The 72,089-nt window shown below is 43.5% G+C and overlaps 1 protein-coding gene and 1 pseudogene across 2 annotated transcripts; one reads left to right on the top strand and one right to left on the bottom strand.

The window, feature by feature from the left end:
• The first annotated feature begins 31,606 nt into the window (after positions 1–31,606).
• LOC308648943 (partitioning defective 6 homolog gamma-like) lies at positions 31,607–33,244 on the top strand (annotated as a pseudogene). The gene has a single exon. The product of its transcript is annotated as a partitioning defective 6 homolog gamma-like (transcript).
• Positions 33,245–37,204: 3,960 nt separating this feature from the next.
• Positions 37,205–41,842, bottom strand: LOC308649363 (MHC class I polypeptide-related sequence B-like; the record flags this gene model as incomplete). Its single annotated transcript, XM_081294958.1, has 6 exons — positions 37,205–37,329; positions 38,432–38,566; positions 38,680–38,955; positions 39,357–39,668; positions 39,891–40,191; positions 41,813–41,842. The coding sequence occupies 6 exons, from the start codon at positions 41,840–41,842 to the stop codon at positions 37,205–37,207; spliced, it is 1,179 nt and encodes a 392-aa protein (XP_081151084.1).
• Positions 41,843–72,089: the final 30,247 nt, after the last annotated feature.

The raw sequence follows: 72,089 nt of genomic DNA, 5'->3' as shown, positions 1-72,089 counted from the left end.
AGAGCCTACCATCCTATGTCTTCATCAGAATGGATGGAGATAGCAAGCAGCGGAGTGCATGGCCCATAGACAAAATTTCATTGATTTCCTATATTTCAGCAATCACGTAGAGGAAACAGTGAAATTTATAAACTGGAATAAGAAAAATTTTAAAGCATTAATATTTAAAAGAGATCCCAAATTTCAAGTACTTTCATGTAAGTCTTAAAGTACAACCATACTTTCAGAAAATCTTGCAATGTTTTGAAAGAAATAAAAGGAAATATGGAAATATAAATAAATGCAGAGATATTCTTTGTTCAGGTTTCGATATAATTAAGATGAAATTATCTCAAACCTGATCTGAAGATTCAGTGCATTCCAGAAATTCCCAACAAGCTGTTTTTAAACCTAGACTAGACAGCATTGACTGCAAAAGGACACACTTCAAGAAGCCACACATCTGGATGCCAGAACCTATCAAAATACTCCCTAGACTTGCATTTAAAATGTGAAACTGTAAAATGCTAGAAGATGTGCATGACCACGTTTCATGATGAGGTTTTAAATACAGCCCCACCAAAAAAAATCCATGAAAGCTGGGGATGTGGTTCAGTAGTTAGGCACCCCTGGGTTCAATCCCTGCTACCAAACAAACAATAACAACAACAAATCCATAAAAGAAAAAACCTGATAATGTAGACTGTATTAAATTACTCTGTAAAAAAATCATATTAAGGAAATGAAAAGACAAGCCAAAGACTGGGGAAACTTTGGAAAGTATATGTCTAAAACAAACTTGTGTACAAAATATAGTAAGACTCAACAATAAGACAACATAATGGGTAAAGATCTGAAAAGACAACTGACAAGAAAGATATGAGATGGCAAAGAAGCAAAGAAATGATTCTTAGCATCACCTGTCATGAGGAAAGCACAAACTAAGACCCCAAGGTGCACTGCACACCTACTAAGCTGCAAAGGTTTTTACTAAGTATACTATCAACCATGAGGATGAGCAGCCACAGGTGCTCTTGTGCATTGCTGGTAGAGCACACAACAGCTCACCACTATCAAAAAAACTGGCTGTTTTCCCTAAAGTTAGACATGGTGTCACCACATGATCCTAAAAATATAGACAACTGACTCAAAAATGTATATCTAGGTCACAGCATGCAATTACATACAGTAGTTCTATTCACATTGTCCCAATACCTTAAGCAATCGAGATGCACTTCAATGGGTAAACAAAAAGCATAACTGCTATTAATCCATGCCATGCAAGGCCTGGTGTCTCTGAGCTCCCCCAGGACTCTAGTCTGGACTCTGGACTGTCCTTACCTTTGCACACCTCACAGAGAGAAAAGTGAATTCTGAGTAGAAACACCTGTATATGCAGCTGATAAACTCAGGCTCAGTATGCAGTTGCTGCCTATGGAAAGAGATTAAAAAGTTCTGGATGTGGATGGAAACTCAAAAAAATGCAAGCACAACAACCCAGGCCTGCATCTTTGTCCATAGGAGCTTCCTGGGGAACAACAGACAAAAATGGAGGCAACTCCAGGATCCCCACAGAACCACATCTAGGGGAGAACCTGGAGGTGACTGCCATTAGGGCCCCTGTGAGCCACCTCTGATTAGCTTAGAGGACATTATGCTACAGCTTCATACCCCCATCCCAACTTTTAATTTCATCTCTTTCCACAGGTTGCAAATGCATCCTGAGCTTGGATTCTGTTGATTGATTAGCTTGTTTAGTGTTGCAGAGAGAGCTGTGCCACTACCTAGTCCTGAGGCACCACCTCTGAAATTCACTGTTCTAGTTATTCAACATACATTTGCATATTTTAGCTAAAATAGAGCACATCATCTCATGTTTTGATCGAAAAGGATGGTGCTATGGTTTGAATATTTTCCACCCATATTTTATGTCCCCAAAGCCCTGGAGCCCAGAAAGTCCAGGACTGAACAAACCACCCCTCACATTCTCTTTCAGCTCCCCTCTTGCCATCCACACTTTGGAACAGACAAAATATCTCTTTTAATCTCAGCAGGAAGAGTCCATCAGGAATGTACAGAAGATAATACTCCACTTGGTCATGGTGTCTCACCTGTGCCCACTGGGCCCAGCTGGCCCTTCAAGGGAGTGAGCACAGAACAAGCTGGGAGCCACACCCATAAGAGTGGTGCAAGTCAAAGTCAGATGGGTGGAAGGGAAGGGGGCTGACTGTCAGTATACTGAGAGTAGACACCTTTTCCCATAGGGGCTGAGCACAGGGACTAAGGAGAGACCTCCTGCCTCCATCCACATGACCTCTGGACACTGCACAGATACCCCTTTCCCAGGAGGTCCTTTCCTACCTAGTCAAGGGTCAGCTGCAGGCACTTTAGTCATGATGAAGTCAGATGATGAAGTTCCAGGGTTCTGGAAATTTCAGGACTGAGCCCACTGCCTGTCCAGCATAGGAAGCAAAAGGACCTGTAGGTCATCACTCGGTCCCTGTCTCTAATTGACCAGCTCCTCACAGGCTTCACCCTACTAAAACTCTAGACCCTCCCATCTTCAGGAAAGGCCACAGGCTGAGGCTGGGATGAGCCCAGGGTTCTGAATGTTTCCTGAGAGGGCTGAGAGCTGCCACACCCTATAGCAGCCTAAAACACAGTAGTCACTCCCTCTGCCCTGACTCTGGGAGAGACTTCCTGGTGGGGTCACAGGAGCCCAGTGCAGCTGTGGAAAGCAGGCAGATAGCTTTCCCCCAACTCCACACACCCTGCTGAGCTCAGGGAACCTGGGAGGCCAGGACTAGAGCCCTCCTCTTCCTCCAGGCTTGAGGATTACCTGGGGCATGCCAGGACATAGGTGAGAAGTGTGATGGCCTCCCAGAGGCTGGACTCTGAGGCTCCTTGTAGGGTGTTGACACAGTCCTGGGTCAGCTATGGTCTGGCTCTGGTCTCAAAAAACAGGTTCAGCACTCACTCCAGGACAAGTAGCGATCCTGTCTCCAAATAGTCACATTCTGAGCTACTGAGTTAGGACTTCAACATTTGCACTGTGAGCCTGGAGGTGGCCCATCACACAGATTGGGCTCATTCCTCTCCAAACACTGGGCCACTGTGAGAAGTTACATGATCCAAGCCATGTGAAAACTGCTTAATCTATATCAACATTTTAATCAATACCAATCCAATAAGGCAAATTTAATCTATACCAAACCAGTAAGGCCACTTTAATCAATACAAATCTGGTAAGGCAACTTTAATCTATAATTGAATCTATAATCCTGTGAGGACTTTTTAATCAACATTAGTCCTGTGAGCATAATTCCATTGACACAAGTACTTTCATCAAGACAAAGTAGGGAGTACATTTCCCCTGTACATGGTTGAACTGTTCTGCTCTAACTTCTCAGGATAATACCAACATATGTGCAATTACTATGTGACAATTAGGAATAAAATTACTTTTATAAGTTAAACAAACAAACAAAAACCCTCACTCAGGATGTTAAGAAAAAGACAAACTTTGGATGGGGTAGTGGCTCAGTGGTAGAGTGCTTGCCTAGCATGCATGAGGCACTGGGTTCGATCATCAACATCACATTAAAAAAAAAGCTAAATAAACATAATAAATGTATTGTGTCCATCTGCAACTAAAGATCTGGGGAGGAAAAACAGACATAAAGGGAAACAATCCTCCCCAAGATAGGAAAGAGAATCTCAGATAGCAGCAGTGGACTTGACTGCTGCCACCCTCTGAAAACTGAGTCAGAGTCACCTGCCTTCTACACTGTCAGCAGCTACACAGATGGTCCCTAAGCAAAGGAGACAGGCTAGCTCATAGCTGGCAAGGTTGCTGTGCTTAGCCAGGCCTGCCTATGAAACCTCCTCTCCAAGCATGTTTTTTTTTTCCTGGTCAAAAGGGCAGGCTGGGTGGGACTCCTTTCACAGGGAGTACTCGGGGACCCCATATTCTTATGCAATGGTTGTGCTTTGCAAAGAGTGGGTCTCACTGATTTGCTGTAGTCCACAATGTGGAATAATTCTCCTCCTCCTCTTCCTCCCCTCCTCCTATTTCACTCCTCCTTTTTTTATCTTGTTTCACTTTTTCTTCCTTCTCCTCCTCCTTCTCTTCCTTTCCTCTATCCTATGCCTTTTTACCTTTTCTTTCCTCCTCTTCCTTGTCTTCTTCCCCTGCCTCCTCCTTTCCGTCCACCTCATTCATTTTTGTGAAATAAGAGGAAGAATCCATTGTGCTTTATTTCTATGACTGTGGACACCAGACATTACCCTGGGATTGCTTCTGCCAATTCACCTCTTTTTTGACCTCTGGTTGCTTCCCTCAGGAGCTGTGCCAGGCACACTAATGAAACTGACATTGAGAAGAGCATTTGCTGTCAGTGCTCAGTGCTGCAGGATAATCAGAGGAATGACATTCTTCCTGGGGGCAAGGCCTTCCAGCAGCTTCCACAGGTCTTACTCCCAAGCTCTGAGGCTGGTGGGTGTACCGATGCCCATACTTTCAGGAAACCAAGGTGCCCATCACTGCTCGAGAGGCCACTGGCCTCACACCACTTACCGGCAATGTCCTTAGCATAGAAGGGCCTATTGTTAGTGGTTGAGGATCTGACATGTCCTTGAGACCACAGATCCTGGGCACCCAGCACACCATTCCCCTGCATCTATTCTACCTCCACCTCAGACAGACTGGTCTTGTTTCCACAGAGCAGCCTCTACAGTGAGGATGGCTTTGGGTTGGCAACACACAGCACAATATACTGTCCTGTCCTCCTGTCTTCCATGTTTCTCTCAGCTCCTAAGTAATCTGTCTCCATTCCACATCCCTGCCCCATGTGGGCCTGGGTGGCCCTCAGGGACTTCTCTTAGGAAAGCAGGCATCCATGATGTCCAAATCTCTTCAACTCCCCAGAGTCCTATGAAATAGCCATCAGCCACATGTAATTATTTGCATTCTAAATAATTAAAACCAAAAGTCTATTTCTAAGTCTCCTCAGTCATAATTCACAAGCACAAAGGCCACATGGAACAGACACTATCCAGGAAAAGGAAACCAAAGCATGCTGGGCTAACTCTGCCCAAGTGACCCTGAAAGGACAAACTCTCTAAAAATTGTCATTTCCTCGGACAAAATATTTTTTTGAGAGAGAGAGAGAGAGAGAGAGAGAGAATTTCAACATTTATTTTTCAGTTTTTGGCAGACACATCTTTGTTTGTATGTGGTGCTAAGGATCGAACCCGGGCCACATGCATGCCAAGTGAGTGCACTACCACTTGAGCCACATCCCCAGCCCTCCTCTGACAAAACATTTGACCCTTACCCCGAGATAAGTTTTGTGGCTCTCCATCACTGCCACTCAGCTCCTGAGGGTGCACAGATTTTGCACATTCATAAATAAGTGGTTGACAAAACAAAATATCACAGTGACTCAGCTCACATCATGGTGATCAGAAAGCAAAGAGACAGACTCCACTTTCCAGATATAAATATAAACACTAAATCCATGCCCTAATTACCACCTCCTCTAGACATACCCTACCAGTTCAGTTATCACTCAGTTAACCACTAGCAGAGGATAAAATCATTAAGACTCTTACCGCTCAATCACTTCTGAACCTTCTTGCATTGTTCCACCTGTGAGCTGGGGGACACCTCACATCCAAACCATAACAAAAGATGAATGACAAGCACCTGGAGATGAGGTGATAAATTATTCTTGGGAATTAAACTATTTCACTTATACGTGATACTTGAGGCAGCAAACCTCCAAGGAATTTACCTAAATAAAAGAATCCCATGAATACAAATGACCATAGAGTCAACCTGAGTTGAGTCAGGCACTACAGAGAAGTTTAATCTCATTTAATCTTCATATCAACCTCAAGGTGAAGGGAGTATCAATAAACTCATTTTCCACATGGGAGAAGAGGGCCAAGAGGAAATTATGAAAACGTGATCCCACAGAGGTCACCATTAGCAAAGCACATACTAAGACTAATAAAGAGAGTCATTTTGACATCTTCTGTCTCCCTTCTTCATTTAGGAAAAGCAAATCTGGAGGTAGCAGATGAGGGCCTCTGAGGCATGGGATAGTTGCTCTCTGCTCTGAATGATGGGACAATTGTCAGGCTCAGCATAACCTGAACAAGATATCCATCACATCCCATCTCACTTTCTTTTATAAACCCATGAACCAAAAAGCATCTGCAGTCTGTGTGGAGGAGACAGAATCAACCAGGAGACTACTGCCAAAGTTCAGATGAGAGATGGCAGAGGTGGTGCTTATTTGAAGAGTTTTGTTATGAGGAGAGATGAGATGTGATTCTGTGGGTTTGGACTTCAAGGACTGCTGGCTTATGTTGGACTCAAGAATAAAGTTTGAAACTTGCTAGATTTGGATGCCTATTTGAAAGCCAGAGAAGTACTGAGTAAGAAGGTGGGTATGGAACACTGAGGTAGAGGTGAGATATTCCAATGTAAACTTGAGAAGGATTAGCACATCTCTGGTATTTAAAGGCCCACAGTGGAAGAGATAATTTGGAAAGAGTGTTGATTTTAAAAAGCGTATAGAAGAAAAAATAGGAAAGTATTGAGGAGAAGCTAATTGAAGAACAAAATTGTTTTTACAAGAGTGAATGAATTATAGGAGGGTACTGTATTGCTCAGTGCAGGTAGTAGAATTGCCCAAAGATTTTGATGGTCATTCATATGATTTGCAATGACCTTCGGCAAATTATGTTAATTGGCAGAAATAATCAGGATTGTTTTTCAGCTTTTCTAATGCTTTTCTTGACTTTCAAATATTTTGACTTGGCCATAGTAGCTTTTCCTTTTTCGAATTTATGGCCCCATTTAATTGTCAGAACATTTTCTAAATCTCAAAATATGCTAACCATTGGAGGGTGTTAACATTGAACAATGAGGAAATAAAGGTAGGATTATATATCCTTCCTCTCATAAATCTTGTTCTATAGTGAGACAATTGTATCTCTAGACTATTTATGTAGTATATAACCTGAGTTAAAATAAAAGTTGGCTAAGAATATACTAGGGTTACAACAATTAAATTCAGTTTCCTAATATGTCCCACTGCAACTCTATTTTTATTGTACATATTAATTTTTTCCTGCCTCATTTGAGAAATGGGCTTGGACTGCTCGTGTTTCTTTTGAGACCATTTTCTTTGACATTACCTGGTCCTTAGACTGATTTCTTCCCACAAAAAATCATATATTGAAGCCCTAATCCCCAAATTAACTTTATTTGATGATAAATTCTATAAGGAAGTAATTAAGGTTAAATGAGGTTATATAAATGGGGGCTTCGATATGGTAGGATTGATGTCCTCATTAAGAGATACCATCAAGCCCTCCCTGTAGTTGTTGAAGAGAGCCTTTCCAAAAACCCAAAAGAAAATTGATCTTGGACTTTTCAGACTTTAGAACTATGAAGAAATAAAGTTTCTATTCCTTGAGCCACCTAGTCTATGATATTTTATATTATGGTAACTGAAAAAGGCTAAAATACCTGGGAATAAGATGAAGTAGTTCCGGTCTCACCTGCAACTCACTCCAACATGTGTTAGGTATTTTAGCTTGAGTCTTACTTTGTAAATGTGGTAATGCAATCATTCAAATATATATTAGCTTATATTTGTTGTGCATGTGTTATGTGACAGACACATTTCTAGATATTAGAAATACAGAGGTGAAATAAAATCCACATGCAGCCTATATTGCAGTGCACATAGAAAACAAATAAGGAAATGCAAACAATAATTTCATTAAGGTCACATGTAGAGGTACCTACAGAAATAAAATTTCAACACTCGATTTTGATTTTGTTCTTTTAATTGCTCCCAATAATTCTTCCATGCCTGAGGAACATTTTCCACAAATCGTTGCTCAAATGCTCAGATGTTACCTCCAATAAACATAATGGCCAAAGTCTCCATCCCTAGCATCATACTTCCTCAAATTTTTTTCACTTGCCTATGTTATCAGTCAAGATGCAAAGATATTATATAGATATAGATATATAGATATATATAGTGTGTGTGTGTGTGTATATGTAGTGTTTTTAGAAATTTCGTTCAGAAAATAAAAGCATGTATTTTTGTCTCCCTTAAGTTGGCATGCTTCCCTATTTTATATAATTATAGACATATATTTAGTGAGCTCTTTGGTAGTCAGAAAGCAAAACAGACGGAAGTTTTAGAATCACTTCTGGAAAATCCACTCAACCCATGGAGGGTTCATGTTGTCATTATTTTTATTTGGAATTCATTTTGCTGATTGTGCTTTAACTCCTCTCATTCAGGTTATACATTTACATGTGATAAGTAGAGCTTCATTTAGAATCTTGGAACCAGTAGTGTCACCCCTTCCTGAAACAATAGTATTTAAAAAAATGCTTTTTCAAAATAAAGGAACATAATAGCCATCGTGTATATACAGTTGACCTGTTTACATATGAAATTTTCACATTGTCTATTGATGTTGTACATAAGGTAGAAAAGAAACAAGCAACACCATTGTGCTCAAGCTAATGGATGAAGACAGCATCTCTCATGCTTGCAGACAGACAAAGGACAGGAAAATGTTAAGTGCTTCCAAGCAAAGAGATGGAGATGATCTCCCAGGATAATCAACTAGGCGTCCTAAATTTGCGGAAGAAAAGGCGACTAATTATCACATGTCTCACAGGAATAGTTCTCTCAAACAAGCCATATTGTGTAGATATGTAGGTACTAGGAAGCAGGGGAGGGGAAGAAACTATAGGAGAGATTGAAAATCTTGCAATAAGAGAAGGGATATGCTTTCCTGTTCAGAACTCTGCTTCAGAGCTGAAGTGAAGACATCCATGCCCAAGCTCCACAGAATCCAGCAAAACATCACAGCAATTGTAAGGCTTCCAAAACTTCAGCAAGCCATTGCAATCTTGAGTTTATTAAAATTTACTCAGGGTGGATATAGTGCCCTGGCAATCCCTAAGAGGGTTCTGGTGTGATCACATGATTGTCTTCGTTCTATGTTGAGTGACTGAGTTAACCCCAGGCAGGCCTGCCTAGTTAGGTTGAACAGCTTCTTTCCTTGAAAGGGACCCTGGAAGAAGAATGAGCCCTCTATCTCCTGGAATTGGCCATTTCCCTTTTTATAGCCTTCTCATTTACTGTTCCCAGATATCTCTGCTCCCAACTAGAACAGATATCCAATGAGTGAAGAGCAGTCCAAAAGAGTCCACCAGTTAATAACAGCATTTAGACAAGGAGGATAATATGTATCCCCTTGAATTAAAGATAAAGATGGGAAGAAAACCAGGTTGGTGATTGGCAGATAATAGCTGCATGACAAATGGCTATGGATTACTAATCCAATAACCTCTTTCTTTTGCAAACCAAATGTGCTTGCAGCTTGAAAACTGATTTCTGCACTCAAGCATCCATCTGAACTGGAACCAAGAAGGTTCAAGAATGGTGACAGTTGAGTAAAGGACATACCCCCCCACTTCACATCCATTTCTTCTTTGGGCTTATAATTAACTCTTGGTTCATATACTTCACTACACACATGGACATGGGCCCAAGAGTATCCAATCTCCAAAACTAAAGCACCCCATAATATAAAAAATATTTATCACATCCAATTTTTATGGAGAAAAATCCAGATTTTATTCTTTTAGTCATTGAAGGGAGGAGTAATTCTTTAACTCTTGAAACTTCTATATAATTCTCCCAGGATTTGGGGATATAGCTGTGCCAGTTACTTGCAGAAGATGTCCATATTTCACAAAAGATGCCTTAAGGGGAATAGAGATTAGCCTAAATATTAAGAGCCTTTTTGTGGTTTTAGGCGTGACATTTTGTACTTTGCTTTTTCATCCAGTCTAGGTATCGTAACCCATTATGAACATTGGGGAGAATGACCAATATAATTAAATTTGTGAAAGAGTTTCCACTATAAGCTTTGATTTGAGGACACTTGAGAATTTTTAAATGATTCCCATTTGGTTAAAATTTTTCATTTTCAATTTTTGCCCAAAGGTAATTTCTTTGTTTTTGTTTGCTTTGGAAAAAAACTGATGCAATTTAACTGTTTGAGGGTTTGAATATATTTATTTATGATTAATTTTGATGAATACTTTTATAAAGTATATTCTAAATGATGTAAATTTCCTGAATTTAAAATTACAAACTTGGAAAGTGAAATGATCATTAGAAAATTTTAAACTATAGTAAATAATTGTAATGAACATTTGACTTAAGAAGAATTATACACACACACATAATTTTATATTAAATATAAAGAATTTATGTCAAATGAATTTCAGCTCACATTCTGTCTTGTACATACAAAATCTGACAAAATCTGAAGAATGTACCCTCCTGAATTTAATTAAAATTCCATAAGAGAAAATTCAACCTTATTCTGTCAATTTCCCTATCTCATTATATTAGAGTAAGGAAAAAATCTGTTCCTCTTAAATATTAGTTTTTGATTTTTATTTAAAAAACAAGAACAAAAACCTGTTCTCCCTGCATGCTTCCACCAATGTAAATTTCAGTATTGGAGATATAAGGGTTTTTTTTGTTTGTTTGTTTTGTTTTTTAATGAATCTAAAGATGTCAGTTCCTATATACAAAGATCCTGTATTTTGTCATCCCTATCTTACAATAAGGAAAAGCAGATTACAACTAACAAATAAACTCCAATAATTTTTCTTATACACATCAGAAAAACAAATTTCCAGTGCAAACTGCCTCCCCCAAATCTGAAAAAGCCGGGGATTCAGAGAGTCCCAACAGAGACTTTGTTGCCCAAGATCTGAAGCCATAAACTGGTGTAAAGATTTCAGTAGCAACTTTGAGAAACTGCTGGAGGCTTAGTGTGAATTATCAGGAGATAAGCTTAAGATTAACTCCTGGGAGCTGCAGCGGGAAGATTTGGGGTTGTACCTCTATGTTTTCTATGAGGTTCTCATGGTAAATATCCAAGAAGATCCCTTCATGGCTCTGACAGGAAAATATTTTGAAAAATCCTTGTGAAATTACCCTAGAGTGTTCTCTGCAACAGTCTACTCTTCAGGGACTGGAAGGGCAGGGGGATGGTTAGAACAGAACAGAAAAGAAAATGGAAAAACTGTCCTTGCCACAAAATCTCAGGTAGAAGAGGAGCACACTCTCCATTCAGCCCCTTTGGCATTCCTATTTCACTTTAGAGAAGAAAAAATAGTGTGAAGGTCAGATTTCATGGATATGGACACACTCATGACTGGCACTTAGTTTTTAGATTAAGGATTCATTATCATCACAGCAACAGAGCTCTAGTATAGTGGGCTACAACTTAAGTGATTGAAAGATCCAGACTCCCTGAACAAGAATATTCAAAAGAGGTCAAAATCAAGACAGGATACAAAGGTAAGAACCAAGGAGTAACTTAAACTCCTTGCATGTACAGCGAACAAACCTTCAAGAAATTCCAAGCCTGAGACAAGACTAGCAACAATTTTCACACTATCTTAAATCTATTAATAAGTGTTCATCATTCAATGAAAAAATGTATAATAAAGATTAAGACAAGAAATAAATAACAGTGTGAAGAGAAGAAGCAAGTAGCAGAACCAGATTCAGATATATCAAAGGCTCTAGTATAAAAGGCAGAGAACAGAAATGCAAAAACAGAGCATGGAGATGTGAACTCAGAAATTGTCATGGTTTGGATGTGAGGTGTCCTGGAAAAGCTCATGTGTGAGACAATGCAAGAAGGAAATGATTGGGATGTGAGAGCCTTAACCCAATCCATGGATTAATTCCATTGATGGGATTAACTGGGTGGTAACTGAAGGCAGGTAGGGAATGGATGGAGGAGGTAGGTCCCTGGGGACATGTCTGTGGGATATTATTTTGTATCTGGCTACCCACATTCCTCTCTGCTTTCATCATGTGAGCTACTTCACTCTGCCACACTCTTCTGCTATGATGTCCTGCCTCACCTCAAGACCTGAGGAATGGAGCAAGCTGTCCCTGGACTGAGTGCTCTGAGACAGTGAGCCCCCAAATCCACTAATTGTTCTTGTAAGATCTTTTGGTCATAGCTGCAAAACTGCTGACTAAATCAGATCTCAAAAACTCTCCCTCTCTCTTTCTTATATATAAGCAGAGATGAACTCCAGCAGCCAGATACAATATCAAAAACTTTTCACCTACATATATCCACCTCAAACTACAGAAAACAAAAGACAGAGGAAATCTTGAAAGAAGTCTAATGGAAAAAATACTGCACCTATGGAGAACAAAGTTAAGAATTATAGGGACTGGAGTATAGTTAAGAATTATAGCTCACTGGGGTATAGAATACGTGCCTAGCATATCTGAGGCCCTGGGTTTTACCCTCAGCATAACAAAAAAAAAAAAAAAAAACAGATGAATTATTTCAACTTATTTCTTCTTTCCTCTAAAATTATATGCAAGCAAATGAAGAGTACATTGAAACATCTAAAGTGTTGCAAGAAAGAAATCCAAATTAGAATTTCATATCTACAGTTAAACAAAACCTTCCCACTGTGTACAGTGACTTTCTTCAAAATATTAAGTAATGGATTAGGATTTAAAAAACAATACTGTTACATCAAAGAAGCTATATGTACCACTCATATGATGTATGAAAAATGACACTTTACATCTGAGATTTTCCTGGTAAACACCCACAAACCTGACTTAATCATGGGAATATAGTGAGAAAATACCAGTTAATTGGCATTTTGAAATAATATTTGTATTATGAACTCTTAATACATAAAAATGTATAGATCTGTACTGTTCAATATAGTTACTTCTGGCCACATATGATAATTGAATGCTTGAAGTGTGACTAGTATGAGTTAAGATGGACTATACATGCAAAATAAACCACAGGTACCAAAGAATTAATATAAAAGAAGGGATACAATTAGTCATTAAACACCGATTATGTACTGAAATATTAGTTTTTATATTTGAGTCAAATTACATTATTAAAATTAAATTTGTTGATTTTTATTATTTACTTTAAAATGTTTAATCAGCACATAAATCTATATATATTCAGGTATGCAAAACGATTGTATGTATGTATACACACATATGTGCACATATCATGTATGTATCATGTATTGATCACCATGGTCAAATTCATTAATATAGCCATTACCACTCATAGTTACTATGATTTCCAGCATTTTATATGTAGTAATTGGAACATTTCAAATTACATATTGTCCATGTTCCATCATGGACCATATCTATTTGATAGCTTTATACCTAACTTATAAATCTTAATTTTCTTTACCATGTTCATCGGATCTTTATAGAAATCTCATAAAACAATCAGTATAAATGTAAAAAATATCAATACCTTAAGAATACCATATTCAAACTGTGGATAACCAAATATAAAGAAAAATAAATTGAAAGAAGTTCTATTAAAAAAAAACCTTAGCTCTTTAGGAGCAAGCATGAAATTTATCAGACATTGCTAAGAAACCTTACAAATAAAAAAACGCAGCAACATATTTAAAGCATTGAAATATAAAAACCACCCACTTAAAATTCTGTATTCAGTAAAATTATCCTTCAAATGTGAAGCAGAGATCGAGACTTTCTCAACAAAAATTGAGGTACTCTTTGACAGTATACCTTGCCCTGCAAGAAGTATTAAAAGGAATGCCTCAGAGGAAAAGAAAATATCACAGCTCAGAAAACAGATCTACATATAGACATGATGAGTTCTAGACAAAGAATTAAGTGAAAGAAAAATGCAAAAACAAATTTTTTCTTATTTTTAATTAGTCTGACTCCATTGTGCTAATACTAATTAGCTGTATTTAATTCACATATATACAATTATACATTTTGCTCTCCAGCTCATATGAAACACCAGCCAAATCAAACCACATTCTGGACCATAAAATACACCTTAACAAACATACAAGTAGAAATTACAATGCGTAATTTCAGATCACAATGAATAAACTACAAACTGACAATAGGAAGATAGTGAAAAGCCCTGAATACTGGAAGGGTTAAAAAAAAAAAAAGACTTCTAAAGTGATATGAGACAAATAAGAAATCTCAAGAGAAATTCAAAAGCATTTCAAAATAATCAAAAATCAAATTACAAGTTATAAAAATTTGTGAGGAACATTAAAAACAGCAGGAAATTGGTAATGTTGAATGCATATATTAAAGAAGAGAGATCTGAAATCAATAACCTAAGCTTCTCACTTAGGAAACCAGAAAAAGGAAAGCAGACTAAATCTTAAATAAAAGGAAAAAAAGAAATAATTAAAATTAGAGCAGAACTCAATGAAATTGAGAACAGGATACCAAAAGAGAAAATTAATGAAAAAAAAAAAGATGGTCTTTTGAAAAGATAAAATTGGTAAGAATCTAATCAAGGTAGCTAAAAGGGGGGGAGAGAGGGTGGGAGAGGAATCATAAATTACTAATAATATATTAAAAATAAATATATTAAAAATAACATATTAATATATTATAATAATATATTAAAATAAATAAATAAAATAAAGGTATTTTGTGCAGAGCTGCACACCCCAGCAACTCACCCTCAACGTCTTTTTCTTTCAAAGGTCTTCTCCCACAAACACGAAGAATGGAATCCTCAGGCCAGATGAAGCAAGTATTTGTTGAAGATCAGTGTAGAAGACTCGCAGTTCAACACACTGCATGTTCTCGGCCGCCGGCTTCTCCTCCCGGCGCCGGCTTCTCCTCCTCTGCGGCGGCCGCCGGCGCCGGCTTCTCCTCCTCTGCGGCGGCCGCCGGCGCCGGCTTCTCCACCTCTGCGGCGGCCGCCGGCGCCGGCTTCTCCACCTCTGCGGCGGCCGCCGGCGCCGGCTTCTCCTCCTCTGCGGCGGCCGCCGGCGCCGGCTTCTCCTCCTCTGCGGCGGCCGCCGGCGCCGGCTTCTCCTCCTCTGCGGCGGCCGCCGGCGCCGGCTTCTCCTCCTCTGCGGCGGCCGCCGGCGCCGGCTTCTCCAGGCGCCGGCTTCTCCACCTCTGCGGCGGCCGCCGGCGCCGGCTTCTCCTCCTCTGCGGCGGCCGCCGGCTTCTCCACCTCTGCGGCCGCCCTCTTCTTCTGCCGTCTTCAGTTATCTTCTGCGAAATGTGTCTGGCAAGAGGTCTTATATAGCCCTTGGGTTACTGTGATTGGCTCAAAGTTATGCTAATTAGGGTTTGAAAAATGTACCAATGCTATTGGTCCAGACTTTGGCCAATCAGGTTTGGAAATGATCTAATGCTATTGGTCAATTCTATATTCCCACCATTCATTCATGTCTGCCCGACTTCCATTTTCTCAATGGAGGTTGAGTAGCGGAAGTTGAGGTTGTGGACCCAGCTGCAGTGATGCATGGCATGGGCTTCTGCAGCAGGCCTCCCTGCTGTGCCAAGGCCTGGCTGCTGCAGATGACAGGTCTGACAGGCCAGGGAGCCTTGACTCTCTAGGCATAGGCTCCAGGCAGCAGCAGGGCCACTGGAACTCTGACCCACCCGGGCCAACACCCCACCTGTCTTGCTTCTTGGCAGGGATTAGTAGACAGGCTGTGTGACTTTGTAGCCAGGGCCATCAGTGCTTAAATACACAAATAAGATAGACCTTAATTGCAGGGGGAAGTCCTGATAAAACTGGACTTAAACTATTTGGATTAAATTTTAATTATATGATTTTAATTATATGATTAGGTGTATAAGCACATGTAAATCAAGACTTGACATGTCTTGCAGAAAATGAGCAACAACAACTTTGGATTGGGCACAGGGGAGTGAGGGGAGGGAGGGAACATGAGAATAGGAAAGATGATGGAATGAGATATACATCATTACCCTAGGTGCATGTATGATTGCATGAATGGTGTGATTCTACATTGTGTACAGAGAAATGAAAAGTTGCGCTCCATTTGTGTATAATAAATCAAAATGCATTCAGTTGTCATGTGTAACTAATTATTACAACAAATGAAAGAAAGTTAATCCTATTACTAATTTAGTTGTTTGTGTGTGTATGTGTATGTGCGCATGTGTGTGCACAGGTGAATTCATGCTTGCTTCTGCCGATGGCACCCTAGGATGTTCTTACTGATTGTATCCCCAGCCCGCATCACTCCAGTTTTTGAGACAGAATTGCACAAAATTTCCCAGCCTGGCCTCAAAATTGTGATCTTCCTGCCCCAGCCGCCCAAGTAGCTGGGATGATGGTTCTGCCTCAGATACAGGAGCCCAGTCGAGATGCAAGTATATCAGCAGGGCTCAGAACATATATTTATTTTGAAGAAATAAAAAGTAAAAACAAAATAAATTAAAATAAACAAAGTCAGAACTTCTTGAATCTTACAAATAGCAACATGACCCAAGTTAAATTAATAAGTGCTCCACGGAAAATAATCAAAAGAAAATCAAAGGAGATTATTAACTCCAAGGAATGCTATACCAGGAATGAAATGGTGTACTGGAAGTGAAAACTATGGAACTTTATATATTAGAATAATTGTCATGGAAACAGAAACAGAATGACTGAGCCGAACATAATTTTTGTATAAAAACATTGGAAGATGGGGAAAGGGCAGGAGTGAGAGAGAACAATTCCTACTGACTTCTGTGTCAGCCATGGAGCACTGCAACAGAGCCTGCAAAGGAAAAGGCCAGAAGCCTTAACAGAGGCCTTGCATTTAGAGTTACAGAGGCAAAAGTTGAGGGCCGGGAGTGCAGCTCAGTGGTAGAGTGCTTGCCCAGCTTGCGTGAGCCCAGAGTTCCATCTCCAGCACCAACAGAAACCACAAAAGATGAAAAGTATAACTGAAAAGAATCAGCTATAACACTGAAAGTGGTAGCACCTAAGAAGGTAGAAAATCAAGAGGAGACAATGAGGGTCCTGACTTTTCATGAAATAACTTTTGTAAATATTTGACACTTTCTGTTAGAAAACAATTAACTTTAATTAAAAATAAAAAGTTTTTGTAAAATGAAAACTCAGCACAATAAATAATGCTTCAGGATAACCAACAACAACACTTAAACACTAAAATGTATAATATGCTTAAGTGAAAACATAAAAGATGATGTCAACAAATACATGTCTGGATAATACTGCATGAGTGTCTGGCTGCGGTACACACACCTGCAATCCCAGCTGCTCACGAGGCTGAGGCAGGATTGAAAGTCTGAGGCCAATCTGGGCAATTTATAGAGATCTTGATTGTCAAAAAGTGAAAAGGGCTGAGGATGTAGCTCAGTGGTAGAGTGGGTTCAATCCTCAGTACCACCAAATTAAAAAAAAAAATTGCATGAGTGAATTCCCTACCCAGCTTTCCTATTATTTCCCCTAGGGAACACCAGCAGGAGGGATCAGGACCCAAGCAAGGTCCCTCATCAGGCTTTTGCTTCCAGGTGGACCCTGTACCCACTTTTGCTGCAGACAGAGTGTGCACACCCATGGTAAATCTGTGGGCCAGAAGCCTCTGGAGACTCTAAGACCAGCAGTCAGGAAGGATCAAGATGGAGGGTGTAGGTCTGCCTCCCCACCACTCTGCCTGCTTTAGACTGGTCCCATGGTGCAGATGCTGGTCGCTTACTCTCATAATCTCAGTCCATAAGCACCTCCCAGTCACTTTTTTCCATAAGCAGACTAACCCCTATTACTCAGCACCAGGATACCCCCAAAGCTCCAACCCTGTCCCATCATCTAATGTGACCTTCCAATATGTTTTATCACATGAGAGCTCCAACTCTTCAGGGCAGATGTGCCCCACAGCATCACCCTGGATGATTGGCCTCAGCTGCACAGTGCTGTTATGGTTCCTTTTCACCATCTTCTGATGATCCAGGACTTGTGAACTCCTGAGCTATGGGGGAAGGGAAACGACAGTGTTCAATTGGCTGCAGAATATGATGTTTTATCCCTCAGAACCCTGTCTTCTCAGTCCCTCCAAATCAGATTCAGAGTTTCTGTGAGAAGAAAATGCCCCCACTAGTTTTCCTCACCAGCCTCCTCTCCTAAATCTACCAGCAGCATCACCTGCCTCAGTTTCCACCATGCATCCCTCAAGGGAATGAAAGACCAAAGAAGTAAGGGACAAGATCCCAAAGTGAAGCCCAGTGTCTGCTCCCCTGCCCAACCATTCCTCACAGAATAGGGACCTGCCAGAGAAGGCAGTTCCTTCTGCCAATCCTGGGCACAGGGTTCACACACAGGCCTTTACCCGCTTAATATACAGGCCTCCTCTGTTGCAGGGGCAGGTGCTCACCCAGCAGGGTCTGCTCCAGCAGCAGCTCAGCATCCTTTCCGCTCAGCCCTGAGCCAGCAGCTCCTAACTGGAAAGCCCACCAAGAAGCCCAGGGGCACCAGCAGGTCCAGCCAGGAAAAACATGCTGCCCCCTGGTCTGCTGCTCACCTGACCTGAAGCAGCCCACACACAGCAGATGCAGAATCCCTGACCCCCAACACTTGCTCAGGTCCCTAATCTGTACTTTACCCTCCTAAGGCCTACTTGGCCCATCTGCCCCAGGAAATCAGCTACTCCCCAAAGGCTCCTGCTTCCTGAGACTTCCTCACCTGCTTTCCCTCAGCTGCATAGGGACTCACACAGGCCATAAGCCTGGAGGTGTAGCTCAGTGGTAGAGCACCCCTGGGAAAATCCCCAGTACTACTAAAAGAAGAAGAGGGAAAAAGAGATGAGCTGAAATTAGGTGTCAACATGTAGAACAGAAATTTGGAGATATGAGGCACCTGACTTTCACTCTTCCCAGCAAAAGCTCCAGGGAAATTGTAGGCAACTATTTTTCCCTACAGAGAACCAGAACTAGCATTCATGTACCAGAGGCTGCAGGTGAGAGCTGCAGAGAGCACTGAACCATCAGCCCTGGCAGGAGAGTCACCTGGACAGTCACCTACTGTGAGGCAGTCTTCCTAGGCCCAAGGGGCCAACCAACACTGAAACTGGGTTCACGGATGAAAAACTATCCAGCACCCCCACTGCTGGCCACACAGAAGGGGCAGAAACAAAAGAAATCCTCTACATGAGTAATTGTTCATTCTTCAACTTGTTTCCCTGCTGAAGTAACAACTTCCTGTTTTCTCTTTTCCTGACCCCTCAAGCAACCTGACTGGTGATAGCATATGATTTTGACCACCCCTTACTCCAAATGCACAGGGGAGTGGCCATCTTAAAAAGGAGGATGGCCCAGGAATGGCAGGGTGATAGGAGGTCACAGGGCACAGACCCAACATCCAACACACAGAGCCCTTGGGGACTGTGCCCCCTGAAGGTGGACAGGAAAACCTCAAGTGTCACAGTCAGCTTTCACTGCTCTGACAAAATACCTGAGGTAAAACACTTAGGAGGAAAGATTTACATTGGCTCAAGTTTCACTACTTTCAGCCCAGAGTCACTTGGCCCCATTGCTGTGGGCTAGTGATAGAGCAGAAAATAATGGTGGACAGCACATGACAAGGTGACACTCGTCACCTCATGGTGGCCAGGAGGCAGAGAAAGAGAGAAGATCCTGGATCAAGAAGCTCCCTTCAAGGAATGCCTCTTCCAACTAGGCCCACCTGCTAAAGCTTGCACACCAGGACCAACACCTGGGGCCAAGCCTGCAACTCATGAGCCTTTGGGAGATATTCCACATGGAAACTATAACACCAGGTAGAACAAAAACAGGGACCACAGCTGCCCACATGGCTGGTCTCTCTCCCCACATCTTGGGAAGCATCTGCTTTGTCTTTTTTCTATAACATCTGTGAAGCCACTCCTGATGGACGACCACTGTGGTGGGGCTAGTGACCTAGTGGACACACACAGGAGAGACCCCTGAGGAGAAAGGAGAGATTCAGAGGAGATAGAAGAGAACTACATATGCTGAATACCCCTGGGCAGGCTCTACATGGGCTTCCCAGGGGCAGGCACTGTTTGCACAGGCTGAATGGGTCTTTTTATTGCTTTGCTCATGACAGGTGGAGAGACCATAAAAAGTGAGGCAGACAGGAAGGAACCAGAGGCATTAGCCTTCGTGGGATTCCTCTAGAGTTTCTAAAGAACACAGATCACAGATCCTTTTATGGGTCTGTGTCTGCCTGAGTCTGTGATAATCTAACCCACACCAATCAGCCCACCATTCCCCTGGTTAAGCCCCCAATGCCTGAGACAGAGAAGGGGACAAGGACAGAGCAGGAGCCACAGCCGCATTGCTACTCACTGCTAACCCTGTGACAAGAATACAGTGCGGCTGGACCTTTTAGGATGTTCACGGCCCTGGCTTTCGGCAGGACTAAGGGGAGTAGCTGGAGACCTGGCTGCCAGCCCCGCACAAATAAAGACACATGTATCCCAGTTCCGGAAGGATGGTCACCTCCACTGCCCTCTGTGCAGTGGGAGTCACGAGGGACCCTATAACCCAAAAACCTGCCATCTCCATCCATTCCCACATTTCTCACCTGAACCCTTCACAGCAGAAGTTGTCTTGCTCTTCTTGCACCAAAGGACATGAAGAAGAACAGCATCAACAGCAGCAACCACAGCCAGAAAGGCACTCCGTAAGCTGTGAAGTGGCAGGGCTGACCCTGAAAGCACACTTGTCACCATCTGGGTTCCAGAGCCTCTAGACTTCCTCTCTCTCACCACCCTGGTCACTGACCTACCCACTGGGAACCCCTGCTGGGACACCCAGGCTCACCACGGGACACAGTGCCAGTGCTGTCTTTCCTGCTGGGTCCCACAGGGCAGCTGAATTTCTCCTCCTGTCCTTGAGGAATCCTGGTGGACACCCAGGTCTGGTAGGTCCCATTCCCATAGGGAAAGAAACTCCCAGACTGCTGTGATTCCTGGCTCAGAGGGTCCCCATCCCAGTGTCAGGTCAGAGAGATAATCTTGGGATAGAAGCCAAAAGTCCAAACTGTCACATTGATGGTATTCTCCAAGGCCTCACCACAGTCACAGTCACTGTTGGGGACACTGGAGAAGAAAAGCAGAACCAGTCAAGCATGGGATCAAACCTCACTCCCCTCTAAAAGAGGCAGAGGGAACAGGGATGGTTCTCTCTACTCTTCTCTTTTGGCCAAAGTCCTCATTGGCACTAGGCCTGCTGCAAACCTGTTCTCAGCAGAGGGCCTCAGTTCTCTGACTGGCAGGAGCACTATACTTTGGTTTGTGGCCTCACATTCTCACTTCCACATGTTGAGGGTGAGGAGGGGGTGTTATAGGGATTCCTTGTTTTGAGGCCATAAGGGAGCTCTGCATGATAATAGGGTTGGCAGGCAGGTGGGCAGTCTCCTGAGGCTCAGGGTGCTTCCTGGTTATGGCCCAGACAGTTCATATGTAGCCACAACCTCCTTTCTTTATCCAGTGGTTTAACAGGACAGGGAAATCTGAATACATCACAACAGAAAACACAAGCATCCCATACTACAGAGGAGGTCCTCTAGATCAAGGCACAGAGGAATGTGGGCTATTATCTCATTGAACGATATCCAGGAGTTCACATATATATAGAATCTTCCACAAACTTTTCCCAGCCTGAGGGACCAGTAAGCCTTGCTTGGACTATCATCTGATTTCCATGGCTTCTTGACTTCCATAGCCAACGTCTGAGTGGAGGAAGAGTACATCATCCAGCTTTGAGTGTCTGGGTAATTGGAGAGAAAGGGCTCCTCATCATAGTAGAAATCCCAGAAGCCCCTGGTGTGGTTGTTCTTTTGCATCTCACAGCCCCTAGTCTCCTGGAGGGAATGAAACCCTGCCCCCATCCACCAGTCACTTCTACATCTACTGACCTCTCTGCCTCCCTGCCCACCTGGTAGAAACTCCAGCCCACAGAGGACCTAAACATGCCTCTCTCTCTTCAATGCTCCTTATGTTGAGCTCCACAGACCCCATTGCTTGCCCTTCTCAGACAAATGCAGTCAGAAGAGAGGTCCCTGCTCTCTGCAACCAGCCTTCCTGCAGAAAGCCTCACATCACTCTTGCCTCCACCCACACTCACCTTTTTTTCTGCTTCTACAGGGCATTGATATCAGCCAGGGTCATTCTGAGGTTCTTCCCACTTCCTGCCAAGTCTTAGGTCTCTGTGTTCCAGATCTTGGCTCCTGGGACTTTCTCTGCCCACAGTGCCCGAGGCTCTGCCCTGCATCTCTCACTGTAATAGTGCAGGAAGGGCTGATTGTGGGAGACCAACCTTACACATGGCTGAGTCACACTCCCCAGCTGGATGCTGAGGTGCTCAGTCACAGAAATGTGGCAGAGCTTTCCCCACCCTTCTTGGGTTCAAGGGTTGGTGTCTCATGCATGGGTGTGTCTTGCTACAGCCCCATGGGTGAAGCTATGCTTACCTGTTCCTTATAATAAAACCCCTTGCCCTGTTTAGGATAGAAACTTCCATGGAAGTGCCATGTGTGTGTTCTCTAACTGTGCCCTTGGGTGTGGCCTACCCAGGTGTCAGTCTACCTGTTGACAGTGGACATCATGAAGATACTCAGCCCCCTGAAACCTTACCCCTTGCCTCATTTGAATAGCTTCTCCTCAATAAAAGGGGTTAGCGCGTGCTCTCTTGCTCTCTCTCTCTCTCTCTTCCTGCGGACCCTTCAGGTCAGAGGAGCCATCACAGCTACCCCAAAGAAAGAGGTATTTGTATCTCTTGTGTGGTTATTTCATGCAGCCTAGTCAGCCCAGTTTTCCTGGAGTGACCCCTGCGCCTTTTAGTCGCGAGAACAGAAACCCAGCAGCTGATGATCCAAAAGAACCTTGATGCACTAAGTAGTCAAGAGACCTCATTTTTAGGTTATAATGAAGATTGTGTGCTCCTCTGCAGGAAGATACCACAGATGACATTTCTTCCTGGAATCAAGAGCTCAGGAATGTTCTCCACTTATTTTGCCCTCCTAGGCCACACTGAGAGAATTAACAGGGACAAAGGCCCTTAAATATGGATTTCCAATACAAGGAAAACAGGATAGGAGGAAAGAAGGTATGAGACCTGAAGAACGGAGGAAGGAAACATGGAAACAGGCTGACATGTAGTTTGGAACCAAGACAGAGCACAGGCTAACTAAAAGTACTGGTGGAGAGTGGAAGGGGGAGCTGGGCCTGTAGCAGAAGGCATGCACAAAGGTGAGAGGCTGCAGACTGGGCTTGTCAGAGGGCCAGAGGTCAGGAGGAGCTCAGGGTAGGAGGACCCATGACCAGAAGGTTTGGAAACACAGACAGGCCAGGGGACAGAGAGGAAGGCGCAGCCCCTTTGTAAGCTCCTTAAAGACAAGCTGGGGCAAGGAGGGTATCTTAGAAGGCAGGAGGGGCTGCAGGTCACAATCCAAAAGGAGTTTAGAGTGGGGTGGTTTTGAAGTATAGGGCTGGGTGCAAAGTAGAAGAGAGGCCATTTGTGGCCCTAGATGGGAAGGTAAATGGTTCCGTCAGCATCCCCTGGAGACAGCCAGGCAGCAGCATTCCCAGAGAGCTGGTGTATCTTTTCTACACATGAAGCTGTGAAAACTGGAGATTCCCCAAAAAATAAATGAGGGTGGAGCTTCTTCTTACACATACACAAAAATGAATTCAGTGTTGGAGATAATGCTCAGTGGCAGAAGTCTTGTCAAGCGAATGCATGTGCTTGATCCCAGCACCATGAAAACAAAGAAACAAAGAAGAATCCCTATTGCCATCTATCCTAGCTGGTGGTCTAATGCTGGGTCCGCAAAATCTGACTATTCCAATAACTTAAGCAAATGACAACGAAAGCATGCAAATACACAGAAGTACCTTTTCAATTATCCGGGGACAGCTCTACAAATTTATGGGTCCCTGGAAAGAGAGAGACACTGGAATTCTTTATTCTTATTTAGGGGACACACAAGGGGTTGTTCCATGGAACATTCTATCCCTAAAAGGCCAAAGGGTAGGATTTCAAAGGAACAGGTGAGTGTAACTCAACCCCAGCAGGTGACACCTACACCTGTAGCCACACCTTGTTATCTGAGCCAGGGAATGCCCAAGTTACTACAGAAGGCAATAACTGTTCAGTGCCCAGGGGCATCAGGACTTAAAAGTGTGACCATCCAGGGCAGCTCCTGACAAATTCCTATAAATCAAAAGGGACAAAGCATTCAACCTATTCAAAGCTGAGCAAAAGATCCCTACAGACAGTTCCTGAAAGAGATATACAAATGGCCAATAAAAACAGGAAAAGAGAGTTAACATTAGTAGTCATTAGGGAAATACAAACCAAAAGCACAAAAAGATACTACTTTGCACTATCAGGATGGCTACTGTTTTAAAAAAGCATGCAGAAATAACAATTTTACAAATATGCAGAGAAAATGTTTTTGGGAAAACCAAATATCCACATACAGAAGAATGAAAATGAACACTCATCTCACCTTTCATCCAAGAATCAAATCAAAATGGATTAAAGATATGAATGGAAGAATTGAAGTTGAGTGTGTTAGGGAGAAATATAGTTCCAGCTACTCTTGAGGCTGAGGCAGGAGGATCACTGGAGCCCATAAGAGTAAGATCAGTCTGGGCTTACTAGAAAAACCCTTTACAAAAAAAAGTAAGACCTAAAACTATTAAATTACTAGAAGAAAACATAAGGGAAATGCTTTCTTATTTTGGTTCACACAGAGTTTTCTTGGATATGATTCCCAAAACAAAGGCAAAATAGAGCATTGCAATAGCATCAACCTACGGTACTTCTGCCTGGAAAAAAAAAAAAAAGGCAGAGTGAAGAGACAACCCATAGATTTGGGGAAACAATTACAAATCATATGTTAGATAAGGGGTTAATACACAAAATATACAAATAACCTTATATTTAACATGGACAAATAAGTTGAAGAGACATTTCTCAACGTAAGACATAAAAATGGCCAACAGATATGGGAATTAAAGCAAATCAAAATTAAAACACAGGTGATATCATGTCATATCTATTACACTAGTTATTGTGAAAATATAGAGTAAAGAATGCTGGCAAGGATGTGGATAAAAGGGAACATAGCTGATGTTGTACTTTAGTAGAATGATTCTGGAAAGCAGTATGGAGGTTCCTCCCAAAACTAAAAATACAATTCCTATGTGATCGAGCAATCCCACTACCTCATTCACACCAAAGGAATGGGAGTCAGGAGGCTGAAAGGAGACCTGTACTGCATGTCCATGGCAGCATCAGTACCAACAGAACCTCTTGGCCCAGCTGTCTTCTGCTGCTCACCTCCCTCAGTCTCACAGTCTCCCCACCATAACAGGAAGGGCCATGGGGGAGCTGGGATGTCCCTACCAGCTCAGGGCAGGAAGAAAGACCCCTAACTCCTGGTAATGAGGACTCCAGTGAGCTCAGCAGAAAACACACCTATGACTCCGAGGAAAAGATAGGGCTTCAGGAGCTCTAACTGTCCCCAACACTGGTGGGATGTGGTTCCAAAAAAGCACCTTTGATTACAGATTCACCAGGTGGGTTAGATGCACAGGTGAGCCCAGCTGGATGAAAGCTGGAGGAAAGGATTTTCAACAGCTGGCCCCACCTACTCTTAGAAGCACACCCCAAATCACTGCCAACTAGGTTGACTCCCTTTCTAAGGAGCAGTGTGGGTCTCCTCAAGTTTTAGTAGTCAGACTCCCTAAGTGGCCATCCGTAGCTCACCTGTTTCTTCCAGGACACGCCTGAAGAAGAGCCAATACATTGTGATTTTCCCAGCACACAGTTTACAACCAAGCACAGCCTTCCTGGCAATGTCACCACTAAACATTTAAAGACCTCTTTTCAGCCACCTCTGCCTCTTAGAAGCAGCTTGCACATTCAAATCACCCAGGCTCCAAACTCTCTTAGTACAGCCATTCCAATCTCCTCCTCCCTCTGGCTCTGAGAGCAATTCAGTTCTCTTTTCTTCTGGCTACATCTAAGTACCTGAGATTTCCCAGAGCAGCTCAAAAGCCCCCTGAGGATCCCTCTCTTAACAGCTCTCCCTCCAGTTGAACTCTCCTACATCAAGCTCAGCCCCTTTGCCATCTTGCCTTAGGACACCTGTATCTCTGTCCCTCAAATCAGGCAGGTTACAAGGCCACTATAACTCCCCACCACAGCAGCCTCCCCACTTCCCTAATTTTCTTAACAGCTTCATCCTTGGTCCCTTCCACTTGGCCTTTGCCCTTGCCTCTTAATACTCAGAGACTTTTTTAGTCCCATGGTTGTTACTTTGGTCCAGATGTCATCTCTCTTCATCATAGAATACTGCAAAGGCCTATTCCTAAACACTGTGCCTGGGATATTCCCAGTTGCCAACATAGTGTCCCAAGAACATCCATAGCTGCCCCATGTGCTGACTTAAACACAGGATGCCTCTACTCTTCCCATCAAAGTCCACAGCCTTCTGTCTAGCATCACCCCCTTCCCCCCATTTCTCTGGTGACATCTCTGCTGGGCTGAGGTCAAAGCAAACTCCCCTGGTTTCCTCTCCCTGTCTCAATAGGATGTTACTACTAAGAAGTCTCCCTCCTGGGAATTGCTCCTGCCCCTGCCTTACAACCATCCCAACTCTTAGTATCCTCAAAATCATCCCATGAAGATAGTAGTGAAGGTAGTACAACCTCATGATTATGCTATAAACTACTGAATTGCACACTTTAAAAGTGTGACTTATGATATATGACTTCTACCTTGATAATAGTAGTAATAATCATGCTTACCTGAAATGTCCTTCTACTGTAAAACTCCTTTGTCCCAACCATATATCCCTTGGTCTTTGGAATGTGCAGGGAATCAACCTCAAACTTGGCTGCTTAGTAGAATCACTTGGAGAATAGTTACTATCCATGACCAGGCCACAGCCTAAACCACTTGAGTAGTAAAGCTAGGTTTGAACTAGGCCTTAACATCCATTAAAATCCCCTAGGTGATCACAATTTTCAGGCAAGATTAAGAAGCCCAGGTCCAGCCCATGTTTTTGATCTCCATGATGGTAGTAACTGTCCTACCATGGATGATATTGTCCTGTGGACCACAAACAACTCTAGGGTCAGGAATTGTATTCATTTCAACTTGTCTCCCCTAAAAATGCCATTTCAAAAGTGAACAATAGGTATCCTCACATACTAATCTCTAAGGCCTATTTTACACTTTTTCTGTGAGTGAAAATAGCACGAATCACAAAGTTTTGGCAAGTTTTTGTGTCTTTGTGTTAATTCCTGTTGTGAGACAAATCATGTGAGAGAGCCCTCACTCTCTGGGGCTTCCCCAATTTCTTTTTGCTGGCTTGACACAAGTGATTCCATACACCCTTATTTTACTTGAACTTGTTTGTTTTTGGTGAGGTCGTCCATTTTTTGCTATAACAATAGTTCATTAATTTTTATATCTATAAAACTCTATTCTCCAGTATTATATTTCTCTACCAGTGGAATCTGCTGAAAGTCCTGTTTTTCTCAGGCTCCCAGCTACCGCTATGAACTTGACAAATACTTTGAAACAGAGTATGGCCAAATATAGCGCTCACATGCCTAGGATTTCCCTCTGTCTGAACTCTGGTCTCATAGAATCTTCAGTGCCATCTTGTGTCTCCAGCACCTTCACATGGATTTTCTTACCTACTGACCAATTCACTATTGTTCCTGGGGGTAGGGAGGGATTGAAACAGGCTGGTCTGCCATCTTTGGAAGTGGAATCCTGTCTAATAGACTAAGAATGTCTAAATCTTTACACTCTAGTTACCTTGAATGATTTCTGAGCTGAGAGAAGGAAACATGCATGAATTAACAAAGAGATTCAATTCAGAAAGAAAGGAAGGATCTCCCAGAAGACCAAAATTGACCACAAATGTAGGTCCTTCTTCTCACAGATGAACAAGACTTACAAGACTGGAAAACTTGTTTTAATTTCTAGCTTAGAACAGCTACAAGTTAATACATTTGCTCTGTCTTGGTGTCAATGACCTAAAAATGAAACACACACACTGGCCATAGATAAATTTGTGATATTGTTGAATATTTGTTTGTTTTACTTTTACAAGTTGTGTGTGTATATATGTATATTTGTGGAGTTTCCTCTCAGTTTTCAAGAGGGGTGCTATGTACCCTTAAGGAAGTCTTGATTTTAATTGCTACTCATTTTAGATGGAGGGAGATATTATTTCACTCTGGTGTGCATTTGTGCATATTGACATTGGCAGTGGTTTGAGTCAACAATGTACAACTATTCAGGCTTAAGGCACATGTGTACTGCAGTGCAAATCATAGCTGTGCTTGTTCCTATTAAAGAAAGTGAACCTTATACGTACATATACATAGTAATTTATGTAATGAGTATATATATATATATATATATATATATATATATATATATATATATATGTTTGACTATATTGAAGTTTATTCTTTGTAATGTATAGTGCCAAGAGTTTTGATAAATGCATGGAATCTTGTCTACACTATTCTATTGTTAGTCATCTTTCTAACCTGTAAAAAACATGTGACAAACAATTTCATAGGGGAAAGATTTGTTTTTACTCATAGTTTTAGAAGTTTCAGACCATGGATGCTTGACTCCATCCATGTGGGCTTGCAGTGAGGCAGAACATCATGGTGGGGAGCATGTTATAGGGAAAACTGCTCACTTTACAGAAAGGGACAGGGGAGACAGAGGAAGAGAGAGAGAAGAGAGAACATGCAACAGGTGCTGGGGACAATATCAACCCTTCAATGGTACATCCCCCCCATGCACTTAACTACATTCTTCAACTAGGTCCTATATCCTAGAATTTCCACCACCTCCCCCGAAGTGCTGTCAGTTGGTGATCAAGCCTTTAACATATGAGCTTTTGGAGGATATTTAATATCCAAACCATAACACCCTAGAACTGTGTAGAACAAGTCCTTCATACTGAAATTTTCTCTTGAAACCTGTTTATCACTCTCGTCCAACTGTTGATAACAACCTCAATCTGGTTTTCTTTTCCCAGAATGACATATGAAAATAGTCAGATAACATACAATTCTCAAACCTATCCTCACTTTAAGTCACCTGGGATAGCTTCAAATAGCCCAAGGCCAGGATCACACATTAAACCCTTCAATCTGATTCACCAAAAGAGCAATTCAGGTACCAATCATGTTTGTGAAACTCGCCAGGGGATTTCAATGAGCAGCTGAGAGAAGAAGCAGTGGCTCAGAGCAGAGGGTTTCAGTATTAGATGTGAATCAAAACCAGCCAGGAATTGAAGCAAACTCTAGAGCCAGGAAATATCCTAGTCTGCTGTGTATAGAATTTTGAGAAAACCACCATGGGAATGTGAAAGGCAATTCTCTTCAGTTAATTAATTGTCTTCTCTACTGAATAAGGTTGATAAAATGTTCCATTTGAAGATGTATCGCAGATATATAACTCAGATAAATCCTAGAGGAAGGTGTCCACAGCAGCTCAGAGATGGGAATATGAGAGGCAAAGATTATGTAACTCCTGTCCAATTCTCTTCTCACCATATCTCCTCAGAGTGCTGGGAGGATGCTTTCCTCACCAAGGTGTTGATGTGCCACTTAATACAGGTAGGTATAAGAATGCTTTTAGGTGTTCTGGTTAGTAACCAACCTTGAGTCCCACATCTTCTGAACTTTTACCTAGTTCCATCTAAAGCCAATTTATGTGTCAGATGCCATCCTTTGAGTGGAAGTCCGCTGCCTTCAAGAAATATCCCTGTAATGCATTTCAGAGAATATTCTTCTTACACAGATTTTGCTGAAGGACATTTAGTCATTACAATTGTTCACTAAAGAATAAATAATGTCCAGGTGTTCTGGAGTCTCAAACTTAACACCTTTAATTTTATCCCATTTTCTTTAGGGTAAATGCTTTATTATCACTTGAATGAAAAAACATTTCCCTTTGCTAAGGTAGTGAAGGTAGTCTGCCACATTAATATTTTGGAAGAGATGAATACAATTCCATTTTTTACACATGGGTAACCAATTGCCCTGAAATCATTCCTTCAAAATTTGTTTTTCTTATCAATCTCTTAATGTTAACAGTGTTATATATCAACAATGTATGTTACATATAATGCCAGTTTGTATGTATGGATGTTTCCTCTATCTCTATTATACACACAGTCACACATGCATAATGTCTACATGTGTGTTGTTTGGTTTGTGTCTTTCTACTCTAAGTTCTATTTGTCTATCTCTGTATCAACACCATATCTCTGCTTATGATGACTACAATGTAAGTCTTGGTATCTACTAAGAGAATACAGTCCCGTATTCTTCTTGATTAAACTGCCTTGGCTAATATTCATATAAGGCTTAGAATCAGCTAACCTAGTGTTTCAAAATGCCTAGTGACTAGTTGCTTGAGATTTATTAGAATTCTTGGAACATTTTCAAAAATTAATGCCATTGTGATATTGAACCACAAGCCAGATTCTTGGCAATTCTCTCCAGTTAATTAATTGTCTTCTCTACTGAATAAGGTTGATAAAATGTTCCATTTGCTATATGGTGGAAAATTTGTAGGTTTCATTCTAAAAGTGTATAAAAGTGTATTTTTACTATGTCAACAATTTTTTGTTAAATTCACATTCTGTTTGCTTCTAAAATATAAAACACTGAAATAAATATGTTTATCTAGCAACCACAGGAAACTATTATTTTTTAAAAATTTTTATTAGTTGTTGATGGATCTTTATTTTATTTATTTATATGTGGTGCTGAGAATCAAACCCAGTGCCTTACACATGCCAGGCAGGTGCGCTACCACTGAGCCATAGTCCCAGCCTGAAACTTATTAATTTCAAAGATTTGTAATGATTTGGGACTTTATGAATTCAATATATTATAATTTGAAATTTATGAGAATTCTCTCTCTTCAAACTCTTCTATATTTATTTATTTTCTCTTTTGACTACATTGACGAGGTCTTCAATTATAATGCTCAATAAGAGTGGCCAAAAATAGCACCTTAATGCACATTTTGGTATTCAGATTTTCGGATCATGTATGTTAAAGTAGAGCTGTAACCCACAGGAGAACTGGCTGATTCTAAAGGGACAGCCTTTGGGGCCCATATTAACACAAGGGATCTCTGGTGTCCCATATATGCCCTTTGCAGCTCTACCCTCAAGCCCTGAGAGGCTCCCAGGCACTGTCTCAGCCAGCAGACACACCTAGGACAAAAGCACAGTGTACTTAACTTCTTATTCTGGATTTATGCCTCTTGTTCCAGGCCTAGTAAGCCTTCAGTGCTTTCTCCACCTGTCTGCCCTTTAGCATATTTTTAAAGTATGTGCTTTTCCCCTCAGTTTTCCAGTTGTATTCCATGGGAGGAATGGTCCAAATTAATTGGCCATTGTGGGAAACCAATGAACAGAGTACAATTTTATATGTTAGCATCAAAAATCAAGGGAAAAAAAAACATAAGCACCAATATGGTCATTTAATCAAGTGTAGAGCTCCAGCCCGCGGCACACCAGGCAACCCGTCGCCCCAGCGAGCGCGGGCCGGGGCCGGAGACGGGGCCGACGTCTGGGGGCGTCGCCCCCAAGAGTCTTGGCCCCTGAGCTTTGAGGGCGAAACGAGACTGATCCGGGCCAAACCATGAACCGGAGTTTTCACAAGTCTCAGACCCTGAGCTTCTACAACTGCAGCGCGGTGGAAGTCAAGACCAAGTTTGGGGCTGAATTCTGAAGATTCTCCTTGAACCGCCACAAGCCTGGCAAGTTTGAAGATTTCTACCAGCTGGTGGTGCACACCCACCACATCTCCAACACCGAGGTGACCATCGGCTATGCAGATGTGCATGTCGATCTGCTTCCCATCAACAACGATGACAACTTCTGCAAGGCAGTCTCCAGCGCCAACCCCCTGCTCAGGGTCTTCATCCAGAAGCGAGAAGAGGCAGACCACTACAGCTTTGGGGCTGGCACCCTATCCAGGAAGAAGAAGGTGCTGGTGACCCTGAGGGAGGAGGGTCTCCGCCGTCGGGCCCACCTCGACATCAGCCTGCCCCATGACTTTCGCCCTGTGTCCTCCATCATCGACGTGGACATCCTCCCCGAGACGCACCGCCGCGTGAGGCTGTACAGACATGGCTGCAAAAAGCCTCTGGGCTTCTACATCCGCGACGGCACCAGCGTCTGGGTCACCCCCCATGGGCTGGAGAAGGTTCCAGGCATCTTCATTTCCCGCACGGTCCCGGGGGGCCTTGCAGAGAGCACTGGACTGCTGGCCGTGAATGACGAAGTCCTGGAGGTAAACGGGATTGAGGTGGCGGGGAAGACGCTGGACCAGGTCACAGACATGATGATCGCCAACAGTCACAACTTCATCGTCACTGTCAAGCCCGCCAACCAGAGGAACAATGTCGTCCGCAGCAGCCGCACGTCCGGCAGCTCTGGCCAGTCCACGGACAGCACTGCCAGCCACCACAGCCTGTCAGTGGCCCACGTGCTGCAGAACTTCCACCCCGATGAGATGGAGAGCGACGAGGAAGCTGACATCGTCATTGAGGGCACCTTAGAGCCTCAGAGTGTCTCCAAGATGCAGGGCACACCTTCAGGCAGCCTGTCTCGGGCCAATGGCAGCAGCCTCGCCCACAGGCTGCAGCGGGACCTGGCGCTGCACAGCTCGGGGCGGGAGAGCCTTCTCTGCTCCCTAAAGGCGGACCCCCGCCACAGCCTGGTCCTGCCGCAAGGCGGGGTGGAGGAGCATGGGCCAGCGGTCACACTATAGGCCCAGAGGCTGGGTGAGGCAAGTGCTGCCGGTCCCATGCAGGGACTGTGGGAGCCGGTGGCCCTGGGAGGCACTGTGATTTCAGACGTGCAATTCCTGGCAGGAATATGCTAAAAATGTATGCCAACTTAAAATGAGGACAGCTTGTGTCCCTTCCTCCTTGGTCACAGGCGTAGCCCTCTTCTCTGTGTCAGCTCGGCACTATTTTATAGAATTTTGCCCCACAACTTAACAGACACAGGCACACCCCAGGCCAGGCCCCCATGCAGGTTCCAGCCCTCTGAAAGATCTGAATACAGAAATAGTTTTTAAATTTCAAAAGTACTTCATTTTTTTAAAAGTAAGCTTTTGAAGTTCATGTTTTTTAACTCAGCTCACGTGAAGATGCCCTTTATGCTGCGCGGTTTCTGCTGACCTGCACAAGACTTCCCCAAGAGGACAGAGGGGCCAGGCCTGTGCCAGGTCCAGCAGCAGCATTCACACCAATCCAGACCCCCACGGGCATGTGGGTCCCTACAGCAATAGGCACTACCGTCTCAGGAAGCAGAGTGAAGGTGAGGCAGGCACTTCCAGAGGTGACTGCCAGCTGCGTGCTCCCAGCTTGTCCTTCAGGGAGGTTTCCGAGTGTTTCCTGCAGAGGTGGTGGACAAGGGGCCTCAGGCACCGGGACAGAGTTATCTCTGCCCCCACAGCAGCCAGCTCTTCCTGTCAGTTGATGAGCACATACTGACCTCCATTCCTAACGTCATGGTCAGAGGTAGGGGTTTTCTTGCTTTTGAGTCATATGAACATAATGGTTTTAACAAATATTAAATCCATTGTCCCTTTCCTTTAAACTTTTAGAAGTTTATTCACGTTTGAGTCAATTAAATTTTATATGAAGTATGTCTTCAGCTTAAATCCAATGTCAGGGAGAAAACATTACATTTATGCTTTGAGAACAAACTTTGGCCAAATGAGTCTCCTGCAAACAAAGAGTATTTTCCAGGTTTTCTAAGCATGAATTCCACTGCTGCTTTCTACATGATCCAGCACCACCTGCTGTCCATCAGCAGAACTGTCTTGATCTGTTAAGGTCAGAGGGATTTGGTGCAGCCCAGCTGCATTAATTAAGTGAAAAGAAACTTATTTTCCCTTTGAAACTATTTCTTGGGCAGAGTAGCCTTTTTTGGAGTAGCTTCCTCCATGTGTCTGAGTTTCTCATTTTGTACAAGGGGCCACAGCACATCTCCAGAGTATAGGACAGAGTGAGACACCACTGGGTGGGGATCCAGCCCCCAGGACGCATGGAGCTGCCACAGGGGAGGTGCTGGCCAGTGAGACAAGCTGTGGAGCCACAGGAATGCCCAGGAGGATCACCAAGATGAGGTTTTCACAGGGTCTCTGCTGGTATCAGTGTCGTGGAATAACTGGGCCCACTACCAAGAAGGGAAGCTGTATTTCTAACCATGCATTAAATTGTTACACAAATGTGAATCCATGTTTTAAAGAGAACAAGGCTTACTCAGTGTGGAAGCTTTGTGCCTGTTGCTGGTAACTGCAGGGATCACAGGCTGCTTGGAGGAGCTGTGAGAGTATATTTTTCTACCCGGGTCTATACTTCTGCAATTTGTTTCTTAAAAGAAAAGCAACAAAACCAAGTCACTATATATTAAAGATTTTTTGTTTGTTTGTTTTATATATCAGAGAATAAATATTTTGCCTTTGAGTTAAAAAAAATCAAGTGTAACTTGGATGTAATGAAAACAAAACATTCAATAGCATCTCTATATGCCATAATTAAAATACATATAAATAAATGATGACTTTCAAATTGTACATTAGCATGTGACTATGATCCCGATTGACAAACATGGGAGTAAAGGGAACATATTTGAACATTAAATTGAAAAACACATGCACAGTAAGCGTCTGGAAGTTGGAATAGTGAGTGGCAGTGTGAGGCGGGCTTGTGCCAAGGGTCCAGGGGCAGCAGCAGTGGCCTATGTTACCAAAGGGCATGAAGACTGTGTGGGCAGTGGGTGTCTCTGACATTCTGGAGAGGTCCTTGCATATTGAAGCTACAACACCCAAATGACAATCTTGCTAAAAACAGGAGGAAATAATCTTATCACAGCAGGGTTTACCAGCCACCTCACTGTACAACGTAAACCACACAAGAGAGATCTGGATTTGTACATGCCATTTACATTAGGCTATAAAAGAGGAGGCTGTAGTTGAATTTTTGTGCCTTTGAGTGGGAAAGGCCTGTTGCTTATTTTTGCAAATAACAGGTGGGGTGTTGGTGCCGTCGCTAAGCAATCTCTGAGAAAAGGAAGTTGTGCCTGTTCAGGATGCCCCATGGGAATTCCTCCTGGATGCTCACCTCTCCCAGGCTATAGAGCAGATGTCTGGCAGAGGACTGGCACCAACACCTCAGCTATTCTGAAGACACTGCCAAATTCCTCAGAATTTGAAGCCAGCACATTCATTCAACATCATCTGCAAAATGCCACGGACTCTAGATATAAAAAATGGTGCTCTGTATGTGTAATAAGAATTATACTGCATTCTGCTGTCATGTATTTAAAAAATAAAATCAATTAAAAATATTTTTAAAAATGCCACAGACTCTGGCTCTCAACATGGTCTATGTTAAACATATGTTTAATTCTCTGGCAAACATGGAGTCAAACATGTTATTTTTGCTGACCCTGTCACACGGTCCCTTCCCAGAACATGAACACAGACCAGATATGTTTTATATTTAAAAGTGTTTAAACATTCATAATGTAAAATGATACAGACAAGAGGTAAGATAAACAGTCAGAGAGGGTTTGAAGTTCCCTCAACAATGAAGAAGAGCCTGTATTTTAGGTTTCTTGGGAGGAGGCAGAATAAGGATACTTACAAATAATCTCATTTATTAAAACACCATCACCATACTTATATATTTTAGTCCACGGCCAGCGCAGATGGTGAATGGTTCAATCACACAGGAAAATTCTCAGGGAGTTTGAAATAAAGACACAGACACACAATTTTACCTTTAAACCAGGTCTGGGATGGCTCCTGGAGCTCTCAGCCTCAAGCTCCCCAGGGGGGAAGTGAGGGTTTACAGGGGGGAAGTAAGGTTTTACTGGAGAGGCAAGAGTGGGGGTGGGAGGCGGGCGTAGAACACAAGCTAGGGAGTGGGATTTTATTGGGGAACTAAAAACTCTGGGGAAAATCCCGTCCAATGAAAGCCAAGGAGGGCAGTGTTTTTGCAAGGTCAGATGAGGTGATTGGGTCCTTGAGGTAGTGGTGAGACATGCCTCTATATGGACTCCATCCTGGAACCCAATAAAGGTAGGGAAATCCTGCTACATTTCTGCTACTTGGACACCTCAGCACCCCGCCGGGGAGTGTTTCAAGTCATGGGCGAGGTTGGTCTCCCACAATATATAATGTGCTAAAATACAGTAAAATAATAAGGATACTAGTACAAAACAGGTGCATTTGTTAGCAAACATATGTTTCCACATTGTAGAGATGAGGAAACCAAGGCACCAAGATAAAAAGTGCTTGTCACAGTAGGGCTGCCCAGTGTAAGCTCCCCCAGTAGCCCCAGGAGCTCTCAGCAAAGGTTGACACCCCAGCTGTGTGGATCCAGTGTAGTCACTTGGTGTCCTCTGCTACTGATCCGGGTCATATAGGCTCAGGGGCTCTGGGGAAAAGGAGGAACCAGTCAGTGTTCAATTGGTGGCAGAATAATGGTGTTTACTCCCTTGGGATTTTTCTCTCCTCAGTTCCTCAAAAATCAGATTTGGCCATTCTCTGAGGGAAGTAAATGCCCTGACTTTTTTTCCCCTCTCATCCCATTTTCCTGCCCTTATCAGGCTCCTCTGTGTCTATTAGCAGTGTCACCTGTCTCGGTTTCCACCACAGAAGGGAGTAAAAGGGCTGCAGGATTCAGGATCAAGATCTGGAAGTGATGACCTCCTCCAGAGATAAATCATTCCCTACAGAGTGGGGGCCTCCAAGAGAAGGCATCTCCTGCTCTTGCCACGATGGGCACAGGACTCACACAGAGCCCTTATTCCCATTTAGTTCCCAGGCTTCCCCCGAGAGGCAGGTGCTCACCCGGCAGGGCCTGCCCCACTTGCAGCTCAGCATCCCTCCCTCCCAGCCCTGAGCCAGCAGCTCCCAACTGGACAGTCCACCAGGAAGCCAGGGGCACCAGCAGGCCTAGCCTGGAAAAGCATGCCTGCCACATGATCTGCTGCTCCCCTGACCTGTAAAAGCCCATGTAGAGGATACTCAGAATCACTGACCCTCTGCACCTGCCCAGGCTCTCAATCTGCATTTTTGCTTCCCCTACCTGCGTGGTTTACCTACTGCTGAGAACCCAGCTCTTCCCCAAGGGCTTCTTTTTCCTGAGGTTGCCCTGGACTCCCTACCTCCATACCTAGCAGGGACTTCTGTAGGCGACAATCCTCATAGTTCTCAGAGGTCTTCTTTCCAAAGAAAACTAGGGTTTTCCTGAGATTCTGCAGTGTGAACTGTAGGCCCATATATCATCTGTTCCATTGCATTGTCATGGTCACAATCCAGGTCTCCCACAGGGGACACTCCAATAGAGGGATCTCCAAGGGTGACAATTAGTGCACATTAGTACATGAGTGCTGGAGAACTGCTTATTCACATGATACAGTTGGAACTGGGAGCATCCTTACTGAGATTCAACATTCAAAGTAGAAATTTGCAAAAATAAGCAACAGGCCTTTCCCACTCTTTTCCTGGGCACTGCCCTAGTCACATTCCAGGCAACCATTTCTGACCACAAGAAAGTAGAACTACCATTGCCCTTGTTCCCCCTCTTGGAAGGCCATAGATGGGGGCAGCAGAGACCACAGAGCTGCCTACCCTACTTGTAGAGTCACCTGAATGGGCCCCTGCTATGGGACTGTGTGCCCTAGCCTGTGGGGACCAACACTCCTAGGGAATACACTGGAAAATTCCAGACATAAGAGAAAAACAATGACCACAGATGCCCTGTAATGGGTTGGTCTCTCTCCCCAGATGACCAAGGACATAAGCCATTCTCCTGTGCATGTCATCTGCAAGGCCACTCCAGGAGGAAGAAATGTATAGTGGGGACAGGATGGTGACTGGCATGCCCAAGTGACCCAGAGGATCCTAGCAGGGCCTGCTCTACATAGGCCTCCCAGGGGCTGCATTGACAGGGCTCTGGCCCTATGGATATTTTTCCTGGTTTGCTCCTGACAGCTGGAGAGACTGGGGGAGAGTGAGGGGAGGGACCAGTGGCATCACAATTCATGAAATTCCTCTCCAGTTTCTAAGTACCCTAGGGTCACAACTCATTTATTATCTGTCCCCCTGAGGACAAGATAATCTAGCCAACACCAGTCAGCCCTCCATTCCCAACATAGCCCCCTGGACAAGCCAGGAAAGCCTGAGAGACAGACGAGGACAGCAGAAGCCACGGCCCCACTGCTGCTCACTCCTCACCCTGCAGCCACACAGGCTGCAGCTGGACCTTCAGAAATGTTGACAGCCCTGGCTTTTGGCAAGACTAAGGGGTGTGGCTGGAGACAGAACTCCATCCTCTGTTCCAGAAAGCTGGTCACCTCCACTGTGTAGCGGGAGGCACAAGAGACTCTACATTCCAAATAGGCCCTGAAATCCCCAGCCACTGAACGCTTCTCTCACCTGAACCTTCTGCAGTAGATTTTGTCTTCCTTTTCTTGCAGGAGCAGACACAAACAATAATCATAATTACAGCAACAGCAGCAGCAGCCACACCCAGGAAGGCAGCCCATTGGCTCAAAAGCAGCAGTGCAGTCCCTGAAAGCAGGATTGTTACACTCTGGGTAGTTAGCCTCAAGGCTTCTCCCCTCTCACCACCCTGGTCACTGAGTCACCTGGTTGGGAAACCCTGCTGGGACCCCCAGGCTCACCACAGGACACAAGGCCAGTGCTGTTCCCACTGTGTCCCACATGGCAGCTGAACCCCTGTTCCTGTCCTTGGGGAATCCTGGTAGACACCCAGGTCTGGTAGGTCCCATTCTCATAGGAAAAGATACCACCAGACTGCTGGGTGCCCTGGCTCAGTGGTTCCCCATCCTGAAGCCAGGTCACAGAGATATTCTGGGGATAGAAGCCAAAATCCCAACATGTTACATTGATGGTATCCTCCAGCACCTCAGCACAGGTCACATCCACTGCTGGAAACACTGGAGGGAAACAAAGGCAAAAATAGTCAGGCATGTAACCAAGCCTCACTCCCCTTCTCCCCTATTCTGACTCTGGCCTAAGACCTCATTGAAGTGAGGTCCACAAGTCTGTTTTCAACCTGGAGCCTGAGTCCTCTGACTAGCAGGAGGATGGTCACTGGGCTTGTGGCCTCACATTCTCACTTCAACATGTTATGTTAAATAGGGGGTGTTATAGGAATTCTGGTTTGTGAGGTGGTGAGGGGTATTTGGGGGTTCTAGAGTTGTGGGGCCAGGTGGGAGCTCTCTATGATAGCAGGCAGGCAGGGAGGTGAGGGCTCACTGGTGTCTGGGCACATACACCCTCCTGTCTCTATCTAGCATTGTGACAGGACAGGCAAATCACAACACGATAAACTCACACAAGGTCCTCTGGACAGAGGCTCCAGGGGAGTAGGAGGAGTCCTTCCAGAAGACTATATATCTCCTGAGTCTTCCACAAAGCTCTCTCTGCACTTGGGCCCAGTAATCCTTGCTTTGCATGCCATCTGCATCCCAGGAATTCTTGACTTCCATAGCCAAGTTCTGAGCTGAGGATGGCTCCACTGTCCAGCTGCGTGTCTCTGGATGATAGGAGAGGAAGGGCTCCCCATCGGAGTAGAAATTCCAGAAGGCCCTGGTGCGGTTGTCCTTGTGAATCTTGCAGCCCCAAGTCTCCTGGAGGAAATGAGACCCTGCCCCCACCCACCAGTCACTTCTCCATCCCCTGGGCCCTCTGCCTCCCTGCCCACCAAGTGAAAAATACTAGCCCACAGGGCACCCCAACCTGGCTCTCTTCCAAGTCCCCTGTGCAGGTCTGTATAAAGCCCATTTCTTGCCCTCCCCAGTCAATTGCAATGAGAAGACACAGGTCCTGGAGAAAGCCTCACATCACACTTGCCCCTGCCCACACTCACCTCCTTTCTGCTCTTGCCAGGCATTGATATCTGCCAGGGTTGCTTTTAGATTCTTGCTGTGCTCTGCCAACTCCTGGATCTCTGTGTCCCAGCTCTCAGTTCCCAAAGGTTTTTCTGCCCATGGTCCCTGGGGCTTTGCACTTTCTTTTTTGTCACTATCAAAGTGAAGGAAGAGCTGACGGTCCCAATAACCATTGGCAAAGGACCTTGATTGCACTGATCCACCTTGGGACCTCACTGTGAGGTTATAGTGAAGACTGTGGGTCCCTGTGGAAGAGGAAGCAACAGATGACCCTTCTACCTGTGAACAAGTGCTCACCAATGCTCACCACAAAGGCTCTGCTGTCCTGAGCACCTGAGGAGACAAAGGGACAGAAGAAAGGTTTCTAATACAGTGAAGACAGGGAACTAGAGAAGAAGGAGAGGGGAAGTGAGGAATGGAGAAAGGGGAGCGGGGCAGGCAAGTTGGCCAAGGCCCAAGACATAGGCATGGGTTCTTAAGGGTATAGGTGGGTGTTCAAGGGGAGAGGTTGACCTGTAGAGGCAAGGGAGGTGGGAGGATCAGAGGTGCATGGCAGGGCTTGTTAGAGGGCAGGGAGGGCATAGGAAGGGAAGAGGGTGGGTGGAACTATGGTCACTGAAGTGGAGCCCAGGCAGGGCAGGTCCCCAGAGGGTGTGTGTGTGCTGTCCATGTACAGACTTCTCATGGATAAGGTAGGGAAGACAGGAGGTCAAAGTGGGTGTGAGGGTTGTGGCCCCAAAGTGTTGAGTGGGCTTTTACCCTAAAGGGAAGTGGGCTTGGTCCAAAGTAAATGATCAGCATCTGGAAGCCTATGCTAATTGTCAGATAGAAAGCAAACAGGTATTTTATTATTTTCTAGCCTTTATTTTTACCCTTCACCCAGGGTCATCTTTTGTGAATGTTTTGCCACAGTTGTTCTCTCTCCCCCTACCCTCATATCCACATAAACTTATGACTGTTAGTAGGATTGCTGTGCTTTTGGATAATAAATTGTAGATACCATAATTCTTTTTTATCCTTTTAACTTGAGATTGAACCCAAGATATTTAACAACTGAGCCACATTTCTAAACCCTTTTTAATATTTTTATTTAGAGACAGAGCCTCCTTAAGTTGCTTGGGGTCTCACTGAGTTGCTGAGACTGGCTTCAAACCTGTGGTCCTCCTGCCTCAGCCTCCTGAGCTGCTAAGATTGTTCAGGTGTTCACAAGCCCATCATAACTCTTTACCTCCAGATTTGTCTGGGTCTATCTCTTAAGAACATGGGTTTATTTTATTTTCTTTATGCAGAACCAAAATATAAATGTCAAAGGAGCCACAACCTTTTAAAATCAATTTCACTAATCTATAGTTTACATACAATAAAATGCATATATTTGAAAGGTACAGCTGCTTGAGTTTGGGTATTTATACATGTTTGTGTCACCAATACTGTGTGTGTGTGTGTGTGTGTGTGTGTGTGTGTGTGTAGATAATGAAAATGGAGAATATTCCTATCATCTACCAAAGAAAATCTATGCAATGAAATTCTATGTAGCTATTAAAATGAGCAAAATGTATCTTAATATATTGCTATAAAAAGAGGTTCCCAACATATTTTAGGCGTTTTTAAAAAGGAAAATACTGAATTATAATGCTAACACTTACATAGTATATATTTTTTAAGAGAGAAAACCTGGATGATTTCCCCCCAATGGTTTGACAGTGGCATCTCCAAGGACTGGGAAAACTTGGTGCCTTTTGCTTTCTCTGAAATTCTAGAATTATATCTTTTAGTATAAATTGGGATTTGTAAGAGGTGTCAGGAACAGAATATTTTTGGTTTAAAATATGAGAAACTAAGCCCTAAACTCAATAAAATATTGATTTTAAAGAACAAAATATTAATCACAATCCAATACCAGAAGCTCTGTCTTAGGATGAGACTTCATGTTTCCATAGTATTGGACTTACCCTCAATTGCTTTTGAAAATGATAATTTTATTTTTAAAATTTTATTTCTGTGGTGCTGGGGATGAAACCCTGTGCCTCATGCTGCTAGGCAAGTGCTCTACCCCTGAGCTACACGCCAACCCTGAGGATTCGGTCTCTTCCCAGTCAAGCCTCCCATCAGCCCCTGTTTATAACACCCCTGAAAGCTGAAAAGCAGAAATGTTTTCCTCTGCTCCCATCTACTGTTGCTTTCCAGTGCTCCTTCTTAATGGAGCAGACATGAAAGCATTTGCATAATTTTTTTCAGGAAATATACATGAAACATTGATGACATATTCATCTCTGGCAGGATCCCTGGGGCCCTGGTGGAGTGGGGACTGAGTAAGCTTTACCCTGTATTCCTGTTGGAAAGACTTGATGGATCTTTCAAAATACGTTACTTAAACATCTCTATCATTTGCAAGAACTTCTCTCAAAACATTTGCAGATGGAATGGATGAATAAAAGTCCACAGACATTGTTACACTTGCACATGCATGCATGTGCTCTGACATGGTTTGATATGGTCCCTACAGATAGGATTCCTCTTCAGTGTAGTGGTATTGCAGATGCTGTGGACCTTTAACTGCTTGGGCCCTGTGGGAAGTCCTTAGGTCATAGGGATTTCAGGGCATGGTCTGCAGTTTCTCCCTGCTGCCTATATGGTGATGTAATAGGTTAGTTCTGCCACATGCTAACACCATGGCAGGCCACCATCTAATGTCCTGTATCAGAACTGAGCTGATACATGTGCAGGCTTTGGACTCTCCCAAACTGTGACCTGAATAAATTTTTTCATGCATAATATTACCTCAGGTATTGAACTGTAGTAATATGATGCTGTCAAACACTGATACACCCTCAACTGAGGCATTCTCAAAACAAGCACACTCTTTTATTACTTTCTTTCTTTTTTTTATACCAACACTTAAACCAAGTGGTGCTGTACCATTGAGATACGCCATCTTTTAAATTTTAATTTTGAGACAGTGTCTCACTGAGTTGCACAGGCTGGCCTTGAACTTGCCATCCTCCAGCCTCAGCCTGTAGAATAGCTGGGTTGATAGTCATACGCCATCAATCTGGCACACACATATGTACACTTGAAACTTAATTTTTGTTCAGCATTATATTGTGAGCATTTCCAATGTTTTAGGAAGTATTAGAGTAAGTTATCTTCAAATTACATGAAAAAGATCAAATATTCCAAACTTTTAAAGAATAGTGCAATTGTGAATATATACCTAATTAGTTCATTGAAATAATTTTGCCACAATTTTCAATATAGTTGTATAATTATAGTTGTATAATTCTTGCTGAAACACTAGAAAATCAATCATTGTGACAAAAATCATTCTTATGTAAGTCAGTGCTCATCTCTTATGAAAGATATTCTTCTTTGAATAACAATATTGTCATGACACTATGGAAAATTACTATATTCTCCTAATATTATCCAATGTCAAATTGTATAAAATTTGCCTAATTACTACTCATGTACCTTGCATCAAGAGCCCACTGCACTATCTGAGGACCCTATCTTAACCTGCATCCCCTATCTCTTGAGAACAACACCTAGGACAAGAGAAAAGTAGAAACATCTACTTTATTTCCCAGTTTGTCAAAAATACATTTTTGGAAACAACTTGTTTACTAAGGTTTTTAAAACAAAATGACCTCTTACTTGGGAACAGCATCTCAATGTCCACATAATATTCTGTATTTTGGATTTTATACTGGGAATATCAGGGCAAGGTCGCAGCTTGCTCTCCCCTTGGCCTCTGCTCCCCTAAGAAGAACAGAATAGGGCTCCATGTCAGGGTCCCAGGTGGTGTTCAGAAATGGCACCTCCAAAAACAGGGGTCACCATACCTGAGCCTAGGGGTGAGCACCCAATTCTCCTCAGTTCAGGAATGAATCATGCACAGCCTAGCCAACCTCCACCCTCAGACACTCCACCTAATGTTCAGAGGACAAGAAAGGTTCCACAATAGCACCAAGACCCAACAACACCAAAGACATCTCCATTCACAGAGAAAAGGCCCAGACCCACCTGCTCCCACACCTGCCCCTCTCCCAGCCCACCTCACTACCTGTCCTAATCCTTGGAAGAGTGAAGAGGTTGTATCATATGGCAAAGGGGACATTACTGATGTAACTGAGGTGACAATGTGAAAATGGGGAGATTGTCTTGGACACCCTGGGTCACCCAATCAAATCACAGTAAAACTTCCAAGCTGTGACCCTTCTCTGGCTGGACTCAGAGAGATGCTACAAGAGAGGCAGGTGGAGGAGATGCAGGAGAGGGGACTTCAGAGGTTCCAGTGGAAGAAGGATAAGATGTGCTGTAGGGAATACATATGAGGACTTGAGAGGGCTCCAGGAGCTAAAAGTGGCTCCTTCATGACAGTCAACAAGGAGATAGGGACTGAATTTTCAAACAACTGATCCTGGAAGCAGATTCCTCCCCCATAGCCTCCAGTAAGGAACAAAGACCAGCTGACACCTTGACTTTAGCCCTGTGAGCCCCACAGGGGACTTAGAACCTCCATAACTGTAAGGTCATAAATGGAGCTACCTAAAACCACTTGGGTTGGTAATTTCTGTGACATTTGTGAAGACTGGAAAAACTGATGTCCACCCCTCAGCAGGTGGACATGACTTATATGCTCAGGAAGACAATGGAAGATGGAATACAGAGGCTGAGGGAAGAGAACCTGAGGAATGGAGAGATTCTGTAGGCCACAAGACACAACAGAGAGTTATATTCCAGATGTCCCAGAGGATACTTTCACCAAAGTCCACAGGAACATGCTGGTGACAAGGGCCTGCTTCACTAAAAAGGTGGGTGTTTCCCTATGCAGTCTGGGATGAGGGTGAGAAAGGGGCTCAATTCATATTCATGGGGAGGGTCTAGCCCTGAAAGGTCAGGAGACCAAGTGGTGGCAGTTAACCAGCACTGACAAGAGACATGGCCACCACAGTAACTCCAGAGCAGCAGTCAGGGGTGCTCTGATCTGCAAGGAGCTGTGGAAGTTCATGGAGTGTGGTGTCCTAGGGTCAAACACACAGGTGACCAGCAAGTGCCCTTCTCAATATCAGCAATAAACATAAAACTGGAGAGCAGGAGGCTGAAAAAACAAGTAGACAAAGTGACAGGATCCAACTGTTACAATTTGGGTCTTGAATGTCCCAAAGGCACGTAAGTTAAAGACTTCTTCCCCAGCCCCTGACACTACTTAGATATGGTGGAACCTCCAGGATATGGATCATACCTGAAGGAAATGAAGACCCTGGGTATGTGTCATTAAAGGGGATGTTGGGAGTGGTGAAGCCGGCTGCCAGCACCATGCGGACGTGCGGACCCAGTGAGGTCCCCGGCAGACCCGCTCCCCGCTCGGGGGCGCGCTGAGGCCACGAGGTGCGTGCCCCGAGAGCTCTGTTGCCACTTGGAGCCAACTTTGCAGTAGAACATTGAAGAACCTATGGTAATGATTTAGATTGATTATAAAGATATGGAGGGTTGTTTTCGTAATAAGGATTGAGGATAGAGGAAAAGAAGGAAACATTGAAAGTGAAGATAAAGCTGTATGTGAAAAGTGGAGTACAGGAAGAGGAGCCACAGCCGTGCCGCCGCGCTCCCCTGAGCACCGCCGGTCCCTCCCCGCCGCCCGGTAACTGGCCGCCCCGCGCCTCCGCGCTCCCACCACCGCCGCCACAGGCCTGCCGGAGCCGGAGCCTGAGGGAGCGGAACGGCCCCGCACCCCGACCGCCGCTGCCGGCGCCTCGGACCGGGCCGCGCCAAAGCCGCCTCCCGCCTCGCACGAGGAGGAGGGCGCGTCGCAGACGTGGGACCTGGACCTGCCGGGACGCGGCGCCGAGTCCGCGGCGCCCGCGCCGAGTCCGCGGCGCCCGCGCCGAGCGGCCCCCGCCGCTGGAGCGCCCCCGAGGTCCCTGGGCGGCTGAGTGTGGTTTCGCCGCCGCCAGGCCCGCACCGCCGGAGCCCCGCGGAGCCGCTGCCTGGGACAGAGCCCAGGCCTGTGATTGAAAACATCAAGTCATGAGCCAAGGTGGAGGGAATCCATCACGACTTCAGCGCGAGCAGTAAGGCTGCAGCCCCAGGTGCACGGCTCTATCGGCCCCATCTCCTTCTCCTCTCTGCCTCTCCGCCTTGCTTCTCCCCAGCTGTCTCTCCTCCCAAGCTCAGTCTCTAAATCTAGATTTCAATTTCTTTCCCCCACCCCGCCCGCTCTCCCGCGTGTCCGGTACCCGGCCACCGCGGCCCCGAGGCGCCGCCTCCCCTCCCCCAACCCGCACCCCCTCTCTGGGGGTCCCGAAGGCCGCTGCCGCCGCCGCTGCTGCAGCCGCCTCCCACAGAGCACCATAGAGCAGACTCTTCACCGCGCGAATGAGCTGCCGAATTAAATGAAACAGCTGATAAGATGAGAGACAATTTAAAATCCAAGTGAACCGAGAACACGCACTGAGCCCTGATCCGCTGAATTCAAACTCCCGGTCACCTGCTTCCCGCAGACAAACAGCTATGACTCGGCATTAATCCATCCGGCTGAAACAACTGGTCAGCCCTTCTCATCATACGAAGGTAAATGCCTACCGAGTCTTCATAAGTAGTGGCCACAGGTTTGAAACGGGGCTTGAGAGAGAAGGACCCACCCGTTGCATTGGTAGCCCAGCAAAGGGAAACAACGTCATCAGACTGCTGTGGAGGAGATAACTTCATTTAAACCGACAGCTACAGGAGTAAACAGTAACCCAGCAGTCAAACAGAACAAGAAGTAACATGAGCAGCTTCAAAAAACAAGGAAGAAAAGGACTACAAACAATGCAGGACAGCCTAAATATTCAGGAGGACGCAGAGTCATCAGAAAAATGGTCATATAAAGAACTCAAGGAACACCTTAGACAGATGGAATGGAACCTTAAGGAGGATACAAGACAGCAAATTCAAGCAGCGAAATAACACATTCAGAATGAATTTCATAAACAGATAAAAGAAGAAGTTAAGCATCTCTATCAGGAGATAGAGATTATAAAAAATAATCAAACAATAATTCTAGAAATGAAGGAAACGATAAACCAAATTAAAAACTCAATTGAGAGTATCACTAACAGAGTGGAGCAAGTAGAAACCAGAACGTCAGATAATGAAGACAAAATATACCATCTTGAAAAGAGTCTAGCCAACTCAGAAAGGCTGGTAAAAAATCACGAGACAAACATCCAAGAGTTATGGGATAACATGAAGAAACCAAACTTACGAGTCATCGGGATAGAAGAAGGTACAGAGATTCAAACCAAGGGAATGAGTAACCTGCTGGATGAAATAATTACAGAAAACTTTCCAGAAATAAAAAAGGAAACAGATATACAAATTGAAGATGCATACAGGACACCAAGCACACAAAATCACAGTAGACCAACGCCAAGACACATTGTTATGAAGATATCCAATATACAGAACAAAGAGAAAATATTAAAAGCTACAAGAGAAAGGAGACAGATTACATTTAGGGGTAAACCAATATGGTTAACAACGGATTTTTCATCACAGACACTGAAAGCAAGAAGGTCATGGAACAATGTATTTCAAACACTGAAAGACAATGGATGCCAACCAAGAATCCTGTATCCAGCAAAATTAAGCTTCAGGTATGACAATGAAATAAAAATCTTTCATGATAAACAAAAGTTAAAAGAATTTGCAGCCAGAAAACCAGCATTGCAAAGCATTTTGAGCAAAACACTACATGAAGAAGAAATGAAAAACAATAACCAAAACCATCAGTGGGAAGTGCCTCAGTAAAGACAGAGGGCAAGGGGAAAGACAACCATGGTGAAACAAACTAAAATTTTTTTTTTAAAAAAAAAAGGATAAACAATCAATCATGGATGGAAGTTCAAACCATATATCAATAGTAACTCTGAATGTTAATGGCTTAAACTCTCCAATAAAGCGACATAGGCTGGTATCATGGATTAAAAAAACAAATCCAACAATATGCTGCCTCCAGGAGACACATCTGATTGGAAAAGACATACACAGGCTAAAGGTGAAAGGATGGGAAAAAATATACCACGCACACAGTCCTCGCAAGCAAGCAGGGGTGGCCATCCTCATATCGAATAAAATCGACTTCAAGACTAAGTTAATCAAAAGGGATAAAGAAGGTCATTATATACTGTTAAAAGGAACCATTCACCAACAAGACATAACAATTATCAATATTTACGCACCAAATAATGGTGCTGCGACATTCATAAAAAAAATTCTTCTCAAATTCAAGAATCAAATAGACCACAACACAATAATTATGGGAGACTTCAACACACCACTCTCACCATTGGACAGATCCTCCAAACAAAAGTTGAATAAAGAAACTATCGATCTCAATACCACAATCAATAACCTAGACTTAACTGACTTATATAGAATATATCAACCATCATCAAATGGCTATACTTTTTTCTCAGCAGCACATGGATCCTTCTCAAAAATAGACCATATATTATGCCATAGGGCAACCCTCAGTAAATATAAAGGGGTGGAGATAATACCATGCATTTTATCTGATCATAATGGAATGAAACTGGAAATCAATGATAAAAGAAGGAAGGAAAAATCCTACATCACATGGAAAATGTACAATATATTACTGAATGATCAATGGGTTACAGAAGACATAAAGGAGGAAATCAAAAAATTCTTAGAGATAAATGAAAATACAGACACAACATATCGGAATCTATGGGACACAATGAAAGCAGTTTTAAGAGGAAAATTCATTGTCTGGTGGTCATTCCTCAAAAAAAGAAGAAACCAACAAATAAATGAGCTCACACTCCAACTCAAAGCCCTAGAAAAGGAAGAGCAAAACAACAGCAAATGTAGCAGAAGGCAAGAAATAATTAAAATCAGAGCAGAAATCAATGAAATTGAAACAAAAGAAACTATTGAAAAAATTAACAAAACTAAAAGTTGGTTCTTCGAAAAAATAAATAAGATCGACAGACCTTTAGCCATGCTAACGAAGAGAAGAAGAGAGAGAACTCAAATTACTAACATATGGGATGAAAAAGGCAATATCACAACAGATGCTACAGAAATACAGAAAACAATTAGAAATTATTTTGAAAACCTATATTCCAATAAAATAGAGGATAGTGAAGACATCGATAAATTTCTTAAGTCATATGATTTGCCCAGACTGAGTCAGGAGGATACACACAATCTGAACAGACCAATATCAATGGATGAAATTGAAGAAACCATCAAAAGACTACCAACCAAGAAAAGTCCAGGACCGGATGGGTATACAGCGGAGTTTTACAAAACCTTTAAAGAAGAATTAATACCAATACTTTTCAAGTTATTTCAGGAAATAGAAAAAGAGGGAGCTCTTCCAAATTCATTCTATGAGGCCAACATCACCCTGATCCCGAAACCAGACAAAGACACCTCAAAGAAAGAAAACTACAGACCAATATCTCTAATGAACCTAGATGCAAAAATCCTCAATAAAATTCTGGCGAATCGAATACAAAAACACATCAAAAAGATAGTGCACCATGATCAAGTAGGATTCATCCCTGGGATGCAAGGATGGTTCAACATACAGAAATCAATAAATGTTATTCACCACATCAATAGACTTAAAGATAAGAACCATATGATCATCTCGATAGATGCAGAGAAAGCATTCGACAAAGTACAGCATCCCTTTATGTTCAAAACATTAGAAAAACTAGGGATAACAGGAACTTACCTTGACATTGTAAAAGCTATCTATGCTAAGCCTCAGGCTAGCATTATTCTGAATGGACAAAAGTTGAAGGCATTCCCTCTAAAATCCGGAACAAGACAGGGATGCCCTTTATCTCCACTTCTATTCAATATAGTTCTCGAAACACTGGCCAGAGCAATTAGACAGACGAAAGAAATTAAAGGCATAAAAATTGGAAAAGAAGAACTTAAATTATCACTATTTGCAGATGACATGATTCTATACCTAGAAGACCCAAAAGGGTCTACAAAGAAACTACTAGAACTAATAAATGAATTCAGCAAAGTGGCAGGATATAAAATCAACACGCATAAATCAAAGGCATTTCTGTATATCAGCGACAAAACTTCTGAAATGGAAATGAGGAAGAACACTCCATTCACAATATCCTCAAAAAAAATAAAATACTTGGGAATCAATCTAACAAAAGAGGTGAAAGATTTATACAATGAAAACTACAGAACCCTAAAGAGAGAAGTAGAAGAAGATCTTAGAAGATGGAAAAATATACCCTGTTCATGGATAGGCAGAACTAACATCATCAAAATGGCGATATTACCAAAAGTTCTCTATAGATTTAATGCAATGCCAATCAAAATCCCAACGGCATTTCTTGTAGAAATAGATAAAGCAATCATGAAATTCATATGGAAAAATAAAAGACCCAGAATAGCAAAAGCAATTCTAAGCAGAAAGTGTGAATCAGGCGGTATAGCAATACCAGATTTCAAACTATATTACAGAGCAATAGTGACAAAAACAGCATGGTACTGGTACCAAAACAGACGGGTGGACCAATGGTATAAAATAGAGGACACAGAGACTAATCCACAAAGCTACAACTATCTTATATTTGATAAAGGGGCTATAAGCATGCAATGGAGGAAGGATAGCATCTTCAACAAATGGTGTTGGGAAAACTGGAAATCCATATGCAACAAAATGAAACTGAATCCCTTTCTCTCACCATGCACAAAAGTTAACTCAAAATGGATCAAGGAGCTTGATATCAAATCAGAAACTCTGCGTCTGATAGAAGAAAAAGTTGGCTCCGATCTACAGATTGTGGGGTCGGACTCCAAATTCCTTAATAGGACACCCATAGCACAAGAGTTAACAACTAGAATCAACAAATGGGACTTAATTAAACTTAAAAGTTTTTTCTCAGCAAAAGAAACAATAAGAGAGGTAAATAGGGAGCCGACATCCTGGGAACAAATTTTTACTCCTCACACCTCAGATAGAGCCCTAATATCCAGAGTATACAAAGAACTCAAAAAATTAGACAATAAGATAACAAATAACCCAATCAACAAATGGGCCAAGGACCTGAACAGACACTTCTCAGAGGAGGATATACAATCAATCAACAAGTACATGAAAAAATGCTCTCCATCTCTAGCAGTCAGAGAAATGCAAATCAAAACCACACTAAGATACCATCTCACCCCAGTAAGATTGGCAGCCACTATGAAGTCAAACAACAACAAGTGCTGGCGAGGATGTGGAGAAAAGGGTACACTTGTACATTGCTGGTGGGACTGCAAATTGGTGCAGCCAATTTGGAAAGCAGTTTGGAGATTCCTGGGAAAGCTGGGAATGGAACCACCATTTGACCCAGCTATTGCCCTTCTCGGACTATTCCCTGAAGACCTTAAAAAAGCATGCTACAGGGATACTGCCACATCGATGTTCATAGCAGCACAATTCACAATAGCTAGACTGGGGAACCAACCCAGCTGCCCTTCAATAGATGAATGGATAAAAAAAATGTGGCATCTATACACAATGGAGTACTATGCAGCAATAAAAAATGACAAAATCATAGAATTTTCAGGGAAATGGATGGCACTAGAGCAGATTATGCTTAGTGAAGCTAGCCAATCCCTAAAAAACAAATACCAAATGTCTTCTTTGATATAATGAGAGCAACTATGAACAGAGTAGGGAGGAAGAGCAGGAAGAAAAGAATAACTTTAAACAGAGACATGAGGTGGGAGGGAAAGGGAGAGAAAAGGGAAATCACATGGAAATTGAGGGAGACCCTCATTGCTATACAAAATTACATATAAGAGGTTGTGAGGGGAATGGGAAAATAAACAAGGAGAGAAATGAACTACAGTAGATGGGGCAGAGAGAGAAGTTGGGAGGGGAGGGAAGGGGGGATAGTAGGGGATAGGAAAGGTAGCAGAATACAACAATTACTAATAGGGCATTATGTAAAATTGTGGATGTGTAACCGACGTGATTCTGCAATCTGCATTTGGGGTAAAATTGGGGGTTCATAACCCACTTCAATCTAATGTATGAAATATGATATGTCAAGAGCTTTGTAATGTTGTGAACAACCAATAAAAAATTAAAAAAAAAATAAAGGGGATGTTGGGATCTGGCCCCTTCCTGTCTCTCCTTTTGCTTTCTAACTGCCATGAGGGGAGTAGCTTCCTCTGCTAGGGGCTCCCCACATTCATGTTCTGTCTCACAATAGGCCCCAAAGCAACAGAGCCTTCTGACCAGGGACTGAAAGTTTTGAAATAGTGAGCCCAAATAAACCTTTCCTCTTTTTAGGTTGGTTGTCTCAGGTATTTAACAAGAGTAACAGAAAGCTGAATAACATATTTGTGTCATTACTGGCCACCCAGGACTCAAATGACAGACATATGACTAGAGCAACCACAAAGGCAGAGATGCACCCATTTGAGCCCAGCAGCAATTCTTCTTCTTCTTATTGCTAATTCAGATTCTGCCACCTATTAACACACAAGATCTCAGAATTAGGGACCAGTTTTGATCCTGGAGATACCATTATTTCTTTAGGCCATCAAGTAGACACTAAGTAACAAATTGATTATACTGAGCCAGTTGCAACCTGGAAGGGCATGAGGTTCATTGTCCTAGAAATAGAGGTGGATTTCATGTGTCAGTTTTACCTTCCATGACTGAGACCCTCAGCCAGCATGCACCCTATGAAGGGCTGTAATCATGCCACATCCAAAGGATCCAAATTGCTCTTACTTTGTTATCTGACCATGACAGCACTCACAATGAAACAGATGTGGCATGAGCCATGACCATGGGACCCACAGGTCATGTCACAGTCTACAGTATGGAGGGGCTGCCAGCCACAGACAATGCTGGATGGGTCTTGTAAGGCACACCTGAGCCTAAGCTTTGAGGAAGACCTCTGAAGGGCAAGCTGCCTTTTTTGAGGACACGGTGTATTTTTGACAACAGAGACTTCCTTATGGTGCTGTGCTCTCAAAGGAAAGTACATGTGGATCCAGAAACTAAGTGGCTCCATTCAACATCACTTAGATTCACCCACTGGGGATCTTGAACTTCCCATCTCTGCCACTCTGGTCTCTGCAGGATAGGATACCCTGATTTCCTGAAGGGGAGCATTCCTACCAAGGGATGTGAGTGGGCCATTGAACTACACACTGCTGTTACCACAAGGGAGGTTTGAACAGTGTTATGGTTTGCATGTGAGATGTCCTCTAAAAGCTCATGTGTGAGACAAAGCAAGAAGGCTTAAAGGTAAAGTGATTGGGTTATGAGAACCTTATTCCAAAATGTGGATTAATCCTTGATAGGAATTAACTGGGCAATGATTTAATCCAGGTAATGTGTGGCTGGAGGAGGTGGATCATTGAGGGTGTGCCTTTGGGGTATATATCTTGTATTTTGTGAGTGGAGTCTCTCTCCCTCCCTGCTTCCTGATTACCATTCCCTAAGCCACTTTCCTCCACCACACCCTCCTGCCATGATGTTCTCCCTGACTCAAGCCCTGAGAAATGGAGTCAGCCTTCTATGGACTGAGACCTCAGAAACCATGGACTCCAAAATAAATGTTTTCTCCTCCAATTGTTCTTGTCAGGTCTTTTAGTCACACCAATGAAAAAGCTGACTGAAGTGCTTCTGGGACCAGCAGGAAGGCAGAGGACACCCTCAACTCCTTTCTTGCCAGTGGGGACAGAGCCTGATCTTCACAAAGAGGGAGGGCTGCTGTCACACAGTGAGGGTAGGAGGGGTATATGTGAATGCCAGTGATCCACATGGGTGCCTCCCGGTTCTCCTTGTCCCATTTCAACTGGAAGCTAATCCCTGTATCTACCTTGCCTCTCAGGGTTTGATTTCCAAGGTCCCACACACCTCAGGAAGGTTTGGGTCACACCCCCAGGAAGTCCAGCAAGAGCCCTGCTCCTGTGTTGAGACCCAGAGTGTCATGGGTGCAGAGGCCCTGCTTACTAGGGCTGTTGAGGCCAATGACTGATGGTAGAGCTTGGACCTGGAATGTCCCACAGGAGCCCATGTGTTCAAGGCTTACTCTCCAGCTTAGCACAATGGGAAGGTGGTGGAAACCTGAAGAGGTGGGCCTAGAAGGAGGTCTTCTGCCTCCTAGAGACATGTCACTAGTGGGGATTGAGGAAACGTACCTCTTCCTCTCTTTGCCACCATGAGGTGATGGGTTTCCTGAGTCATGCACACTTGTCATGATGAACTCTTGGCTGTGACCCATGCAGATGAGACAAACTGGATTTAAACAGGCTGGCTGCAAATTTAAGCTAAGAAGAAGGTGGCAAAAAAATCACAGAACATGGAAGTAATTTGGGGATCAAGGGCAGGGCAGCTCTTTGACCTTAAGATCACGCTTCCACTCTAGGAAGAGGGAGAGCTGGGACTTACAATCTGTTTGTATATAGCGGGATTAACAAAGGGGTTTTGGTAGAATGTTCTTCATCAAGTAAGTCGGGGGTAGGCTGGTCAAGCCCAGGGGGTAAGGCCCAGGTCCAGAGCCAGGGGAAAGCAGGCTTCTTTGCTGAGCGAAGGTGGAGGCCACCTGCATCACACAGCCCAAACAGAGAGCAATGCCAGACCAACACCCCCTTGGCTCAAGGCTGAGAAAGGATGCTTAATAGCTCATGGGTGGCCACCCACACTCAATTGTGGTGGCACAGGTCCAAAACACCAGAGCCAACATCAAACTTCCCAAACCATAAACCAAAATAAAACTTTCTGCTTTTAAAGTTGATTATTACAGGTACTTGTTACAAAAAAAAAAAAAAAAAAAGGTCAAATCAATGTCACTGCTGCAGGCCTGTTCCTGGGAGACATGGGACTCCTCTGCTAGCCATCATAGACAGGACACTTTCCTGTCCTGGTTGTACTTTCCTTAGGTTGCCTGTGGCCTAGGACCCATCCTACAAGGTCTTCTCCCTCTGTCCATCTCCCAGGGTCCAATTATACCTCAATCTGAAGGCTTTCCCAGGAATTTCTGGCTCCTTTCTCACATTCTCAGACAGGTGTTTCCCCAATTAAAATGCTGGTGAGCTCAAACCCACCTTGCAGTTCTATCTTGGAGAACATGACTAACAAATTATTTCCATATGTATGTAATAGTTATTATAACGATCTACATATTACTTATTCCAGCCTATGAAATCCTTTGTTTATGCACATTTTTTAACCTCCTGGGCCCACCCACATTGATGATCTATGTGTTATTTCAGTGATTTCATGGATGCTTCTTGTTTTGCCAACTCTTCATATTTGCTGTTCTACAGGTGTCTTCTCCATCTCCTTACTTTCTTGCATAGTGATAATGCCTGTTACTCTTGCTCTTTCCAGTGCTGCTTCTCCTCTTCTCTTCCTTATTTTTGTATTTTCTATTTCCTTCTCTTTTCCCTCTCTCCATTTCTCTCTGCCTCCTTTCTTCCATGTTTTCCTTTTTATTTTGGAATATTTGAGTCCAATGCATTACCTCTAGGTTTTGTTTCAGAAATTCAGCATCATGAACTCTCACACTTTCCTGCTAAGAGTTACAATTGGTACAAACACATTATTTGAAGAAAATAACATAATAGGATGAAAAGTACCTTCTAATTATCATAAACCTAGGGTGATCTTGCTTGTGTGTGCACTGATGCTTATGGCAGGGTAGAATTGAACACATGTACATCACCAGGCAAGTGACAAACTGTATATATCCATAAAATGTAAAACTTTAGCAGTAAAAATGATGGAAGGACTGCTGTGGCACACACCTGTAATCCCAGTGGCTCAATAGTCTGAAGCAGGAGGATTGAAAGTTGGAGGCCAGCCTGGGCAAGCTAGTGAGACCCTGTCTCAAAATATGTGATTTCTTTTATATATCTAGGAAACTCAGAGGAAAAGCCAAAAACTTGTCAGCCTACTGGATCATGTGATCTAGTGGCTAGAGTATAGGGGTACACTGTAAACAGATTAAATAAGCACAGTATTCATGTAGGAGGCATCAGAGTCACAACGAGTATATCCAGAAGGTGTGGGGCATGGGGCAGAGAAGACCAGTACTTACCAAGGTCTTGCTGTCAGACTTGATGAAAAGATGACCTTTGAGGTAAGATTTGAAGGATGAAAAATCATCTTGATGGTTTCAGATCAAATTTTAGCAAATGGAAATAGCAGTGCAAATGCACTGTGTCAGGAGCTTGTCCTTGTGTTCATGGGAAAGTGAGAACTGTGGTGTGCCCTGAACAGAGTCCCTGATAGAGGCCAATGATATGATCAGATCCTGCAGGTCTGCAAGTTAATAGAAGACTTTGAACCTTTTCTCTGTGTGAGCCAGAGAGTTAGAAGACAATTTGAGTATAGGAGGATCACAGTAGAACTTCCCATATGAGAACAACTGTGTTGTAAAAGGCACTATGGCTTCTGTGCTGAAAAGAGAATGGAAAAGTGAGGAGCAAGACAGTCTGTGGAAACTTCAGGGAAATAGTGTTTCATTCCTGGCTGGAGATGGCAGTCCCTTCCACTTATGAGTCAGTAGTGGAAATAGTGGGGGTGCCTGGATCCTGGATCCTTTCTGAGGATGGTCTTCCCAGCACTTCCTGATGGACTGAAGCTGAGGTATAAGGAAGTGTCAGTGCTGCACCCCATATATCAGACTGCATAAGGAGAAGGATGGAGTTGCCCTCAGTGGACAGCAGAGGACTCTGGAAAGCGCATATGAGAGAAGGGACATGGCAGGCACCAGTGAAGACACTGAACTATGTCATGGAAATGCAGATGAGGTCGTCACATTGGCAGTGGGACAGATGAGTGTCCAGAAGGGAGAAATGGATTAAAGCCTTGAGCACAGGTGAGGGCACCAAGGGAGTGGTGGCCACAGAAAAGAAAGGGACAGGCACTGAGCGCTGGAGCTCAGTGTTTGCCATCTGATCAGACCACACATGTCCACAGAAGAGTGTATGGTTCTGCTACCACATGGATTGGAGAGTCCCATGTTTCCTGTTGATCTGGACAGCAACCTGAGGTGCAGAGTGTGGAGTTAACCAATAGATTCTGGGTCCATGTCAAGATGGTACTAATGCTGCCAGTGTATAGTTCATACTTTCAAGAGCTCAAATAACGACCGGGATTCCAGACTGTGCATCAGCTTCTCTTCAAGACTTTTTCATAAGTGAATCCTCTGTCTTGTGCCTACTAATGGGGGGTATTTCAAGTGTGGACAGGACCAAGTGTTTTGTAACAAGCCCACCAGCCATCCTGGTGCTCAGCCAGCTAGGGACCACTGAGGTAGGTGATCATTGTCCAGAGTGGGAGGGGTCTTAAATTCACATTTAAATGTGTTTTTCTCTTGAAGAAAAAAAGGGACATATATCGTCATGATGTTGAAAGGACATATTGTTCTCTCTCCCACAGGTACAGCCAGGTGAAAAATGCAGAAGGGAATCACAGCTCGATAGAATGAGTTTCTCTCTGCTGCTCTGAAACTGTGTCCCAGACCCATTTCTCACTTCTTGAAGCAAACATTGACATCCAAGTTTTTATGACTTACACTAAGTTTTATGTAGAATGACGAAATAGAGTGGCAGAGTAAAGGAAGGCTGCACTTACTCCACAGCTCAAAATTGAAGCAGCAGGAGTACCGCTTCTCACTGAGGTGGTGCCTGAGGGAATTCACTACAGATCAATATTGAACACTAAGAGACCCAGAAATGCAGGTATTTTTAGTAGAGCACAAGAGAGAGTTCATTGATGCCAAAGTAGTGACAGCTGTGAGCTCAGCTCACCACAGAGGGGAGGGGAATACAAAGAGAAAAATCGGCACAAGCACTTTGTGATCTGGGAGGCTGAGGCAAGAAGATCACAACTTTGAGGCCATTCTGAAGAACTTAGTAAGACAACGTCTCAAAAGAAAAAAATAAAATGGCCTTTGGTTGCAGCTTATTGGAAGAGGACACCTGGGTTCATTTCAAAGGAAGGAAGGAAGGAAGGAAGGAAGGAAGGAAGGAGGGAGGGAAGGAGGGAAGGAAGGAGGGAAGGAAAGGAAAGGAAAGGAAAGAAGGAAGAAGACGACTCTAGCTAAGGTGATTCAGGTCAGAGACAAGGTTGTGAGTGCAACTTGCTTTCTCTGAATCTGGTGGCTCAGTTGACAAGCTAAGGGGGAAGGAAAATGAATAAATGGGTGGAACTACATTCAGGAACTGAGCTTTGAAAGGTTATATTCAAGGGTGTAAGTGTGCTGTGCCTTCTCAACCAAGGGTGGTGGGTTATCTGCCTTAGAAATTGAATTCTCTTGAGGCTCCTGAGGTCCAGAGACCCAGCAGAGATCAGCATCTTCCAGGCCCTAGGGGTGTTGGATCTAATCTAAAGGAAAATAACTGTCAACCAGGACTGCTATTCCCAGCAAAATTATCTTTTAAAATCAAAGAGACATAAAAACCTTCCCAGATGAGTTGATAGAAAAAGAATTCACAACTAGTAAGCCAGTGTTACAGAAAATACTTAAGGAAAAACTATGCATAAGAAATTAAGAGAACCCCAGTGGCTGCTGGTGTAAAGGACTTGCCTAGCATGCATCAGGCCTTGGGTTCAACCCAGGGGAGAGCGGGGAAACAAACAAGACTCCATAACTGGACAATATTTATTACAAGTGTTACTAAGCAAATAAGAAATCAAGTCAAATTAAACATTAGAAATCAATCAAAATGGCAAGAATTCATGCACATCTCTCTTCTCTTTATAGGAATACTGAATCATCACATCTCCAATTAAATGATGGACACTGTCTCAAAGTTTTAAAAAATAAAAAATCAAGACTCCATTGTATGGTATTTGCAAAAGACTCATCACACAGGCAAAAGTACTTACAGGCTGAAGGAAAAGAATGGAAAATTATATTACAGGCAGACAGTACCCTAAGAAAAACAGGACTAGCTACTATGATATCTGACAAAGTAGACATCAAATCAATTACTCAGACAGTAAATTTTCAGAAGGTAAAATCTATACTGGAAAAGAGAACAATTCAAAAACAAGAGAAGTTAGAGTAAATATGTCTATCCTAAATGTCAGTGCATCTAATTACATAAAACAGATTCTACTTGACTTAAAGACTCAGCTAGAACCCAGTACAATAACACTAGGTGATTTCAACACAACTTTTCACCATAGATAAGTCTTAGCAAATAAAGGAAATGACATATTTTTTCATCTTACCAGGTCATAATGTAATGAATAAAAATCCACAGCAAGAAAAAGTATAGAGATTGAGCAATGCACTTTGGAACAATTAACAAGGGATAGCGAATGTCAGCAGAGAAGATTTTAAAATAATTAAATCAACTGAGAAAAGAAATAAAACATTTCACAATCTCTGTGACAATAAGAAGGCAGATATTGGAGAAAATTTATAGCTATGAGTATCTACATTAAAAAGATCACAAAGAAGAAACTTCTACATTGAAAATTATAGAACACTGAGGGAAAAAAATTGAAAAGACAGTAGAAGATGAAAAGCCTTCTAATATTCATGGATACGCATAATTAATATAGTTAAAATGGCCATATTGCCAAAAGCAATCTACTGATTCAATGCAGTCCGTGTTAAAATTCAATGCCATTAATCACAGGGAAAAAAAAAGGCCCAAAACTATTCTAATAGAAAAAAAATGCAGGAAGCTTCACAATATCTGTCTTCAAATTATACTCTAGCAGTATAGTAACAAAAACTGCATGCTACTAAAATAAGAACAGATGCATAGATCAATGTAACAGAATAGAAGGCAGAGAGACAAATCCAGACAGATGCAATCATGTGGTCCTTGACAACAGCACCAAAAACAAACATGAGAGAAAGGACAACCTTTTAAACAAATGGTGCTGGGAAAACTGGATAACCAAGGTAAAGGATACATTTTTAGTAGATAGACATGTAATAAATATGATCAAAAATGCAAAATAGAGTGCAGTAGAGGGTAGGGGGAAAGAAAAATTGAGTGGAGGCCACAAGGGACCCTGTTATATGTTTCTCAAAACACGTTTGAAACCTGCCATATTTTTGCCATATTGTCCACAGGTCATGGGAAATGACCGAGCATATCTCCTTCTTTGGGTCTCAGTTTTTCCCCTGTGAATTGTCAGAGGAGCAAGTGTAAAGAATGAGATTGCATTTGTGATATAAGGAGTTTCAAGACTATTTGGGCAATGCCAGGATCCTAGAGAGAACCCAGCCAATGTGGGCGATGCCTTCAGGCTTCACAGCTGTCTTGGAATTGCTTCCCAGGTCTGAAATGGAGAGTGGATTCCACATAAGGAACCTCCTGTGCTTAGCTCTAGGGGGATTGTGGTTGCAGTGGAGGGAGGAAGCTCAGGCAATAACTGGCAGAGGAAGGATTGGGGGGTGAGGGCTAAAGCCTGCGGACCCCTCCATCTTTTGCCTGTGGTTGACCTTCTAGGGGAGTAAATAGTCCTGGGAGGGGTGGTGGGTGCAGACAGGGCTTACCTGGAGATGTCTCTTGGTGTCCCCCACCATACCTTTCTCCCTTATCCTAGGGATTACAGAATAGTGCACACTGGGAGCAGACTATGTGAAGCTGACAAATGCTGATACACCCTCAACTGAGGCATTCTCAAAACACAGACTTTTTTTTTTTTTGGTACTAACACTTAAATTTAGTGGTGCTGTACCACAGAGCTACATTGTCTTTTAAATTTCAATTTTGAGACAGTGTGTGACTAAGTTGCCCAGGTTGGCCTTGAACTTGCCATCCTCCTGCCTCAGCCTGTAGAGTAGCTAGGTTTACAGCTGTATACCACCATTCAGGCTCACACACACGTACACTTGAAACTTCATTTTTGTCCAGCATTATATTGTGAACATTTCCCATGTTGTTAGGAAGTATTAAATAATCTTCAGATTACATGAGAAAGATCAAAGATTCCAAACTCAGAAAGAATTTTACAATGGTGACTATAGACCTAATTAGTTCAGTATTTTGTCACATTTGTTTTAGGATGTAAGAAATTATAGTTGTATAATTCTTGCTGAAACACTAGAAAAATCGATCATTGTAACATTCATTCCTAAGTAAATCTGTACTCATCTCTTGGGAAATGACATTTTTCTTTCAATAATACTATGGTTGTGACACTGAAGGAAATCACTATGAACTCCTAATATTATCCAATGTCAAGGAGTATAAAATTTGCCTAATTACCTACCACATGCCTTGCATTTGGAAACATGATCGTGGCCCTTGACACTCTCTGAGAATCCCATTCAAAGTTACAACCCTGGTTCCCTGAGACCAAGGCAAAAGAAAAGTAGAAACATTCTTTCTTATCCTTATTTTTCAGTTTTTGGAAATACAGTTTTGGAAATACCCTATTCACTAAGGTTTATAAAGAAAAATGGTCTCTTACTTGGGAACAGTAACTCACTGCCCACCTAAAGGATATGTACACATGACTATCAGGGCAAGGTCACAGCCTCTGTCTCCACTGGTCTCTGTCCCCTTTAGCAGGACATAACAGGACTCTGTGTCAGAGTCTCATATGGTATACAGAAATGGCACCTCTAACAACAGAGGTCAGCAGACCTGAGCCTGGGAGTGAGCACCCAACTCTCCTCAGTTCAGGAATGAATTATGCACAGCCTAGCCAACCTCCACCCTCAGACACTCCACCTGATGATCAGGGGGCAAGAAAGGTTCCACAGTGGCACCAAGAGCCAACAACCCACACCTCATCTTCATCCACAGAGAAAAGGCTCAGACACACCTGCTCTCATGCCTGCCCCTCTCCCAGCCCACCTCACTGTCTGTCTTGAATCCACCAGGACAAACCTCCTGTGTCCTTCTCCTGTTTGGTTAGCCATGCTAGGTCCCCTTCAGTGTCCTGCACTGTCATCCTCACAAAGCTCTGCACATTCCTGTTCTGTCTCCTCTCACACGCTCTCACCAAATCCTGGAATCTTCCCATGGTACCCCCTGAAATTCTCAGCTCATGAAAAACAAACTACCAAAGTCCTCTCAAGATGTCCTTGCCTCCCAGCTCTAACAGAAACTTGGTCTCCTGGACGGCACTGTCCTCTGAAGTCCTCTCCCATGGGGGATTCCATGGGTATCATGTACATCTGGTCCAACAGGTGGGTAGGGGTCCTTGCTCCACACTGAGGTTCTCAGACCATTCTGCTCCCCTTCCCATTATCCCCTAGCCTGTCATGAGATGGTAGGCACTCCCCTCATGGGAGGCACACCCAGGGACCCCAAGCAATTTCCTCATCTCTATGCTCTTGGCTCCTTCATGTTCATCACCCTCTCAGAAGTGCTATCTCCTTGCTCATCACTGATTTCAGCACAAGAAGGTGTAGGGACTGAAGAATAGTCCCTAAAGTTGCCCAGGCCCTAATCCTTGGAAGAATGAAGAGGTTGTATCATATGGCAGAAGGGACATTACTGATGTAACTAAGGTGAACATCTGAAATTGGGGAGATTGCCCTGGGTAGACCAATCACAGTACATCATTCAAGCTGAGACCCTCCTCTGGCTGGAGTCAGAGATGTGCTACAAGAGAGGCAGGTGGAGGAGATTCAGCAGAGAGGACATCAGAGGTTCTAATGGAAGAAGGATGAGACGTGCTATTGAGGGCACATATGAGGACCTGGGAGAGGGCTCCAGGAGCTAAAAGTGGCTCCTTCATGACAGTCAGCAAGGAGATAGGGACTGAATTCTCAAAACAACCATACTGATCCTGGAAGCAAAATCCTCATCAGAGTCTCCATTAAGGAACAAAGGTCAGCTGACACCTTGACCTTAGCCCTGTGAGCTCCAATGGGGGACTTGGAACCTACGTAACTGTGAAGTCATAAATGGAGCTACATAAAGCCACTTGGGTTGTGGTAGGTTCTGTGGTTCTGGGACCTCTGTGAAGACAGGAAAACTGATTTCCAGCCAGTGGACACAACTTAGATGCTCAAGAAGACAATGGAGGATGGAATACAGAGGCTGAAGGAAGAGGCCACAAGACACAACAGAGCATTGAATTCCAGTGTCCCAGAGGACACTTTCACCAAAACCCACAGGAATATGCTGGTGACAAGGGCCTGCTTCACTAAAAAGGTGGGTGTTTTCCGTTTCAGGCTGGGATGAGGGTGGGGAAGGGGGCTCATTCACATTCATGGGGAGGGTCTGGCCCTAAAAAAACTTGAGACCAAGTGGTGGCCATTAACCAGCACTGACCAGAGGGTGTGCCCACCACAGCAACCCCAGAGCAGCAGTCAGGGGTGCTCTGATTTGTAAGGGGGTTGGGAAGGTTCAGGGAGAGTGGCGTTCTTAGGGTCAAACAGACGGTGACCAACAAATGCCCTTCTCAGTATCAGCAATTAACACAAAAGTGGAGAGCAGGAGGCTGAAGGTACTTGAACCAAAAAGAAGTCTTGATTCCATTCTCAATTTCCATATCTGAGCTGATGTTCAGATTCAGAACCCAGTGACTGAAGACGAGCCCACATCCAGGGAAGAAAGAGCCTAGGACACCATGACAAGGACATGTGGCCATGATTCCCTCACTCCTTCTGCCAAGGAACCACAATTAACTCAGGAGAGTTAATGGGGAGAGGGAAACAGGAGGAGGCTGGGGAGTGTCATGCTCTGGGATTGAGTTGGCACCAACACCTCATACCCACAGCCTCACCATCCCTGCCCTCTGTGATGCAGTGTTAAGAGTCTGGACTGGATGCACATCCCATAGAATATGAAGTCAGTTCATTTCATCCCACATCATGCTGCCTGAGATGGATGAGCAAGAGGGGAAAGTGCCCTGGAGCTCTTGATGAGGCACACACACCACAGAAAGTGGAAGATAAAACGTTCAGAGATTCAGGAGTGGCCCCTTCATTGTGATTTAGGGGTCCACCTATTGAAGACAAGCAGAGATGTCCCCTCCACGGTATAGGACCAGCTGCTGCACTTGGCACCTCTCACTGCAGGGAAGGAAGCAGGCAGCCTGGGCCTCTTTGGGTTCTGACAACATCACCTTCTACCCTGAGGTACAGTGTTTGTGGCTCATATTTGGTGACATAATAGGCCAGCGTCATGTGGGACCTGGACAGGAATGGACACTGCAACAGTTCAGGGCATGGTTCATCACCCCTCAGACTCTGCAGATATTGGAGCGTCAGTGTGTGAGAGGTGCAGGATGGAGCTGAACCAAGCACAGGGGGAGAAATACTATCAAAGGTCCTGGGGTCTGAGGGAGGCCATGCCTTCCACACAGAGAAATGTGCCCCTCTCCGTAATCAGCTTTGATGTGTTGCTAGGCCTGGTGAAGCAGAATGTTTGACCATGGGACACTAAAGAACATTGGAGTGATGATAGCCAACATGGACTGGGTTCTGTGGAGCTCACTAGGTCACAACCTGGACAGGTCTGGGGTAGTCCATCATCACATGGAAACAGTACATCTGGGCTTGAGCCTGAATCGCATGCAAAAAACATCCACCCTGAAGTGGCTCTGAACAGCCAAGTAGACAAATGGACAGGATTCAACTGTTACAAAGGCACATGAGTTACAGACTTGTTCCCCAGCCTATGGCACTATCTGGAAACAGTGGAACCTTGAGGGGGTGGGTCTACTGAAGTAAACTAAGACATTGAGTGTGTGTCCTTGAAGGGGATGTTGGGATCTGGTCCCTTCCTGTCTCTCTTTTTGCTTTCTGGCTGCCATGATGGGAGTAACTTTCTCTGCTAGGTGCATGTTCTGCCTCACAACAGGCCCCAAAGCAACATTTTGAAATAATGAGTCCAAATAAACCCTTCCTCATTTTACAATGCTTTCCCTGGGTATTTTGCGAGAGTAACAGAAAGCTGACTAACATATTTGTGTTCATTACTGGCCACCCAGGACTTGAATGATAGGCATATAAATGGAGCAAAGGCAGAGATGCACCCTACATTTGAGCCTGGAAGAACTGATTCCTCTTACTAAGGGTGATCCGGATGCTGCCACCTCTCAATATCCAACCTCTCAGAATTAGGAGCCAATGCTGATCCTGGAGATACCATTATTTCTTTATGGGATCAAATAAACACTAAGTAACAAATTGATTTCACTGAGCCAGTTGCATCCTAGAAGGGCATGAGGTTCATCCTCCTAGAAATAGATTTCATGTGAGAGTTTTTCCTTCCATGAATCAGACCCTGAGCCAGCATGCACCACTATGAAGGGTTGTCATCATGTCATATCCAAAGGATCCAAATTGCTCTTATTTGATATCTGATCATGACAGCACTCACAGAGAACCAGTTGTTGTATGAGCCATGACCATGGGACCAATAGGTCCTGTCACAGTCTGCACCATGCAGGGGCTTCCAGCCACACACAATGCTGGATGAGCCTTCTAAGGCACACCTCAGCACAAGCTTTGGGGAAGCCCTCTAAATGACAAGGTGACTTCTTTTAGAACACAGTGTATTGATGGAATCAGAGACCTCTCTATGGTTCTGTGCTTTCAAAAGTGGCTCCATTCACCATCACTTAGATTCACCCACTGGGGATCTTGCACTTTCCATCTCTCCCACTCTGGTCTCTGCAAGACAGGAGGTCCTGATATCCTGAGGAGAACATTCCTACCAAGGGACACAAGGGTGCCACTGAAAAGAGTCCCAGACACCTCAGGAATGTTTGGGTCACACCCTCAGGAAGTCTGCCAAGAGCCCTGCTCCTTTGCTCTTGCCACAGGGGAGGTTTCAACAGTGTTATGGTTTGCATGTGAGATATCCCACAAAAGCTCATCTTTGAGACAATGCAAGAAGGCTCAGAGGTGAAATGATTGGGTCAAGAAAGACTTATCCCAATCCGTGAATGTGAATTAATTCTTGATAGAGATTAACTGGTGGTAATTTAAGGCAGGTAGGATGTGGCTGGAGTAGGTGGGTCATTGAGGTGAGCCTTTGGTATATATATTTTATATTTTATTATTGAAGAGTCTCTCTCTCTCTCTCTCTCTCTCTCTCTCTCTCTCTCTCTCTCATTGTTTCACCTCCTTTTCCTTCTTCCATCTTTCTTCTTCTTCTCCTTCTCCTTCTTTTTCTTGATTGCAATGCCCTAAGCTACTTTCTCCCCCACCACACCCTTTCACCCTGATATTCTTCCTCACCTCAAGTCCTGAGGAATGGTGTCAGCCTTCTATGAACTGAGACCTCTGAAACCATGAATTCCAAAATGAACTTTCCTCCTGTACTTGTTCTTGTCAGGTCTTTTAGTCACAATAATGAAAAAGCTGACTAAAATAACCTGTATGACCTCCGGGACCAGCAAGGGGTAGAGGACACCCTCAACTCCTTTCTTGCCAGTGGTGATGGAATAAACCAAGGAGGAGACAAGGACACTGTCACACAGTGAGCCAGAGGGGTGATCCACATGGGTTCCCCCTCATTCTCTTTGTCTTATTCCAACTGGGAACTAATCCTTGTATAAACTTTGCCTGTCAAGGTTTGATTTCCAAGGTCCCAGACACCTCAGGAAGGTTTGGGTCACACCCCCAGGAAGTCAGCCAAGAGCCCTGCTCCATGTTGAGACCCAGGGCAGCACTGGTGCAGAGGCCCTGCTTACCAGGGCTGCTGAGGCCAATGACTGGTGGTAGAGCTTGGACCTGGGATGTCCCACAGGAGCCCATGTGTTCAAGGCGTACTCTCCAGCTTGGCACAATGGGAAGAGACATATCCATGGAGGGGATCAAGGACCTGTGCCCTACTCTCTCTTCCCCCATGAGGTGAATGGGCTTCCTGAGTCATGCACACCTGCCATGATGAACTGTGCTGCCACAGGCCCAAGACAGCAGGCCAATATTCAAACTCCCCAAACTGTGAATGGAAAAAGACCTTTCTGCTTTTAAAGTTTATTATCACAGGTATTTGTTTCAGGGGGAAAAAAAAGGTCAGATCCAAGGCCCTGAGGCAGGCCTGTTCCTGGGAGGCACGGGACTCCTCTGATGGCCATCACAGACAGGGCACTTCTGTATCCTGGTTGCACAATCCTTAGGTTGCTCCTGGGACCAATCCAACAAGCTCTTCTTCCTCTGTTCATCTCCCATACCTCAATCTGAAGGCTTTCCCAGGAATTTCTGGCTCCTTGCTCACATTCTCAGATAGGTGTTTCCCCTAATAAAATGCTAGTGAGCTCAACCCACCTTGCAACTTTATGTCTTGGAGGACCTAACAAATCATTTCCATTTGTGTGTTATTTTTATTATTATGATCTACTTATTACTCTCTCCAGCTTATTAAATCCTTCCCTTTATCCAAATTCTCCCTCTTCCAGGACTCCATGTTGATGACCTAGTGTTATTTCTGTGATTTCATGGATATTTCTTGTTTTGCCAACTCTCTTCATATCTGTTGTTCTATATGTCTCCATCTCCTTACTCCTTGCACTGCGAGAATGCCTGTTATCCTTGCCCTTTCCAATGATGCTTCTTCTCCTGTTCTCTTCCTTATTTTTGCATTTTCTCTTTCCTTCTCCTCCTTCTCCTCTCTCCATTTCTCCACACCTCCCTTCTTCCTTGTTTTCCTTTTTATGGAAGATTCCAGGTACATGACAATACCCTGTGGTTTACTAGAAGGAAGCAGGATCTTGACTTATGTGCTGATAGTTTGAGGCCAGAGCAGGTGGAATAAAGGAAGCAGAGGAAGTTGCTGATGAGCATATAATGCCTGGGCAGTTCTGCATTCAAGACTGTGCTCCAGACTCCTACACCCCGTCTTCTAGGTTATCTTTCAGAACTTCAGCAACATGAACTCTCATATGTTCCTGCTAAGAGTTAAAATTAGTACAAGCACTTTGAACAGTAGCTTTATCCACTGTAGCTGAAGAAAAAAAATATGATAGGATGGAAAGTTGTTTCTCCAAGTAGCATCTTAAATTCCAGTAAAGTGACTGTTTCCTGAACAGCGGTTACTTTCTCTGATGTATTTCATGAACCTGAAGTGACTTGCCCACCATCTTCTGATCCCTCCACAGAGAAATGACCCAGCCTCAATTCCTCCTATAAGGCTATGCATCTTTTTTTTTAAATTAGTGCATATTAATTATACAGAATAGTAAGTTTCATTGTGGCATATTTATACAGTTGTCACCTTTATTATGGTATTCATCAAGTTTATATTACATTTATATTACAGCTTGCAAACACATTTCTTACCTCCCTTACAAGACTGAAAGATTCTTGAAGGTAGTCATCCATAGATTTATTGTATATACTAATACCCCAATAGTATCTTAGAGGATGTCTTATAAATAGTAACTGCATATATACACAATAAAATTGTTTAACTGAGGATTTAAAAAATACTGGATTAAGACAATTAACAGAAGCCAAAATATGCTACCAGTCTAGGTGTCCATCAATCGATGAATAGATAAAGAAAAAGTGGTATATGTACACAATGGAGTTTTATTCATCCATAAAGAAAAATGAAATTATGTCATTTGTAGGGAAATGGATGGAACTTGAGAATATTAAGCAAAAAAAGCCAAAACTTGGAAGGCCATGAATTGTGTATTTTTCTCTCATATGTGGAAGCTAGAGAGGAAAAAGGGAAAGAAAGATGTGGGATAGAGTCTGATGAAAATCCAGGGGAGTTCAGCAGAGGAAAGGAAACAGGGGGAGGAAGGAGAATGGGAAAGAGATACTGGGGAAGGACGTTGACCAAATTACATCGTTATAATGTGTGTGTGTCTAAATATGTAACAATGAATCCCACCATTAGGTATGATTTTAATGCACCAATAAAAACATGGAAAAATAAAATAACCAATTTAAAATAAATAAAATACATTACTCTAAAAATAAAGAAAGAAAGTTCCTTCTCATGATCATATGCCTGGGGTGATCTTGCCTGTGTGTGCACTGATGTTTATGGCAGAGTAGAATCAAACACATGTACATCATCAGGCAGGTGGCACACTGTGTATATCCCTAAAATGTAAAACTTCAGCAGTAAAAATGAAGGAAGGACAGCTGGTGGCACACACCTGTAATCCCAGTGGCTCAAGAGGATTGAAAGTTGGAAGCCAGCCTGAGCAAGTGAGACCCTGTCTCAAAATATGTGTTATACTATTTTTTATATCTGGGAAATTCAGAGGAAAAGTAAAAAAAAAAATCCAGCCTAGTGGAATATATGTTCTAGTGGCTAGAAGAGGATGCATTGTAAACATATTAAATAAGCACAGTGTTCATGTAGGAGGCATAAAAGTTACAAGTTTATTCAGAGGGTATGTGGTGGGGGGGCAACAGGGAAGACAAGTATTTGCCAAAGTACTCAGTGTCTTGATGAAAAGATGACCTTTGAGGTAAGATTTGAAGAATATGAATAATAATCTTGATGGTGTCAGTATCAAATTCTTTCCAGGAAGGATAAACAGCAGTGCAAAGGTACTGGGGCAGGAGCATGTCCTTGTGTTCATGGTAAACTGAGAACTGTGGTATGCCCTGAGCAGAGTCACTGAGTAGAGGCCAATGATATGATCAGATCCTGCAGGGCTGGAAGTTTCTGCAAGTCTTTGAACCTTTACTCTGAGTGAGCCAGAGAGTTAGACGGCAGTTTGACCACAGAAGGATCACAGCAGAACTTCCCCTATAAAAAGATTTATGTTGTAAAAGACACTATGGCTTCTGTGCTCAGAAAAGAATGGCAAAGTAAGGAGCAAGATTCTTAGGATGGCCTTCCCAGCACTTCCTGATGGACTGAAGCTGGGGTATAAGGAAGAAGAGTCAGTGGTGCTCCCCTTATATCAGACTGTACAAGGAAAAGGATGGAGTAGCCCTCAGTGGACAGCAGAGGACCCTGGAAAGGGACATGGCAGGCACTCAGCATAGACACTGAACTGAGATATATCCTGGAAACGCAGGTGAGGTTGTGACATTGGCCGTGGACAGATGAGTGTGTCCAGAATGGAGAAATGGATTAAAGCCTTGGCACAGGTGAGCACACCAAGGGAGTGATGGCCAAGTAAAGAAAGGGACAGGCACTGAGCCCTGGAGCTCTGTGATCTCCCCGTGTTTGCCATCTGATCAGACCATGTCCACAGCAGAGTGCACAGTTCTGCGGCCACACCCAGGACACACATGGATCAGGGAGTCACAGATTTCCTGTGCACATGAGTCCCCTGGACATCATCCCAACATGGAGAGTGTGGAGTTAGTAGTAGACACCATTTCAATGTCAAGGTGGTGCTGATGCTGCCAGAGTGTAGTTCATACTTTCAGAAGCTCAGAGAATGACCAGGATTCCCAGACTGTGCATCAGATCTCCTCAAGCTTACAGTAAGTGACTCCTCTGTCTTGTGCCGACTAATCTGGGAGATTTGGTCTGAGGCTAGGAGCAAGTGTTTTGTAACAAGCCCACCAGCCATCCTGGTGCTCAGCCAGATAGGGACCCCTGAGGTCAGTGATCAGTGTCCAGAGTGGGAGGGGTCTTAAATCCACATTTAAATGTATCTTTTCTCTTGAGGAGAAAAGGGAAGTGTATTGTCAATGATGAGACATGATGTTGAAAGGTCATGTTGTTCTCTATCCCATGGGTACAGCCAGGAGGAAGACGCAGGTAGTTAGTCACAGCTCAACAGAAAGAATATCTCTCTGCTTCTCTCTGAAACTGTGGCCCAGACCCATTCCTCACTTCTTGGAGCAAACAATGCAATCCACGTTTTTATGACTTACACATAGTCTTATATAGAACGAGGAAACAGAGATGGCAGAGTAGAGGAAGGCTGCATTTCCACAGGCTCCACAGCTCAGAATTGAAGCAGCAGGACTGCTGCGTCTCACTGAGGTGGTGCCTGAGGGAATACACTAAAGTTCAATATTGGACAGTAAGAGCCTCAGAAATTCTGCTATTTTGTATAGAGCTCAAGAAAAGGGATTTTGGAGCCAAGGTAGAGACAGCAGTGGGGTTAGCTCACCACAGAGGGGAGGGGGAATAAAAAGACCGAGAGGAACACAACTGAAAAATTTGGCACAAGAACTCTGGACTTGGGAGGCTGAGGCAGGCTGATCACAACTTTGAGGCCCTCCTGAAGAACCTAGTGAGGCCCTGTCTTAAAATAAAAAATAGAATGAATTGTGGTTTTCGTTCATTGGAAGAGCATGCCTGGGTTCATTCCAAAGAAAGAATAGAAGAAAGGAAGGAAGATGATTATAATTAGGAGGATTCAGGTCAGAGACAAGGTGGTGAGTACAGCTTGTTTTCCATTTGAGTCTGGTGGCTCACATGATAAATGAGGGTCAGAAAACTGAAAAAGTGTGTGGAAATGCATTTAGGGACTGAACTTTGAAAGGTTATATTCATTGGTATAAGTATGCTGTGCCCTCACAACCAAAGTTGGTTGATTATCTGCCTTAGGAGTCAAATTCTCTGGAAGCACCTGTGATCCAGATATCCAGCAGAGATCAGCATCTGCCCAGCCCTAGGGGTATTTGGATCTAATTTGGAAGAAAATAATTGTCAACCAAAACTACTACACCTAGCAAAATTATCTTTTAAAATCAAAGAGACATTAAAAAACCTTGCCAGATGAGCTGATATAAATAGAATTCCCAAGCCAGATGTAGTGGCTCACAGGTGTAATCCCTGTGGCTTGGGAGGCTGAGACAGAGGATTGCAAGTTCAAAGCCAGGGTCAGAAATGGCAAGGCACTAAGCTACTCAGTGAAACCCTGTCTCTATATAAAATACAAAATAGGGCCAGGGATGTGGCTCTGTGGTTGAGTGCCCCTGAGTTCAATCCCCCAGTAATACCCCCCCCAAAAAAAATAGAAAAAAAATTCACAACTAGGAAGCCAATATTTCAGAACATACTTAAGGAAAAACTCCACATGAGAAATTAAGAGAAACCCCATTAGCTGCATGTGTGGCTTGGTGTCAAAGACTTGCCTAGCATGTGTCAGGCCTTTGGTTCAACCCAGGGGAGAGGGGCAAACAAGCAAGACTCCATGACTGGAGAATACATTACAAGTGTTGCTAAGCAAATAAGAAACAGAATCACATTAAACATGAGAAATCAATCAACATGGCAAGAATTCATGCACATATCTCTTCTCTTTATAGGAACACTGAATGTAAGTGGTCACATCTCCAATT

Source organism: Spermophilus citellus (assembly GCF_964194105.1).
Source record: "Spermophilus citellus genome assembly, chromosome: 5".
Lineage (NCBI taxonomy): Eukaryota > Metazoa > Chordata > Mammalia > Rodentia > Sciuridae > Spermophilus > Spermophilus citellus.
The sequence above is the reverse complement of the archived record's forward strand: the minus strand, read 5'-3'. Positions and strand labels throughout refer to the sequence as shown.